Genomic DNA, 72,089 nt, shown 5'->3' with positions numbered 1-72,089 from the left:
AAATGGGAAAAGCATCAGTAAATTTGAGCCAAAAGCAGATTTTACTTAGTCCATGTGGAGTGAGACATGGAATAAGCGTCTCTGTAATTCGGACTGATTTGCAGCATTTTTGTTTCCTCTGCCCATTTATTCAGCCTGTTTCCTGGTTAATAATTTCAGTGCAAATTCAGGAGGTTCATATTGTGATATATGATGGATATTCACTGAAACGGCAAAGCTAAATCCTACACAAAAGCCACATCTCAAACAGTGATGAGACGGAGACATGATGAGAGCTACAGTAAGGAACATTTTTCTGTGTTTCAGCAGTTTTCTGTAAGTGGTGAACCAGCCTTCGACATCAGAACTGGGAAAAATATCTGTCAGTTGGAGCCAAAAACAGACTTTACTTAATCTGTGCTGAGTGAAACACAGACATGCAGGGTTAATTTCTACATCACAAATAAGATCCACATGTTGTAGCAGTGTGATATATCAGTGGTAGACCAGTGTGAACCAGCATGTCTGTAATTTAGTGAAATTTGCAACATTTTTTTTATTTCCTCAGCCAACTATAAAAAGATAATTGTACTGAGAAGATAACTGGATAAAATAGAATAATGGTTAACCCTTTATCGGGCTAGAGACTATTTTTGCAAATTTTTGCACACATTACAAGACAGAGACATCAACAGTTCCAGTGAGTCAACACTCTCAGATCCAATGTGGTCTACAGGGTCTGTAAGGTCCACCTCTGCATGAACGGTGAGTGGACCTGCTTTGTTAGGTACCATGAAGTAATGGTACTAATGTAAGGAATGATGTTCAAAGGGATAATGTGGATGTGGACAGGTGTCTGGATCAGCACTTAAGATGTTCTAATGTTCTAAAATACATGGTCTTTTCAAATTACTTTTTTGTTTTATAACCCTTTTATGGTGTTTGGGTTTGTGGGACCTGTTTTCATTTTTTATTAAAAGAAAAATGATGAGTAATTATTTTTTATGAATTTTTTCCTGTCATATCTTGATGATATTACATTTTATAAAAAAAAAAACAACAACAAAAAACTAAAAACGAGGGACACTTTAAGTCATAATTGTGATCTAGCAAAGACAAAAGGCAAATATTAAACAGATATGCTTTTTATGTTGCTTGTAATTGGGATGACGTAAACATCTAGTGAGTATTTTAACATAAAATTGTTTGATTATGTTGAATTAAAAACCCACAAATGCAGTGGGTCCACCACACCCACAAACACTGGCTGAATAATCAAAATCTGAACACCACACAAGTTTTTGTTTTTTTTTGCCACTTAGGGACAAGGAACCAAATATGGTAACTTGATTGACCTTGATTTTCTACATGGCAATACAAAATTTTGAAAAATTTCACAAAAGTAATAAAGTCTTGTTATGTCCTGCAAAAACACTAAGGTTAAAATCTAGAATTTCAGAGTATTTCTATGAGTGAACTTTAAAGGGTTAAAGTAATAAAACCTTTTTTTTGGCTCGTGACCAAATTTCTGGCGACCCCAGACATTCAAAACGAACAAATTTTTTGCTAAAATTAATTTGTTTTTGATCATGTAATAGTTTGCTATACTATGTTGGAAATAAACATTGATTTCAGATGACATTAAGTCTATATAATGTATATTATTATGGACGGAGGCAGAAAAGCCAGGTGTAGATTACTGCACAAAGTGAGAATTTTATTTTCCTTGATCAGGATATGTACAGTCAGTCCAGCTTGGATTGTTTTTTTTTTTGGTTTTTTTGTGTGTGTGTTTGTTTTTTTGTTTCTTTTCCTTCTATGTTTGTGTTTTTTTTTATTCTGTCTGTTCTTTCAAGGTGGGTGGGAAGGGATAATGGCTGATTATAGTTCATTCATAGAAGCCATTTAGGTTAGATTAAAATTGTTGCTCTCAGGATACACTGTATAAAGACAACTGCCTGCTACCTTTAACTAGAACACTTGGAAATATTGTACATGTTTGATTGTTAGATATTACCATGTGTGTATGAAAATCCAATAAAAAGACTTGTATAAAAAAAACCCCAATAACTCAAACAATGAATCATGACAGACCTGCAGCATCTGAAACCGACCACAATGAACATGACAGATAAACAGAACCACAGTGCTTCAGTTTCAGCCTCACAGTTTGTCATGTCTTTTATGTATTGTGATTGTCTCTGTCAACTCAATATATATATTTTTTATAAGTAAGTTGTTTTTTTCATCAGTTACTAGAAATTTCAGGCAACCCCATTTGATTTCTAGGTGACCCCACGTGGGATCCCGACCCCGAGGTTGAAAAACACTGGGTTAAAGAGTCCTGTAACAATGTCCTTTGTGTGGTGTTGGCTGGTGTGTGTGTGTGTGTTTGTTGTGATGTGGGAACATGGGGCCAAGTCCCCACTGTAAAAAAAAATAACAAATCACCTGCTGCCTGTAACTATTGTCACCATAAAAGGGAAAAAAATTGCAAAAAAAAAAAAACAACTGCTGGAGCCTTAAGGCAACTGGTATATCCCAGTAGTACGCAAATAAAATATGTAGCGTTGGCTGGTCCTATTTGTAAAGTGGCTTTGACATCTGCTGAACAGGTGCTTTTAGATACCTCCATGTCTGGGGACGGCAATGCTTATGCAGCTTTCATTACTCTGACTTGTTGGTACCAAGAGGAAAACACCCGTGGAAATTTTGAGAGAGGTTATTTAATTTCCTGCGGCCTCTTTCATCATCACCACCACCCCTTTGGTTTGTTCTTTCCTTTTGTTTCACCTTCACATCGATACATAACCGTTAAACATCTCTTACACTACTGACCTACAGACTCCAGGTTCATTTATCATCATGTTATGGTATTTTAAAATAAAATATTGTCTAAATTAGGTCACATCTGCTGTGGTCTCCCTCAGTGTGGATCCTGTGGAGCCAGGTAAGGAGCTCTGTGAGGAAAACATTCCACTCAGAGGCTTAGGTACAAGAATAGTCCTTCTAGTCTGTACCGATGGATTTTTAACTCTGACAAATGTGAATATGGTGTGTTTGACCTAAAATCTTATTAACAGTGGAACCATTTACAGATCAGCCAAAAGAAAAATTATTAGAGGGTCTAAATATAACGAATGAATCCAGAATGACTCCTGTTAAAAATACTGACTTAGAACTGCTATCTTATGCACTTATCGTAGCAAAACAGCTTGTTTTGTTGTTCTGGAAAAAATCCGAAGTTCCTTCAGTTAAATTATGGCTGGAAGAAATGGTTAAACTCTCACCTGGAGAGAATCCGGTTCTCATTATTAAATAAACTACACCAGTTTAACCCTTCACAAAGGATCTAACCCACACCAACACCTCATGGCAAGAGGCAAAGAAGACTGCTTGTGACCGCAGGAGATGGAGATCCTTCACCGAGGCCCTGTGCTCCAGAGCGGGTGAAGAGGATTAAGAAGTTTAACCCTTAGGGGTCTGAGCCTATTTTGGCTGTTTTTGAGTACTTTTGATTTGGCCTTTATATACTATATAAAGAAATGTTTACCATGTTTGGTATCTTTTTTTTCAGCACAACTTCATCTATCTCATCTGCCTATTATTTTTTCACTTTAACCTACTATATCAACACATAAGGACAAAAAAAAAACACAAAAAATATAAAATCCGATTTGAAAATGTATATAATTTGTTGCATAAATAACACAAAGATGCTTAACAAACCTTTTCAAAGACTTTTAAAAGTGAATATTGGTTCCAAATATTAGGTATACAAAATTAAAATTGGAATAAATGAAAACTATAGTCAAATATTTGCCATAAAAGCATATCTTTACATAGGCGTTTTCTCACCCCCCCGTCCTCCCGGTTTCCACATCCGGTTCAGGTGGGGGTCATTCTCAGCCTTACCTGTAATGCTAATGCAGTCTGTGGATTAAAATCCACAGATTCAGCCAGTTTTTTCAGTTTTGAAAAGGGGCAAAAAATGACGTAGATATGGTCAGAAATATAACACCTGCCCACCTCATTTTCACACTTTTATTCACGTTTTTTTGCTCCGGTTTCAAACCGTCATATCTCTGGTTGTATTTGCTCTATCAACATCAAATAAAACGTGGGAGAGTGTTTCACATCTGCACTTTTGGATGCAATTGTCCCCTGTTGTCTCCATGACTGACTTCTGATGCTACAACGTGTTGAAAATATCATGTGATTCAGTTACGGGGCCGTGACCGTGGACCCCTAAGGGTTAATCAGATTTGGCATCCCCTTCAACAATATACTGATAACTCAACCTGAATATAATTAGAATTTATGTGGCCTCCCTTGGTGTGATACATCATAAGTCCTGGGATGGGGAGGTGGATGAGGGTTGTTAAAATGTGTTTGTTATGTTTGCTTCCCTCTGTTGTCTTGTTAGTTTTTTCACTCTGTCTATGTTTCAAAATGTGACAAATTTGTAATAATGGATATTTTTGTGACTGACTCTTGAATAAAAAGATTGACAACAAAACACTGATTTAGTATACCTAATAAATTAAGCATCTAGGAGCTAACGTCTTGTGTTTTTCAATGACACTGACTTTCAAGCCGTGGTGGTTGTGCCTTAAAGGGGTCATATTTTGCTAGACCCACTTTTATTAGTCTTTGGTTCATTTATTTGTGTATTTGGGGACTGTAATAGTTTAAAAAAGTTTGAATTTGAACCCTCCAGGTGCTGCAAAGCTATCTTTAAATTCATTTTGGCAAAAATCAAGTGGATTTCTACAACTCGTTTTAATTCCTTCCTAATTTGCTGTGTTTCATAATTAGTTACATCATGACATTTGCACATGTAAGGTCAAGACTTCTGACGAACATTTCTCCGAGTACGACATAATTGTTTATCAGCAGCTGTTGTAGTAAAAAGTGAAAATATGTCCAAACTTAGAGCCGATTACCTAAAATGTTCAGTTGTTGGTTGAATGGGACAGAGCAGCACAGCCAACAACCTGGAGGGGGTGGGGCATGAAGTGGGTCATTTGCATTTAAAGGGCCAGCGCTCAAAATGACCTTTCTGGTGTCATTACTCAGAAATAGGGTTGAAGATGGACCTGTGGAGTTGAATTAATGAAGAATTCAGACCCAAACATAGCATTTACAGTTTATGTAGACCACAGGGAAATGTTTGAAAATGCATAATTCCATTTAAAAAAGCAAAATATCACTCCTTTAATGTTCTGACGTCCAAGGGATATTTCACCTTTCAATGCGTAATTTATCAGCACTCATGTTCATATATTTCTTTTTTTGCTTTTTTTTCTCCAGTGCAAAGCAGGTATTTTTCAATATTTAATCGACTGACTATGAAGATGTTCATTCAGTTTTCATGAGTTTATTATTTATGTAGTAGTTTTACTTATTTATTTATTAGCTTATTAATTATCTCTAATTAAAATGCAGAGGATGACGGTGTTTGCACGTCCTCTACGAAGCCTCTGAACGTCCAAATGGGTCATATTTGATGACCATGAAAAGCTGAGAAACTGCATTTTACCTAAATTATTTACATGTATTAATAGGATTAGCAGTTGACAAGTTATTGAACATTTTAGATCAGCAGATGCTTTTAGTCCCTGGTGCCTGTTAAGATCTTTGTGGGTTAAACCAACCAGTGGCATCAACTGCACACCAAAAAAAAGTTAATTGTTAAGAATAGGCTGAATGCTCACAATGGTACAAACCCATGTCTAGTATAAGGTCAGAAAGCCAAACTACTTCTGCTACAGAGGAAAATATACTGTTTGAGATACTTTTTCACAATGGTGGACTGAAGGCTGTTCTCAAAAACCATCCGATTTTGCCTATTTCGTCTAAAATTGGATGATGCTTCAGAAAAGTTTTCCTTCAGCATTAACATTACCTCATGTGTCTTTTCATTCATTCATTCATTTTCTGAACTGCTTAACCCATAAAGACCCAGTGCTGCTTTTGTGGCACTTTCTAAATGAATTTTTCTCTATTTCTACCTTTCTTAATCGATTTATCACTGATTTTTAAACAAAAAATAATATTATCCTTTGTATTTTGGATTTTTTGGTGTCAATCATGTATTTTCCTATATTTAATTGACAGCTCAATCATATGTTTATGAAAACTCAGTTAATTATATCAAAACAGAGAAAAAAATAAGGAAAAGTGACTTTTTCAGCATAGATATTGCTAACTGGATGTAAGAGCAAGTGTGTACACCACTGTCATTGATCCAACTGATTTCCCAGTAAAACCCATGGAGTTGGATCAGTGACAGTGGATGGAGACATATTTTATGTTCAGTTAATGAGAGATTTTGCTGAAAAAGTCACTTTTTCTTCAGTGTTCTCTAATTTTTGATATAACAACCCTCAACTTTACTCTGAGCTATAGTGAAAATCTACATGGAAAGAAAATTAAATAAAAGAAAATATATGATTTACACTAAAAAACACAAAATACAAAAGATAATATTACAATAAATGGTAATAAATCGCTTAAGGATGGTTAAGTATAGAGAAAATTCATTTGGGAACTGAGACAAATGTCACACTGGGTCTTTATGGGTTAATATTATTAGGAAGGGCAAAAAAAAAAAAAAAAAAAAAAAAGCCATAACTGGGAAATGGATGTGCGATAATCCCCCAACACTTCTGGACTGGACAAGTGTTGTGAATGACATTTATGACATGGAAAGGCTGACCTTCTCATTAAGACTCACTACTGACAAATGTAAACAAAAAAACAAAACAAAACAAAACAAAACAAAACAAAAAAAAAACATATTGGGAAAATGGGATGTTTATGTTAATCAAAAACACCCTTGAACCTGTATAATCTTATACTTATATATTCTTAGTTTTACTATTTTGCTGAATTTGTCCTGAACCTGTCTGCATTTTATTTGTCTAAAGGTTGAATCTAGATGCTCTAACTGTTATGGTCTGGTTATTTATTTATTTATTTAGCTCTGTATACTATAAAATTTGTATATAAAAATAAAGTATATAAAGAAAGCAGATTTTAAATTAAGTGGGGATCATCACTTTGAATATACATACAGTTCGATGCAAATTAGTGACTTCAGGCAGAACAGGGATGATAGTAATTAAACAGATTTTTTAGTCTCAAGTATGTAGATTATTTTATTGATGTTGCAACATTACAGTTTCTCCTGTCAACAATCCAAACCAAACAAAAATGATCCAGAAATCAGTAGAATATCAGTAAATGAATGACTCCATTAAGTGCATGTGTTTGGACAGTGGAAAGAAGCTGGAGTCAATATATTGTTCCATTCCAACAGAACTGCACAGGTACTTCTTCACCATTATGGTCTAAAAGCAGTTCTCATAAAGCAATACAGTTTCATCTTCTTCCTCTTATCTGTGTCTGCAGTCTTTGCTACTGTCAAATATAAGAGGTGAAACTTCATACTTCATTTTTATACAATGGCTGCATCAGTGTATCTAACAAAGCTCCTCGTCCACCACTTTGGACTGAGACTAGTTGTGAAAGTAAGTCTTTGTTTCTGTTTTAATACCCTGCCCCCCGCAGGAGAGGCAAGGGGTACGGTTTTTGGTTCAGTTTGTTTGTTTGTTAACATTCTAGCAGCAAAACTATTGGTTGAAGTTGTACTAAATTGGGTTTACACTGCAAAGATTAAAATGTTACCAAGTGTATTTTTCTCATTTCTAGTCAAAATATCTCATGACACTTAAAATAAGACATAATCACCTAAAGAGTAACTTTTCAGTGAGATGTAAGAACTAATTTTCAAACAATAGATCTGGAAAATCTTATTTCAAGAAATCTTACCAAGATAATTTTCACTCGTTCAATTTGGCAGATTTTTTTTTTTTTGTTTGTTTGCTTAATTCAAGCTAAAAAAAAAAATCTGCCTATGGAACAAGTGAAAATTATCTTGGTAAGATTTCTTGAAATAAGATTTTCCAGATCTATTATCTGAAAATCAGTTTTTATATCTCACTGAAAAGTTACTCTTTAGGTGAATATGTCTTATTTTAAGTGTCATGAGATATTCTGACTAGAAATGAGAAAAATACACTTGATGAGATTTTGATTTTTGCAGTGTATAGATAGCCAGTGATTAAGAATAGATCTGATTACATCTTGGGAAAAGTAGGTCAAAGTTCCAATTTTTTTTAAGCATTTTTATTAAAATCTAGTTTTTTTTCCCATTTACTTATAATGGGTAACATTTCAAATGTCTAATAAAAACATACATTTTCTTTCAGTTTACTTCAAACTTGCCACATATATATAATTGACATGCTGACATCAGCACATACAGAGACATTATGACATCAGCTGGATCGATGCCAAAATAAGCTACAATATGTGTGGGGGGGGCTTGTGCCTGGCACCACTTGTTTACTCATTCTTTGTGGTTTGTTTATGGATTAATTATAATGTAGAATGAGAAGAAGAGCTGCCTGTGTTTGGAGGAGGTCTAACTTCCCTTCTGATTGGTAATTAGATTAATAAGAATAGAATAGAATAGAATAGAATAGAATAGAATAGAATAGAATAGAATAGAATAGACTTTGTTGTCATAGCAAAATACCTTTGTAGAGTGCAACAAAATTTTGTTTTACATTCTGTAAGGTGCTCAAGTAAGTTACACACATCAATTAAACATTCAAGAATAATGTATAAATATAAAACAGTTCACTCTTTAAAACCTGATGCGTCATCGCTGACACACCCTGTGCATATGCAGTTTGGATGGCTGTAACGCTTTCACTGTTCGTGCAATTGGAAAAATTCCAATGGTTTCTAAAACGTGAAACGTCTTGCTTTTTAGGTTTTAGTGGGTCGTTACTGTAATTTCACTCACACCTGTACTAAAAGCTGCAGAAGAAGCCATTTTAGCAGAATTATAACATGCAGTAAATTGTAAATGATTGCTAGATTTTGAAAGATCTGGAGAAAAAGTGCTCTGGAAAACAGACTCAGCATATTTTGTAACCTTTTCATTGTCCAAATAAGAAAAAATGTTCAGGAGGACCATTTTAAGCATAGTGTTTAAGTAAAAAAAATACAATGGAAGTGTAAAAAAAAAAAACAGTAAAAAATTAAACTGTCCTGATGTAAGCAACTGACCTCACTGTTTTCTGCATTACATACACTTTCTTTCTTTTATTTGATATACGATTACTAATTTGTAGCATATTAATTTATTGTTGTCAGGATTGTGTGTGTGTGTGTGTGTGTGTGTGCGTCTGTGGGTGGGTGGGTGGGGGCTGTTTTATGTTTATGTTGTTTTTTTGTAAAAATGAATAAATATATATTTAAAAATGGATGGGAATCTTTAAACCAATGCAAGTAGAATGTTATTATTGCTTGCTGTTATTATTATTATTATTATTATTATTATTATTATTATTATTATTGTTTTATTCATTAGTTTTCAACCTTTTTCTGCCAGAAAAACAAAGAATTCTTCATAGTTAAAAAAAAAAAAATCAATCGTAAAAGTAAACTGTCAAGTAAAAAACCGCCATGTAAAACATAAAAAAAAAAAAACAAAAAAAAACAACAACATAAAAACGGCACACACACACACACCTACACACACACACACACACACACACACACACACACACACACACACACACACACACACACACACACACACACACACAAAGTGCTTCAAATATGCAGAATATACAGTACAGTTTCTCCAGGTGACTCAGAATTGTGTGAAGAGCGAGGGAGATTGTGGACCTGTTTGGTTTGTAGGCAAACAGGTTAATTATTAAATATTAAAAAATTAGCTTGAAGGAAAAAAAAAAGAAGAAAGAAAATGGATGTAATTATCAAGGTTGGTCCTGTGTGTCCCCTGAATTGTACATCAGGCCTTTAAAATGTGAGATTCTTTTGTTACCATATGGTGCATAATCCTAAATGAAGTAGTGGAAACTTGGAGGCTTTGTGCTACAAACACACAGCAGAAAGACAAGGAGCGGAGGGCGAAGGGTAATGAAGGGACCAGCCTGGAACGTTTGGCCCTAACAGGTTAATCCATCCATGACTGACCCCGTGTGCACACAGGCACGATCTGGCCGGCAGCTCAAAGCATCGATTTATTTCCAGAATGGCTTATTGAAATGACAGAGCAGATCAGAGGCATTAAATGAAAGCTATAAAAGACAGATGGGAGAGAAGGGGAGCTTTCAACCAAAAAAATAAAATGCCTGAAGAGTAACTTAAAAAGCAGAGCAGCTGGACTCAGACACAGATAGTGTCGCTGACTGAACAAACAGCACAGGCCTGTTGAAATCCATCAGACTCTTTCTATGAATGAAGTTTGGTGAATGGTTACAAATGTTTCACTGAAATCCATGATGAGAATGGACAGTGACTGTAATGTTAATGCAAGAAATGAAATATGTGTGAGAAAATTGCAATTGTAAGACAAATTGTAAGTCTTATAAGAACTTGTCAAAAGCTGTTTGTGATTTGCCTTTGAGAAATTGAAGCCTGTCCAAATCCTAAAAATTCCAGCTCTATTATACTTCTCTCTTTATGTACTTTATGTAAGTCAATCCTTTTGTTCCAGTGTAGTCTCATTTTCTATATTTGTGCTCTCTGGTAAGTGTTTCTTTTGTAAATTATTCCTCTGTTAATGAGGGTTTAGGCCTAACAGAAGGTACGACCGAAAAGAAGGATGTTTGAGGGAAAACTTAGGGAGTAAAAATAAACAGAATTTATTCTTACAGTACAGGAATGAAAAATGAGTTTTTTGTTACCTGAAAACAAAATAAGAAAGATAGAATAGAATAGAATAGAATAGAATAGAATAGAATAGAATAGAATAGAATTTTATCATCACTGTACATTGTTCAGTGATGTCTAAAACGCAGTCGTCTTTAGGGTGCAACATAAAAAAATATATAAAAAGTATGTAGAGTACACATATGGATTAAGTAAAAAAACTAGAAAGTATAAAACATCACACACATGACAAACACACACATTGTGTCAAAGAAAGAAAGAAAGAAAGAAAGAAACAAACAAAAAACAAACAAAGCAAGAAACAAAGAAAGATAGATTGAATGAATGAAAGATAGAAAGAATGAATGAAAGAAAGAATGTGAATGATAGAAAGAATGAAAAACAGAAAGAAAGATAAAGAATGAAAGATTGAATGAAAAGAAAGAGGGAAAGAAAGAAAGAAAGAAAGAAAGAAAGAAAGAACGAATGAAACAAAGACAGATAGAAAGAATGAATGAAAGATAGAAAGAAAAAAGCTAAAAAGAATGAATGAAAGAAACAATGAAAGAAGGATGAAAGAAAGAAAGAATGAAAGACAGACAGAAAGAAAGAAACTAAGAAAGGCTGTAGGACAGAAAGAATGAAAGGTAGAAAGAATGAATGAATAAATGAAAGATAGAAAGAATGAATGAATGAAACAAAGAAAGAATGAAAGACAGAAAGAATGAAAGACAGACAGAAAGAATGAATGAATGAAAGATAGAAAGAATGAATAAATGAAAGAAAGAAAGAATGAAAGATGGAAAGAACCCATGTTCATGTATAAACACCAACCCAATAACTTTTCCTTTACCTTGTTGAACTCCACATACTAAACACTACTGGACAGCCTTCTTTTTTTGGGGGTGGGGTGGGGGTGTTTATCATACAGTATCTGGTGTGAGAATTCCCCCCAGCTCCTACATGCGTGTGGACAAACCTCCACATATGAGTGTGGGTGGATGTGCACGTCTGCTTGTGCATTGGCGGCGCGGCCCTCCTGTGCATTCACTGTGCACTCATGTGCATACAGTACGTTCTGTCACTTCTGGCCGACTGCACACAGAGCTCAGTCTGAAGCTGAGGCTGCACCCGACCATAAATCAGACTGACGTGACTGTCTCAACAAAGCGCGGTGGATCAGTAAGAAGCTGTTTTGTCATGTCCTCCCCCTTCCCCTATTCCCCTACCACCAAGCCCCCAGTGACCATGAATCATATCAGGATAATAATGAACCATTTAATGTCCTGCTTGTTGATTTATCAGATGTGCTGGAGTGGCCAATTTAAAAATATAACGCCATAAGTCATCCGGCAACTGAGCAGTTTGCCGGCTGGCTGCCCTCTGTGGACCCAGGCTGTGTGGATGAGCGTGTGCTGAGGGATGGTCACTGTGTCTTTGTGTACGTGGCTTCTCCGTATGTTCTTTTGCTCCCCAGCTGTTAGCCTGGATGTCATTAGAAAGCTACAGTTTTGTCATGTAAAAAAGGAGAATCTTTCTTTCCCTTTTTCTTTTTTTTTTTTTACACTGGTTGAACCCACACTGGGAAATGTGCAAATGTTGAAAGAACCTTCAGAGCCATCACAGTCCTGTCTGCAGAGAACCCATCAAAGAAGTCTAGACTGGAAGGTGAAACTGATGTTGACGTTGATGACACAAAAGGTCTAACACCGGATCATTAGAATATTATTATCTGAAATCTCACTGACGAGTCAAGTTTTAGTAAACTGTCATTTTTTAATATATTAACCCCATAAATACCACCTGTTTTAGTTTTCTTGTACCATGTTGGAATTTTTACTATTATTGTTGTTTTGTCTGATGGTCCTAAAATGATTATTTATTTCATGCATGTGAAAGAAGAGAGAAAAGACTGATTTTAAAAAGGAAAGAAAAGAAACATAATATACAATATTTAAAAGTAAAGAGCACTCGGGGAGCACAGACCTCTACCAAGACAGATCTGCCCCCCCCGATCATCACCAAAATTTAATCATTTCTTCCTTGTGCCAGTATCAACATTTCCTGAAAATTTCATGAAAATCCGTCCATAACTTTTTGAGTTATCTTGCTAACAAACAAATAAACAAACATGCAAACATGCATACAAACACACAAAGCAAAGTGATCACAATACCTCCTGGTGGAGGTAATAAAAATAGTAACTAGAAAAGGAGTCACAGACCTCCACCAAGGTAGATCAGTCCCCCCCGCCCCGATCACTATGAAATTTTTATCATTTGTATAAGTATATGATTACACTGGGTTACAAAAAAAAAAAGTTTTTTGCAAGTTGTCTGGGTTTTTTCAACTGAATTAGGACCTTTTTGCACCGCTAAATCCAAAAATGACATCTGTTTCTCAATCAGGTCAGGTTTTTTTGCTAATTTGATTTTGAAAAATTTGATGTGTGACTTGCATACCATGTGTGGCGCCCAAACTTTATCTTGGTCACCAAGTTTAATACCAAAATAAGACTGGTGAGCACACTTTATGAAACTTGTGACTTGATTCCTGTTAGGTACAATGGTGTATTCACCGCAGATGTAGCAGAATACGTCAGGCTTATTTTTGCAAGATCTTCTAGTTGAAGCCATTTCATTCACCTGTAATATTAAAAAAAACATTAATCATAAATTGGCAAAAGTAAAATCTTCAGAACTTGTTTATTGCAAGAAATATGAAAGAATTTTGTATCATATGATGTGAAAATGCCCATAAATGTAAGCAAAAATGTTAAAAAGCCAATATGTAGCATAGTTCAGAAAGTTGACCTGATTGAGCAAAATTAATGTGATTTTTGGATTCAGCACACCAAAATTAACCTAAATCAGCTCAAAAAACTTAAACAATAAATTTGTTGTTGACCAGTATTATACATATACACAGATGGCCATGAAGTTGTAATAAAATATTTTTTACATCTTCTCATGAAATGACTGGAATGCCACAAGTTTTGTTTTTGCCAAAATATTCTTTGTAAGCGCTCTTAAAAAGAAATTCTATGAATTTCTGTTGTACACTGAAGAACAATTAGAAGGATTCTATAGGCTTCAAAGAAATTTAATGACAAGTAAATGACATTTAAGCAAAGAATCTATTCTCAAAACTTCTTCAAGTGTAGCTATATGTCATCTATAATAGGAACACTTACACCTATGCGTAGATAACTGTAGAAATCTCATTTATTTTGTACGTCTGTGCTCTCCATGTCATAGTCAGATATACCTGTCATAAATTCACTCAGCTGTGGAAAATACTCAATTATGTATCAAATATAAAATAGACATAAAATATACATACCTGTATGATCATAGTATTGATACTAAATAAAATTGATCAATCATTCAACCTTTATCAAATATGAGTACAATAGGTGTAATTGTAATAGGTGTAATTGTGTAGCTTTTGCATTAATCAGATTGTTCACATTTATTTTTTGACACTAATTGCTCAAATAAATCACTGCAAAGTGTGAAGTTCAACCGACATAGCTCGAAGCCTATTGTAAGAAAAAATTATAGGTTTCACATGAGCTTTGAGGAATTGTTATTGATTTGTGATTGTGTTTGGCAGCAGGAGAAAGCACAGTTCGAGATTGAAGTGTGTATAGGTGTATTTGAACTAAATGCTGGTTTAAAAAAAAACTCTGAGGTCCATTACATTTCTTTCATTAAATGCCAGAAATTGTTTTGTTCCCGCAGTTAATGTGGTGTATTTAAACTGTGTAATAGTCCTTTAGTCAAATATTCCTCTATTAATAAAACATGCTCCTGATGCTAGTGTCTAAACTGCAGAGCTGTAAATCAACCATCAGCAGACAAAAACATATTAGCAATGTCACTGTTAAAGGGATGCGAAAAAGAACAGAATTTTACTCTTTACAGATATAACATATGAAGGTTAGAATGAAAAAAAAAAACACATCTGATGAGTTTAAAGGTGTCATATGGTTCATACGATAATGAAACATTGCCATTGGGAAGGAGACTGGGACCAAGCAGGAACCTGTGATGTTAATTGTTGCCCACAAATGAGAAAAAAAAAACAAAAACACAGGAAGTCATGATAAATTAGGCTCTAAAAGTAAACAGAACAGTCCACAAAATACTACAAACTGAACTTTAAAAGTGAGAAGTCTTTACTTATTGGGGTAATGCAGTAAAATTGCAGATCGCAGCAAACAGGATATTATAAACTGTGCATCTTTTCGTCACAGTCCCCAGTGAGTCCAGCTTCCTTCCACTTGCTGAGCCAGCTTTTTCCATCAGTTTGTCCAGCCATCTTGCCTCTTTGTGTATTATACTATCTTCTTGGCTGTATGCAGCATAAAACACCAGACTTGTGACCACCTACTACTGGTAAAACAGGTGCAGATGTCCATGGACCTGAGCCTGTTTAGGTGCATCTGTGTTCAGTTACAGGCAGTGGTGGAGTGGTCCCTGGAGAAGTGGATATATGCTCAATTTTTGCCTCTTTTTTTTTTTTTTTTTTTTTTTTTTTTTTTAAAGTAGTCCAGAAAAACACCCTGTTTTAGAAACATTGACATACAGACTACTCTATTTAGTTTACCCAGAAATCCATCAGTAGTATTTGCTCACTATTATAAAATTATTATGACTTGATCAGGAGCCGTTTGTAGGTTTTACTGGTCACACAAGCAGCTGCATGAATGGAAATGGATTCAACATGAGGCAAACATAGGATAACGTTAGCCTTTCATAACGTTAGCCTTTCATAACATTAACCTACTCACACAGTTTATCTATTGGCTACAACATCTCTTCTCCTCTAAATGTGCAGTCATATGGCTAGTAGTTTAAAACAGTGACTCATTTGGAAACCACCTTAAAACTTACCTCAAACTGCATTTTACACCAATTATTTACATTGATAGGATTAAAGATTTACAATTTATTCAATATTTTAGATCAGTAGATGGTTTTGGTCACCAGCTGCTGTTTGGGTCTTTATGGGCTAACATCAACATCCTATGTTTACTTTAACATCTTACGGTAATATGATGGTAGTCAGTGGTGTAGTGGTCCCTGGAGAAGTGGGTATACTCTCAATTTTTGCCTTTTTTTTTTTTTTTTTTTTTTTAAAGTTGTCCAGAAAAACAACCTGTTTTAGAAACAGTGATATGTCAGACTAGTCTATTTAGTTTACCCAAAAATCCATCAGTAGTATTTGCTCACTGTTATAAAATTATCATGACTTGATCAGGAGCAGTTTGTCGGTGTTACTGGTCACACAAGCAGCTGCATGAATGTAAATGGATTCAAAATGAGGCAAACATAGGATAACGTTAGCCTTTAATAACGTTAGCCTTTCATAATGTTAGCCTTTCATAACGTTAGCCTACTCACACAGTTGAACTAATGGCGGCAAAATCTCTTCTTCTCTAAATGTGCAGTTATATGGGCAGTAGTTTAAAACAGTGACTCATTCTGAAACCACCTTAAAACTTACCTCAGAATTATGTCTTCCGTGAAAGTAGGTTCTCTCAATATGTGTCACTCACTTGAAAGATTTTTATTCTGCCTTTTTCGTTCACATTTCGAATAATCGCACATCTTTCAATGAGATGTGCACTGACTTATCAATCAACTGGGGTAGCACTGGCACCTGAGGTGTCCAATCAGGTTCCAGAGGTGGCCACTGATTGGCTCATCAGTCCTCTTGCCCAAAGGTAACCAGTCTAATCAGTGATGGTAGGGAGTACTAGCCAATTACAGGCAGAGTAGGGCGGGTCATGGCTTCACCATCCTAGGTGAAAAAAATCAGCAATTTGGCTCGGATACTACTGACTGGTATGCATCAGGGGGATTTAGAAATGGGTATACAGTATGCTGACTGAAAAATAGGTAGGTGTACGCCGTATACCCTGGATTACACCACTGGTTACTGGTCTATTATATTATCCAGAGGCACAATCAAATATTTGACTTCATCTTCACCACAGGAATGCTGTCTTTGGTCTCAGATGGGTTCAGCAGGAGGTGTTTTTTTTTTTGTTTCTCCAATCACAGCAGGCTGTCGTCAGACCCCTGTACTTTTTTTCCTGCCCATTCCTGATACATGTGATGTGACAGGACTCAGAGTTGTACTTAAAGTTTGCTGTGTACAATGTAAGTAGGAAGGGAGCCAAGACAGCCCCCTGCGGAGCCCCAAAGCTGCTCATTACTTTCTCAGAGAGACATAAAGATGGAAGAGATTAAGAAGTGGCATAAGGAAATGATTACTTCTAGTATGTACTTAGGAATGAGCACTAATATGATCAGTTCTCAGTTAAAAACCCTGAGCAGGTGTCACCCACAAGTGGGATAATCTAACAAGATCAGATACAGACCTACCATACGGAAAATGAATTAGTTGAAAGCTCTTTATTACTCTCGCTATATACTTCAGTGTTCTTTCTGCTGACTTGAGATCTGTAGAGAATATAGAATTGCATGTTTTATATTTACTTTCAATCTTACTGCTGGCTTAACATACATTTGTCTCTGTATCTCATTTGCTATACTATCAGAATAGTACAGCTGGCACATATGGAAGAAAATATAAAAAAAAAACAAAAAAACAAGAAATTCGTCTTACTTCAGATTTCCATATTTTTAATTTTCGCCTCGGGTTTTATTTCCTGAGAACAACTTCTGATGTGCGCTTGAACAGTGATATTGCGGGGATTGAGATAGCAGTCGCTCTAATGTGTCACCTCTGGTTGAACCGAGACAGAGGTGAGAGAGAAGAGGCAGCGTTTTTTTTTATATATATATACATCAGACCGAGGATAACGACGAATCATCTGAGAACAGACTGTATGAAGGAAACGTGTTCAAACATGTGCATGCACGGACTGTATGGATGCATATATCCAGTGTGAAGACATGATGCTGATGTGATTTAACACCAGTAAAGGCGATCCACACAGACTCACTGTATTATACCTGCATCCAAAGCTTCATCCACTGATCTGCTACTGAATAATCCTGAATAATCGGAATAATCCATGAGACTTTGTAAATCATAGAGCAAAATCTGCACAGCAACAAAAACTGATTCTGCAATAAATCTTTATGGTTGATTTACTCATTTAATTATTTTAACCCATAAAGGTCCAGTGCTACTTTTGTGGCAGATCCAAAATGATTTGTTCCTCTATTTTGTTTTAAACTTTTCTTAAGTGATTTATCACCATTTATTCTAATATTTTGCACTCTAAATGAAAATCAGGTATTTTTCCTTTATTTAATTTACTAATCATGTAGATGTTCATAAAAGCTCCAATTAAAGTGGAGAGAAAACTGAAAAAAGAAGTGACTTTTTCAGTGACATTTATCGTTAACTGGACATAAACCAAGTGTTTTATCCACTATTATTCATCAAACTCTGTGGGTTTTACTGGTGAATCAATGTAGTAGAAGCTGACAGTGTTTCCACGGTAACTATGGATCCTCTGAACGTCCAAATGGGTCATATCTGATGACCGTGACAGATGACAAACTGTATTTTTCACCAATTATTTACATGTATTGATAGAATTAGTGGATCAGCAGTTATTTATCTTTTCATATCAGTAAATAATTTGGTCACCAGTGGATGTTTGGGTCTTTATGGGTTAACTTAATTCTGCTTAGACGTTGCAGAGGGATGATAATAATACAGACCATGCAAGTAAGCAGTTCTTTTATCCAAACAGTATGACAGTAGGAGTATCCCAGTATCTGTAAAAATCCATAACATTTAAGGAGAGGTTGACATTACAGCCATAATAACCATTATAATAATAGCCATTTGAAGCTTTCTTTTCTCACTAATTTTATAGCATCACAATTTCATCTCAATTTTGGTCATATCTGCTTCTATGGGTTTGATGATTACCTCACATTTTTGTGTGTATAAGTACTGATTATTATTATTTTTTTACTACTTCATGGGTCTTTTCTGTGATTGCTGTATCTTCTAGTTGCTGCATTTATAGTTTTATGTTGCCTGTGTGAGGTGTGGGTGGAGAGCTTGGGAGTCAAAATGCAGAACGAGGAGCAGAAGCTGATTAAAAGAACACAAATAGGTTTTATTGAAGTCTCAATAGGGAAAGGGGAGGTGGAGGTGGAAGAGGAAGTTGAGTAGTGTATGACGTGGAAGTCCTTCTGGGTGGCAGGGTTGGTTTTAAGCTAACTTTAGCTTGGTTGCAGTTGGTGAATAATGGCTTTAGCGTGGCAGTTGTAGTTGGGTAGCAGTAGGAGAGTAATGGCTTTAGCATAGCTGTCGCAGTTGGCAGCAGTAGAAAAACAGTGGCTTTAGCATAGTGGTAGCAGTAGAAGAACAGTGGCTTTAGTGTAGCTGTAGGTAGCCGAAGACGAACAGTGGCTTTAGCGTAGCTGTAGGTAGCCGAAGAAGAGCAGTGGCTTTAGCGTAGCTGTAGGTAGCCGAAGAAGAACAGTGGCTTTAGCATAGCCGTAGCCTGTAGAAGAACAGTGGCTTTAGCGTAGCTGTTGCAGTTGGCAGCAGTTGAAGAACAGTGGCTTTAGCATAGCTGTAGCAGTTGGTAGGAGTAGAAGAACAGTGGCTTTAGTATAGTTGTAGGTAGCCGAAGAAGAACAGTGGCTTTAGCGTAGCTGTAGGTAGCCAAAGAAGAACAGTGGCTTTAGCGTAGCCATAGCAGTAGAAGAACAGTGGCTTTAGCATAGCCGAAGAAGAACAGTGGCTTTAGTGTAGCTGTAGGTAGCCGAAGAAGAACAGTGGCTTTAGCGTAGCCATAGCAGTAGAAGAACAGTGGCTTTAGCGTAGCTGTAGCAGTTGGTAGCCAAAGAAGAACAGTGGCTTTAGCATAGCCATAGGTAGCCGAAGAAGAACAGTGGCTTTAGCGTAGCCGTAGGTAGCTGAAGAAGAACAGTGGCTTTAGCGTGGCTGTAGGTAGCCGAAGAAGAACAGTGGCTTTAGCATAGCCGTAGGTAGCTGAAGAAGAACAGTGGCTTTAGCGTGGCTGTAGGTAGCCGAAGAAGAAAAGTGGCTTTAGCATAGCCGTAGGTAGCTGAAGAAGAACAGTGGCTTTAGCGTAGCCGTAGATAGCCGAAGAAGAACAGTGGCTTTAGCGTAGGCGTAGGTAGCCGAAGAAGAACAGTGGCTTTAGCGTGGCCGTAGGTAGCCGAAGAAGAACAGTGGCTTTAGCGTGGCTGTAGGTAGCCGAAGAAGAACAGTGGCTTTAGCGTAGCCGTAGGTAGCCGAATAAGAACAGTGGCTTTAGCGTAGCCGTAGGTAGCTGAAGAAGAACAGTGGCTTTAGCATAGCCGTAGCAGTAGAAGAACAGTGGCTTCAGTTGGTAGCCAAAGAAAAACAGTGGCTTTAGCGTGGCAGTAGGTAGCCGTAGAAGAACAATGGCTTTAGCGTAGCTTTAACAGTTGGTAGCAGTAGAATAACAGTGGCTTTAGCGTAGCTGTAAAAGAACATTAGCTTTAGCGTGGCAGTAGAAGAACAATGGTTTTAGCATAGCAGTGGTAGTAGAAAAAGAACGAAGGCTTCACATGAGCAGTTGCAAAGGCTTAGTTGTAGATGAGCAGTGGCTTGGTCAAAGGTAGTGGTTTCCTCTGTAGGCCAGCTCCTAGAACGTGCACAGTGCAGGGTGGAGGCTCAGTGGAACCATCTGACGACCTGCATCAGTCTGGGAAGGTGTTAAGTACTGAGTAAATTGCAGATGGCCTACAGGTGTGCACCAGCTCCAGGGAACCCCACCTGTTGAGGGAAGCATAACAGATCCTCCCAATGCCACCAAGAGGTGACACTGGTAGAGTTATAGAGGGTAGAGGGGCAAAGGGGATGTGAGCAAGGGCCAGACAGCAACACTGTGTTCATTTCTTAGCACTATTGCCCTCTTCCAAAACTCCAGAAACTGGTCTCCCAAGTTCCTTAATGTTCACTGACTGTTGTTCGAAGAAGAGGAGATGCTACACCGTGGTAAATATGACCCTGTTCCAAATTTTTTGTAGATTTGTTGCTGCCATTAAATTAAAAAATAGTTGATTTTTTTTCCTTAAAACATTACATTTCCTCAACTAAAACATTGAATATGTTTCTCTGTTCCATTATAGATAAAAAAAAAAACAGCACTATATGAGATTTTAAAATCATTGCATTCTGATTTTATTTGCATTTTTTTAACTAACTAGTAGTATTTGTGGTCTCTTTCACCTTCCCTGAGTGTGTAGTATCACAGTATCTGTAAAGATGCTGTGGTGATTGATCTGTAACATATCCATAGAATGTACAGAAAAGTCAATGAAAAAAATAACCATTTCAAGCTGTTTTTTCTCCATATTTCTGTAGCACTACAACCATCGCTTAAGTCATGTCTATATCTATGGGTTTTATTATTACTCTTCATTTTTTTTATGTGTACATATTGATTTTTTTTTTTCTCATGAGACGTGCAATATTTTACGCTCTTTCCTTTACTGCTGCTTTACTGTTGTATGTATATATATCATTTCTTTGGTTGCACAACCATGTTGTCCTGTTGCTGTATTTTATCCTTTTATGTTGACTGTGTTCATGTTCTTGCAGCTGCATGTACCACTACTCCGCAGGCCAAATTTCCCCACGGGGACAATAAAGTTACGTAATCTCATCTCTGGTTCTGCTCAAACTACTTACAAAGTTGAGCAAAAAAATGACAAGTTATGGTTTTACAGGATTATGTGCCAGACAGAGGCTTCCTCGAGGCTCCACAGTTTCAAACCAATTATTTTTAACAGGTTGACTCAGGATGTTAAAAGGTTTGGAAGGTAATAGATCCATACAGTGAGATTTTTTCACCAAAACTGGGGTTTGAAATGTAAAAATGGAAGGAAATTCTAAATGTTTTATTCAGATTCAAAAGGCTGAAAATTAATCTTTGAGTTTTCCGGTACTGGAGGCCAAAACAACAAAACTGTTTACTGGCTGACTGTAAATATTTGTAGTTTAGCTATGTAGGTTCTAGTGAAAGGAAAATACATTTGGTCAGTTACACATAGAGCTGATTTAGATTAATTTAACCCATAAAGACCCAAACACCTACTGGCGACCAAAATCATCTACTGATCTAAAATATTTAATACTTGTTGATCCACTGATCTGATCAATACCTGTAAATAATGTGTGTAAAATACAGTTTGTCATCCTTTCATGGTCATCAGATATGACCCATTTGGATGTTCAGAGGCTCTATCGTGAACACGGAAACACTGTCATCCTCTACAACATCGATTTTGATCAATGACAATGGATGGAGATACTGGGTTTATGTTCAATTAAAGATATGTTTAGTAAAAAAAAAAAATTAAAAAATCACATTTTCTCTGCTTTCGATATAATAAACCTCAACTTAAATCTCAACTTTTATGGACATCTACATGATCAGTGAATTAAATACAGGAAAATACCTGATTTATACATAAAAATGCAAATTACAGAACATAATATTAGAATAAATGGTGATAAATCAGAAAGGAAGGTTAAAAATAGAGGAAAAATTCTTTTGGAAACTGCCACAAAAGTAGCTCTGGGTCTTTATGGGTTAATCTGTAACTCAAAATACAAGCAGACCCAGCAATGCGTTTTTGTCCTCTGTAGGGGACAAAAGTTTCACAGTTTTATTTAAAACAAAAAACAAAAAGAAGATGCTGTCCACTTCAAAGGATATTTCATAATTTTTTTTTATCTATCTGAAAAAACTGTTGTATCATGCTGTTTCCAACCAAGACAGTTATTTCATGTAAAAAACCCAGAACTTTTCCTTTCCTGGGTCTCAAGAGGATATGTCCACTCCAGAGGCAATTGCTTTGAGACACCTAGAGAAGGTGAACTTCCCCTAACATTTCAGGAAATGAATGGACAGAGTTGCGGTGTTGACTTTACAATAGAGATACAAATTACATTTACATTAAAATTACATAAGCATACATTTAATTTTATGGCTATGTCGTTCTGGTCAGCTGTTTATCGTTTGCTTTCCGATGCAATTTCCCAGATACATTCCCGTATCAGCAACCTACACTGTTAAATTCCCCATTGATATCGAGGGTCAATGGATCGTCAATGAGGCAGCACTGAGATGTTTTTTTCACTGCAGGGAAGCATGGTGGTCATTGGCTAAATGCGTAAAATCATCCCACTTAAAACCCTCCCATGGACGTTCAGCTTCTCTGGGGGTGAATGGGACAGTAGGCGGGCCAGGACGCTGGATTTTGGATTGGATGAACTGTTCGAAACCGTAGGTATTGGTCCAAAAGATTGAACCCGTTTTGACTGACTGTGTTGGCATTCTACTTACAAATTTGACTCCAGTTCTATCCCCCGTGTTTGTTTCATTGGTTATTACCTTGACCATAAAACAGGCCTGAAACAGGATTTAAGAATCACAATGAATCAATCATTCAATGAACATTAATCAAACTTACACAGATCTATGGTCTCCCAAAGTTACAGAGGATCAGATTCCCTAGCCCAGGGGAGTCAAACTTGCTCCCGGGGGCCAAATGCGGCCCACCAAAGGTTCCAATCCGGCCTGTGGGATGCATTTGCAAAATGCAAAAATTCTACAGGCAAGGCTGTGGAACTCATTTTAGTTCAGGTTCCACATACAGACCAATATGATGATGAAGTAAAATAATAACAGCATAAGAACCTACAAAAAATAATGACTCCATATTTTCTTCTCAGTTTGATGTGAAAAAAATAACATTACATTATGCCTATAAATAATGACAACTTAACATTTTTGTGTTTTATTGCAAAAAATAACATTAAATTATGAAAATATTCACATCTCCAAAGTGTCCTGTAACAATAAAACATGAATAACCTGAAAAAATATGAACAACCTGAAATGTCTCAAGAAAATAAAGCACAATTTTAACAGTTTTCTGCCTGTTACTAAGTGTTTATTGTCTTTGTAGATCCGATCCATAATGCACATGTAGAAATAATAAGTTGAGGCATAATACTGTTAAAACTGCACTTAGTTTTCTTAAGAAAATTCAGTTTTTTTCAGGGTATTCACATCTTTTTTGTTTGGATAGTTTAAAAAAGTATTTTCATAATTTAATGTGTTTTTGATTTTTGTTTTTTTTTGCAAGAAAACAGAGACAAAAATTTGGAGTTGCCATTATTTTATAGGTTATTATGTTACTATTTTACTGGTCCGGCCCACTGGAGATCAAATCGGGCTGAATATGGATCCTGAAAGAAAATGAGTTTGAGACCACTGCCCTAGCCAATAGACATGAAGTCACCAAGCATCTTTCTGACTCCCCGTCCTCAAGAGCTCTGAATTATCTTTTCCCTACTTTTTTATACTCTGTATTTGGGGTGTTGCCTTCCTCCTCCTAACTTCAGCCAATCCTTTCACTTATCACCCCAACCACAGCTGTCCTAGCTGTGCTCTGGATTCTGTTTTTATAAACGAAAACCCATCACTCCACACACTATCTTTTATCGTTCTGTTCTATCGTGCTACCTTACCATCTTCTCTTTATGGCTAATAAAACACTAAAACAATAAACATTCCACACTCCTAAAAACTAAGCTAACCCATCTGTGACCCTCTGTCTGTATTTTTCCATTCTACCCCTTGAAGCCTGTAACCTTCTATTGTCAGTAAGTCACACAACTTAGAGCAAATCAGCAAACTACAGAAATCATAACTATTATATAACTGCTATATTACATTCCAATTACAAAACATAGTTATCATGATTGTTGCATTCTAATTATGTAATGCTAAGGTTTTCATATGTTCTTCAACTGTATAATTCTAACAACAGCGATGTTGAAACATACCGGCATCGGAGCACGTTGGAGTTCAGTCCCATATGGATATAAGTTGAAGAGATCGTTTGCCAAAGTACCGTGACTACATCAGTTAAAGAGAAAAAGGCTCAAGTCATACACCTGCAAGTGTGTGTTGCTGTGGTTTTATGGTATAGATCAGTGTTTTTCAACCTTGGGGTCGCCTAGAATTCAAATGGGGTCGCCTGAAATTTCTAGTAATTGATTAAAAAAAAGACAAAAAAAAACTTACTAATAAAAATCTATGGTGAGTTGAGAGAGACAATCCCAATCCATAAAAGACATGACAAACTGTGAAGCTGAAACTGAAGCACTGTGGTACTGTTTATCTTTCAAATGTTCATTGTGGTCAGTTTCAGATGTTGCAGCTCTTTCATAATTCATATTTTGAGTTCTTGTTTGTTCAGTATTAATTGTCAGCCTTGTAAATCCAAGCTGGACTGACTGTACATATCCTGACCAAGGAAAATAAAATTCTCCCTTTGTGCAGTAATCTACACCTGGCTTTTCTGCCTCCGTCCATAATAATATACATTATATAGACCACAGGTGACAAACATGCGGCCCGGGGGCCAAATCCGGCCCGCCAAAGGGTCCAGTCCGGCCCTTGGGATGAATTTGTGAAATGCAAAAATTACACTAAGATATCAACAATCCTTTTAATTCAGGTTCCACATTCAGACCAATTCAATCTCAAGTGGGCAGGACCAGTCAAATATTATCATAATAACATATAAATAATGATAGCTCCAAATTTTTCTCTTTGCAGTTGTAAATATTTTCATGTATTTACACTAAAACAAAGTATAATTTTGCAAAAAATGTGAAAAACCTGAACAAATGTGAACATGAAACCTAAAAAAAAAGTACAATTTTGACAAGATTCTGCCTGTTATTAAATGTTTTGTGTATTTGTAGATCCACTGTGATCTGTAAGTTATAATGCACGTGTAAATGATAAACTGAGGCAGAATATTGTTAAAATTACACTTATTTTTTCAGTTTGCTCATGTTATTCACATCTTTTGAAAAGATAATTTGCAGATGTAAACCTTTTCATAATGCAAATTTACTTTTTTCACTCTAAAACATGGACAAAACTTTGGAGTTGACCTTATTTATATGTTATTATGTTATTATTTTACTGGTTCGGCCCACTTCAGATCAAATTTAGCCGAATGTGGCCCCTGAACTAAAATGAGTTTGACATCCCTGATATAGACTAAATGTCGTCTAAAATTAACATTTATTTGCAACATAGTATAGCAAACTACTACATGATCAAAAACAAATTGTTTAGCTAAAAAACAAAAAAAAAAAGTCTCCGTTTTGAATGTCTGGGGTCGCCAGAAATTTGTGATGCTAAAATGGGGTCACGAGCCAAAAAAAGGTTGGGAGCCACTGGTACAGATGAAGCATAACAGCCTCAATTAAGCATTCCTTTGATTTTTAATTGCTTTGTTATAATAAGACAAGTTTTATGACAAAGCCATAAGATGAACTTCCCCTGTTTTAAAGACCAGCAGCCGCCACTGATCCACTCGTATTGTGCCTTAACAGTCAATTTATTTTCTTTCTCTTTTGCCCGTCAGGTATTTGGGAACAGCACACATCATTCTATCTTTCATTCATCCAGTTCTTTTGCGCTCAGATGACCACTGCGCTCTCGTCTTTGTGTTTCTTGCTGACATGAATGAACACAACGCTACTCGGCCGTCATGACAGCATGTGTTCGGAGAAGATGCATGTCTGCTCACCACTTTTGTGCTGACTTCTTATCTGTGTAGTGCTGCTCTTCCCGTTAGGTTCGAAGAGTCTGGTCATTCATCTCTTTCAGTTGCACAACCTTCGCCCTCAGGACTGCTTCTGACTGCATTTTCCTTTATATAGTTAAACTGCACTGAAGTCTCTCGTTGTGAGAAACTCCAACTGCTTCAACTGGATATCAAGCACTGTCCATCTGCGAAGTAGTAGACATGTATTCATAGTCCTCTTTCACAAATTCTCAATAAAAATATCAAGACACAATGTGCGTACTTAATTGTTTTCATAGTGGATAAAAATGATGGATTTGAGGAAAAATAGTCCCTTTCAGCCATACAAATTTAATAAGATAAGGGAATAAATGGACCTGTGTTCTGTACATTATGCTCCTGCACAAAATACTTAATTAATTTGGTGAATAAGTTCTGGTTGCAAAATTTCTAATGTTTAACCCTTTATCGGGCAAGTGACTATTTTTTGGTAATTTCCACACACATTACAAGACCGTGACAGCAACAGTTCCAGTGAGGACAGTGAGTCAACAATCTCAGGTCCAATGTGGTCTACAGGGTCTGTAAGGTCCACCTCTGCATGAACAGTGAGTGGACCTGCTTTGTTAGGTACCATGAAGTAATGTGGTGATATGGAATGCTCCACCAGGATGAATCATTCAAAAAAAACCCCACAACAAATACAGATTTAAGGAATAACTGAAAGAGTATTTATTTGCAAAACAATGTTCGATGTCTGCTAACGTTTAGTTCAGGGGTGTCAAACTCATTTTAGTTCATGGGCCACATTCGGCTAAATTTGATCTGAAGTGGGCCGAACCAGTAAAATAATAACATAACAATATATAAATAAGGTCAACTCCAAAGTTTTGTCCATGTTTTAGAGTGAAAAAAGTAAATTTGCATTATGAAAAGGTTTATATCTGCAAACTATCTTTTCAAAAGATGTGAATAACGTGAGCAAACTGAAAAAATAAGTATAATTTTAACAATATTATGCCTCAGTTTATCATTTACATATGTGCATTATAACTTACAGATCACAGTGGATCTACAAATACACAAAACATTTAATAAAAGGCAGAATCTTGTTAAAATTGTACTTTTTTTTTTCAGGTTTCATGTTCATATTTGTTCAGGTTATTCACATTTTTTGCAAAATTATACTTTTAGTGTAAATACATGAAAACATTTACAAGTACAAAGAGAAAAATTTGGAGCTATCATTATTTATATGTTATTATGATAATATTTGACTGGTCCTGCCCACTTGAGATTGAATTGGTCTGAATGTGGAACCTTAACTAAAAGGATTGTTAATATCTTAGTGTAATTTTTGTATTTCACAAATTCATCCCAAGGGCCGGACTGGACCCTTTGGCGGGCCGGATTCGGCATGTTTGACACCTGTGGTTTAGTTGATTTACATAACATTGATATGTAACTGTGAAATATATCTTACCATTTACAAAGTATGCTAATAACTACTTTTTGGGAGGTACTGTTAATTAAACTAGGTCCTAAATAACATGTATGTTGTTTTTGTTAGCTTACTGGCCGACAGGTCGGAAGCTATTGTCGTCATGCGGCGTCCATCGGCGTCGTCTGCCATCTGTTACAAAAATTTCAATCATCTTCTCCGAAACGACAATTCTGACTGACTTCAAACTTGGTATACAGCTTCTTTATGATGATGTCAACAAAAGTTAGTGAAATTATTTGGATCCGGATCTGATTCTGGATTTGGTGCCACTTTGAAAAATGTCCCCATTATCAGAGATAGGAAGTGGATCGATGCAATAACTCAGTAAATATAAATGATATCCAGTGTAAATTTCTACAATCCAGCCCTGATGGGGAGATGACCAAAACATAATGTCCACATGCTGATCAGGATCTTTTTCTGGATCCGAGAACTTATGGAATATTTAACATGGGCTCTTATGAGGAAAACATTTCAGTCGTCTTTTTCTCCCAAACTCCAGTTCTGATTGAATTCAAACTTGGTATACAGCTTCTGTATGATGATGTCAACACAAGGTATTGAAATTATTTTGATCCGGATCTGATTCTGGATTTGGTGCCACTTTGAAAAATGTTCCCATTATAACAGATAGGAAGTGGATTGATCCAATAAATCAGTATCAATGATATCAAGTTGGAATTTGAATTTTTTACAGATCTGATTGGAATATGACCAAAACATGGGCTATTTCTGTAATATAATAAATACACAGAACTGGGTGATAATAAATGGCATCTGGATACATTTCCCAAAGCTTTTCATTTGGGCGGTAAGCTATAGGGCCATTGGTCCTATTTTTTTGTAATTGTGATGAATGGTTTTTAGTTGCTGTTTATATTGTTTTTGTTTTATTTTGTGTGTGGGTGTTTTTGGTCATTTTTATATTGCAGTATAACCAGGAAGAAAAGCGATGGCCTAAGCCAAAGCTAATGGAGATCCAAATAAATGAAAAAAAGGAAAAGTAAGGAATGATGTTCAAAGGGATAATGTGGATGTTGACAGGTGTCTGGATCAGCACTTATGTTGTCTTCTTTATTTTCATGATTTCTGCACTGTCCTTTTGTTCACTGTTTTATTCTCTATGATTTTAATGTCTATAATTTGATGCCTTTGTAAAGGACTTTGAATTGCCTTGTGTATGAATGGTGCTATATAAATAAATTTGCCTTGCCTAATGTTCTAAAAATCCTGTTGTAATGTTCTAAAATACATGTTCCTTTCGCATTATGTCTTTTTCTTTACTTTTTTTTTTTCTTTTTATATATATATAATTCTTGGATTTTAGTTTTTTTGCCACTGATGGGCAAAGAACCAAATATGGTAACATCATTGACCTTGATTTTCTGCATGATAATAAAACATTTTTGAAAAAATTAACAAAAGTAATAATGTCTTGTTATGTCCTCCAATAGCACACTAACGTTGGAATAATCAGTCAATCAATCAATCAAAATTTATTTATATGGCGCCAAATAGTAACAAAAGTTATCTCATAACACTTTACATATCGAGTCGGTCGAAACCAGACTCTAAGCCAATTTACAGAAACCCAACAGAATCCTCCAGGAGCAAAAACTAGTGACTGGTGACAGTGGAAGGAAAAACTTCCCTTTAACAGCAGAAACCTGGAGCAGACCCAGACTCCTGGAGGATGGACGTCTGCCTTGACCAGTTGGGGTTAAAGAGAGAGAGTAAAGAAGGAGAAAAAGAGAGAGAGACAGAGAAAGAGAGAGACTGGGGAGAAGGGGGAGAAAGGGAGGAAGTAAGAGGAGACACATGGATGCAGTTGATGCACAGAAAACTGAACTAGAACTGTCAAAAGTAGTGTTAGTATAATTACTAAAAACCAGAACAAAGGTCCATGACCGTTAATAATAATTTCAGAGTATTTCTATGAGTGATCTATAATAGGTTAAAAATGGACATCATTACTGTGTGTAACCTTTGTGACCTCACACCTAATTTTCTAGTCAGATTGAAACAAAATGAAAGCTCCAAAAATGATTCCAGTTGTTACGGTGGAACACCATTCAGAGGTAACGCTAACCTGAAACTCTCTGCAGTGGTCATGTGATGTTAACGGAACCATTTGTAATATTTCTTCCTTGTTTTTGTTAATAGAACTGTTCAAACTTCAGCCCTCAGAGAATGAGAGAGAGATCAGCGGTCAAGTGAGCAATAGACAGAGAGTGAGCACTGAGAGTGAGGGGAAAAAAAAAAAAAAATCAATGAAATATAAAAATCAAGCACTATTTTCAAATTGTTTTCAAAGCAGTTTTGCTCTAAATCACCCACAGACTCACCCACACAGTTCTATGACAACTCTTTACAACTATATGACAATTTTCTAGAGTGAAATACAACTGAAGTAAAGCTTTTCTGTCTCTTTCCCACTTCCTGCTCTGTGTACCTCAGTCTATGGCTACATTCAGACAGCAGGTCTTAATGCACAATGCAGATTTTTTGGCGAAATTTGATTTTTTTGTGTGCTCGTTCATATTACACATTAAATGCAACTTCTATCAGTTTTGAGTATGAACTGAATGTGACCCTGAAATGACCCTGTCATTTCAATGATGTAAAGGTCGGATAAATGCGACCTGGTCGTTCAGGCCGAAGTCGCATGGCAAAATATCAGATACGTATCGGATTTAGGACCACAAATGAAAGTGGCCTGGGTCGGATTTGAAAAAATCGGATTTGTGCAGTTCAAACTGTCATTAACAGATCAGATACCGGTCACATGTGGGCACAAAAATCAGACTTGGGCCACATTTGCCGCAGTCTGAAAGAAGACTATGTGTATTCACTCACACATACTTCCTAATGCTGTGATTGGTTCAAAATATTATATAGTGATTATATAGTGTCAGACTCTGCAGGTAAACATTACCCCCCCCCCCCCCCCCACACACACACACACACACACACACACACACACAGATGCTCAGAACTAGTGGCAGCTGGTCCACAAGGGGCACTGTATCATTTGGAGGAGACAAAATATGGATTTTTGTAAAAAAAAAAACAAAAAAAAAAAAACAGTACTTGTCCTGTAGATCATGTCAACATTTACTACAGTTGTTTTTAACTGTATTTAGTTCATTTCTCTGTGAATATGTTCACTTTCAAGGTGCATGGCTCTGAAGACTGTTGGAGAGCTGGTGAACAGATGGAGCAATCACAGTAGTTTATAGGTCATCCTCATGCAGGGTGTTTGCACAGGTCTTGAAAGTCTTAAAAAATATGGAATTTTGAAACACTGTTTTCCAGACCTTGAAAACTCTGGAATTTTGTGTGAAAGTTTTAAAAAATGTGGAAAATGGTTTCTCTCATTGTTGAATTTTGGAGTATGTTTAAAGGCACATAAAAAAAAATACATGAGGAACGTCTATAAAAAGCTGATATGATTTCATTGACCGGTCGGCACTTTAATGATTCTAGTGAAACTTGTTTGTGTGATATCCATGCACTTTTGTGATTTTTATATGTTTTGAAAACATTTCTGTCAGTAAATCATAATTTACTGTGAATTATACATTTGTTCACTCATACATTTATTAAAATGAACTTTTCTACACACAACAGGTACAATTTCAACCCAAAAAATAGACACGCAAGTATAAAAGTACATAATGTCAAGGTTTTAGGGAAAAAAAATTGCAGTTTTGAAAAAGTCTATTCGACCAAGTTCATTCGACTCCTCGATCAACAGCTCAGGTAAGACTGTATTATTATTTGGTGCGTAATATCACTATTAATATTATAATACTAAAAATAATATTAATGTCGAATGAATGAATATTTTTTATTTTGGTAATGTATAAAACACATAAATATAAAGAACATACAATTAACACAATTGGTTACTGAAAAAGGAAGAAGCTGAAGCCAGAGGCTTTTTTATGCTTCTTCTACTTCCATCTTTTGAATTAGCTGAATCTGCAGCAAATAAAACATTAACACAAATTAGTCTACATTCAGTTTCTTAAGTCATTTAGAGATTATTTTACTTTCATAGCCCTTTTGAGAATCTGACAACATAAAGCTTTTTTAAAACTTGACAAGGAGCTGCACAATTTCATTTCATCATTCAGTTGATTCTGTAGTTAATACATTTTAATATATTTTAGCAGGACAAGTTTTAAACCATTCTGATTCTATTCATATAACAGCAGTGGCATATGTGTATATTCTCTTGTATAAAATGTGGTTAACCCTTGTATGGTGTTTGGGTCTGTGGGACCCGTTTTCATTTTTTGCTAAAAGAAAAATGATAAGTAATTTTTTTTTAAATGAATTTTTTCCTCTCATATTTTGATTATTTTACATTTTATAAATAAATAAATGAATAAAAACGAGTAGCAGTTTAATTCATAAATGTGATCCAGCAAAGGCAAAAGGCAAATATTAAACAGATATGCTTTTTATGTTGCTTGGAATTGGGATGAAGTAAACATCTGTTGACCATTTTAACATAAAATTGTTTAATTATGTTGAATTAAAAACCTACAAACGCAGTGGGTCCACCACACCCACAAACACTGAAAAACTAAAATCTGAACACCACACAAGGGTTAAACTTGTGATCCCACTTGTCCTGTCAAGTGTCTGTAACATAGCAGACTTGGCTGCTATTGCAGTCGTAGTGATAGACATCAAGGTGCTAAGATTATTCATAGCAGTTTCCTTCCAGTAACTTTATTATTTGAGTTGTCACACAGACCTATGGCTGCATTTCTGACTTGTTTGTTTTGTGCATTTTTTAAATTGTATTATCTTTGGTCAGTCTTTACAGTCCCAGCTATTTGATTCAGTATTTGAATGAGTTGTTTTTTGTTTTTGTTTGTCCCCTTACACATATACAATTGTGGGTTGTAGATAGGCTGCCATATAATGCTACCGTGAGGATTTATATCCATTTGTTTGCATTTGGATGCATGGTAAACATTTGCATGAGTGTATTGGATACTGCGCACTCGTATCATCCCTTCATCGCTGAAGCCAGAAGCCTGTGTCATTAATTTTCCTTTTCAGTGCATTTTTTATTCCACATATATATTCTGCACACATTTTCGCTTCCCCTCAGCCAGAATGCATGAGTAGGTTTCTTAGTGCGAAAACCGCGAGCTATATTTGTTATGCTAATTTCAAAACAAGTGGGAGTAATTAATTGATTGGGTGCACGGAGGCCTTTCGGGCATAACTTCTCTTCGCTCTTCACCCCGTCTCTGAGCCTCTCCTGGGATGTAAGTGTTATTCCTAAAGCAGCGAACTGGGCTGTTGCGCTGATTACAAACGTGACACACAGCTAGGATACTAACCGAAGCAAATGGCACGAGTGGCTAATATTTCTTTGGGTATCCTTGGCCCAACATCGGCAGTAAATATCTCTGTAATTACGGCCCACGAGCGAGTGAAACATACCTGAGGTTTGGTCTCTTACTCCAAGGTCAAACAATAGTATCTGCTATCCTTTCCAAGCACAATGAGTTTGACCACATAATTCGAATTTAGGAGCAGCTGGTGGCAGGTGAAAAATATCATCGATGAAAATACGGCTTTGGGGCCAAAAGGAAGCAGGCTAAAGGTGTAAACAACCTTTTATCATGCGCAATTAACAAGCAGCTATAATAAATCACAGCTGCTCCACGTGTCACATATATTAATGACTCTCTCTCTTATTGGAGAAATTAATTATTTACAATGCGCAGGCAGAGAATCAAATCCCATAGGAAGAAATCCTTTTCAGCGTAATGTGGCTGCAGAGGGAGTCTGATGTACAGCTCATGACACGTTATTATCTGTTTCTGTAGGCAGGGGATGGGTTGAAATGCAAAGCCTGATTATTATTCTCTGCAGTAACAGTTTATCTATTTCATGAACTAATAAAACACCATTTACAATCTGGCATTTATAAAGCACCGCCCGAGTCCGCGTCGGTTTCTCCGGGCTCGTTGGGAACGTCCTCGTGTTGCGATCGGGCTCCAACTTTTCCAACTAACGGACAAATCTAAACAAATGGCCCTGAAATATTTAATTTGCTGAGGTGCAGGTAATAAACCGAGCTCAGGCTCCGTCATGAATGTAGTCGCACTGGTAGAATTAATGCACGTGTTAATATCAAGTGAAGCCTGTGTAACATTTGCAATCTTATGTTAAAGCTGCAGTTTTTATAAGAAGTCGGCGAATGCGATCTAATTCTAAAGCTTTTATATAAACAGTAAAAAGGTCACTTGAGTGCATTTTTATCTGATTCTGCACTTCCCATCAGCATCTTTCAGCTTATTATTTTTTGTTACTGTCTGCTAATTTTATGTTTCATAGCTGTATTAATCTACTCGCTTCCTTCATTAACCCTGTTCGCCCTGTGAATGCAGCAGCAGGCGGATGTTTTCAACCAAAAACTGGCCCTGAACTTAATAAAAAATTTAAGTAGTCATTCCTTCATTCAAGCTTTAATTTAATATAGTATTTATTTCAATATGTTATAGAGGCCTCATTTTCAATACAATGGAGTGAAAATAATAAAAAAAAACTCTTCTGGATTAAAAAATAAAATACACATGAGAAAAAAATAATGACCGATAAAATACTTACACGTTAAGATCTATTTGTCTATATAAATTTGTGTGTGTGTGTGTGTGTGATGTAGATTAATTCTCCCCTGGATTCATTCAGCTTCCTTTCCAGCTTTAACCTTGAGATCACATGTTTTTTTCATCTGATGCTTTATTATCACTGTCTTCTGAATGATTTTGCTTTGAGGTGGTTAAACCATAGAAGATTTAGCTCTTTGTTGAGAAACTGGAAAACTGGCAGCAGAGGAGATGATGACATAAATAATGGAAAATCTCAGAATATATATATCTATATCTATATATACACACACACACACACAATATTTATCTTAATATTAAGTGGGCAATTACTGACAGATTCAATGTCATAAGACAGAATCTAGAGGTGCAGATTTTTCGTTTCCACTTTAAGTACAAAATGCTGAGAGGAAGTTTATTATGGAAGTTTTGCCTAACAAGGCAAAAAATAATCACACGTTTAAGCTTTAAAAAGCATCATTGAACACTGTGTATTTTTTCCAGACAATTTTCTTCAGAGAGCGGAATTTGTCAGACGATCACGTCTAGTAAATTGGAACTTATTAAATGCACCTTTTCCTTAAAATTTGTATTGCTACTTTCAAGCAAGAAATATGGGCAAAAGTACTTTATTAAAAGGAAATTACATTCACCAAGTGCTTTGCCTAAAACAGACATAGAATGAAAATAAGTAGAAACCACGGCATTGGAGAATAGATGTAAGTACATGAATGGGATCATGTGCATTAGGGGAAAGATGATCGTTTCTTACAGATGTGCACCGGATAGATTCACATGTAGGTTGATCTAAATAAGGCTGACAGGTGAAAGGCACATCTCCTTATGCTTGGAAACCTCTAAGAACAGGCCCCAAGATTCACCACTCATCTTCGTATATGACCTGATTTCATCTCAGCATCATTTTGTTGAAGGGCAGCGATTTCTTTTTTCTACAGCAGCTGTTTTCAGATGAAACAGTGATCCAATGTCATCCACATCAGAATCTGTGCCAGACAGGAGAAACAAATGGATGGGGCGCCCGGCTAAAAGTCAGGCAAAGTCAGTGAAGCATCAGCCACCCTCTGATGTGATGTTTGGAACTTGTTCAGGATAATGTCCACTGTCCAGCTGAGTTTTGTCTTTGTCCTGATGTATGAGGTTTGAAAACACACCAGCAGCAGAAGTCATGGCTCTGTCGTTGGAAATGCAAGTTTGGACAGAGATAATCATGTCAGTTCTAAGTCTGATTTTGCTGCAACTCCAAATTTTTTTTTTTTTTTTATTTATCTTTTTATGAGCAATGTAACAGAGCATACAAAGGAGCATAAATACAATGCATTCATTATACATTGCCTTTTTATATAATTTTTCCCCATTCCCAATCCAACCCCAAGGCCCTCCAAGAAGGGGCAACAGCAGAAACAAGAACATCACAACAGTCTCTGAGCAATAGAAAATCAAATAAGTCCAAGCAGTATCAAATCTGTGGTGTACAAGAATATTAACTGAGCTAATGGAAATAAAAGAAAGAAAAAAAAAAATCATAGCTTGTAGATACCTGTGTTTACTTTTAAATATTAGACATTACCTAGAAGTATCAAATGTGACAATAATTGGTAGACAGAACAAATTACAACAAAAAACAACAATACCTAAACAATAATAAAACAGTGTAGGGTGGAGGTGTGAGAGATCAATCTGAAGGCAGCGTTTGTAAAGACTGAAAGTAATCTAACAAAGATTGCCATTTATTAAAGAATTTAGTTGAGAAGCCTTGTAGTGAGAGTCTAATCTTTTCTAATTTAAGAAAAAACATAACATCTCTAAGCCAAAATGAAATAGACGGGGGTTTAGGAGACTTCCACAAAAATAAGATACGTCATCTTGCAAGGAGGGATGTAAAAGCTATTATATCAGACTCTATTTGGTTAAAACAGGAGTCAACAGGGAGCCCAAATATCGCTATAAAAGGGTGAATATTGATATTTTTCCTACGAATATTAGTCATGATCATAAAGTAATCACCCCAAAATTTCAGTAACTTAGGACAGGAAAAGAACATATGGGTTAAGTTGCAGGGAGATCCTTGACACTTGTCACATTGGTCCACAATATTTGGATAGATTGCAGAGAGTCGAGATTTTGATAAATGGATTCTATGCAACACTTTAAACTGAGTAAGTTGTAATCTAGCACATGGTGTGCTGGACCGTATACTAAGGAAAGCTTAACTCCAAGTTATTTTGGTGAGGAATGCTGAATCCGTACTCGGCTTCTCTTCATCTGACGCCGCATTTTTAGATTGACTGAACCCCTGAGCATCAGTGCATCAGCAACTCACAGCGTTCAGCATCAGTCTGTGCCACTTGAACTTCACTGTCTTATGCTTCTGCTGGAATTATTGTCTACAAATATATTACCTATGGACTGTAATGCAACTCAGAGAGACTGGACCTCCGCCAAGGCCAGTGTTCCACTCCTCTTTTCATTCTGCATTCAGTATGTTACGTTTTATTATATTTCACAGAAATAATCATGTGCTGGGTGGTGCCATTTGGTGGTTACCATCATATTACTGTAAGATGTTAACCCTATGACACAAAATGTATCGTATTTGATACATGAGTTTTGAAGCCCTCTACATGATCAGTGTGATATTTTTTTTCTTGCAAAACCCAATGTATACAATTAGATACATGCAATACATGGATAATCCACCAGGGGAGAGGAATTCATTCACCAGAGGCCTTTCCAGTGACACTACAAGACTGTCATTAATGAGGAAGGAGGCAGAACTTTGCCAGTTTTGGAAAGGAATTACCAATTTGTTACACATGTTTGTGTTATATTATATGAAGCTTTTGTTTGTTCAAGAATAATAACATTTGAGCATTGAGACCTGATGTATCAAATATGATACAAAATTGAAACTCATACATACAAATTGATATTTGAAAAATGTTTTGGGGTTGTTCAGAAGGACCAATAAAGGCACCAGTTTCAAAGAACTGGAATTGTCTGTCAGTGATTTAATGGTTCAGGTTTTACAGGGTCAAAGTAAATATAAGCTGTTGATGTTAACCCATGAAGACCCAAACAGCAACTGGTGACCAAAACCATCTACTGATCTAAAAATATTTAATAAAATCTAAACCATTAATCCTATCAATACATGTAAATAATTGGTGTAAAATGCAGTTTGTCATCTTTTCATGGTCATCAGATATGACCTATTTGGACATTCAGAGGCTCCGTAGTTACAGTGGAAACGCCATCATCTTCTACAACATTGATTCATCAATGACAGTGGATGGAGACACTGGGTTTATGTTCAGTTAGTGATATATTTTACAAAAAAAAAAAATCATGTATTTGAAATAATAACCCTCAACTTTAATCTGAGCTCTTATGAATATCCACATAATCAGTGAATTAAATATAGGAAAATACATGATTTTCATTTAAAAAAAAAAAAATACAGAGGATAATATTGTAATAAATGGGGAAAACTAATTTAAGAAACAAGTAATCTAGAGAAAAATTCATTTGGGAACTGCCGCAAAAGTAAAACTGGGTCAATATGGGTCAAAGATAGTAGTCACTTTTTCATTGGACATATGTGCAAAACTTTACCGATATTTACTAAATGTTGAAAAAAACAGAAGTGCGTAATGTCGGTTTTTCCATTAAATCACAAATGCAATGATTTGTTTATTTATTAAGATGAAATGACACGAGAAGTCATTCCATAAACATGGCAATGAATGTAAATATCGTATTGATTTACAGATATATTCATTATTATTATATATTACTCCTCTATCCCATACTAAATTGAAAAATGATTTGGTTTCCTGGTGTGTCCACACATACCGCACCATGATTGTTTGAAAACTCTTCTTCTTTGCTTGTTGTAACGTCCATCAACATCCTTTTTTTTTTTTTATTCACGTGACTAATTGCGAAAAAAGGTCTTTCCATTGCAGTTTTGCGTGATATACCAATTGCGCTACACCTGAAAAACCACCTCTTGCCAGAGCAAAAAACTTTTATTGAAAAACAAGAGTTTTGGTGAAATTATTAATTGTTTTTCCATTAGGCAAATTTTACGCACAAGCTATACTGGCGCAATTTGAGGATCAATGGAAAAACAACTAGTGAGTATATACAATATTGTGCAAAAGTCCTAATCCAGCATTAGGTTCTAATGACCACACATGCATTTCTCAGTCTTTGTATTAAGATATAATCTGGATATATGGGTATGTACAGCAGTAAAAAAAAAAAGAAAAGCACTCAGAGAGCGCAGACTTCCGCCAAGACAGATCTATGCCCCCCCGCCATCACCACCAAAATTTAATCATTTCTTCCTTGTGCCAGTACCAACATTTCCTGAAAATTTCATGAAAATCCTCTACAACTTTTTGAGTTATCTTGCTAACAAACAAACAAACATGCAAACAAACACGCAAACACACAAAGCAAAGCGATCACAATACCTCCTGGTGGAGGTAACAAAAGTTTCAGGGAAAAAAAAACATCTAAAAACCAAAGTGGTAGAATTTACTGTGACCTCCCTTTGCACTTAACATGTCTTTAAACCTTTTCTTCAGACAATATGAGATTTATTGCATTCATTTTCTGATGTTTTATGCCAGATTTCATTCAATGCATGTCAAATGTTTCTTATTTTTTGTGCTGCTTCTTGTTACGAGGTCAGAGGTCACACTAAATAGTGACTTTAATCTTTAGAATCCGTTCAGTTATCAGGGTTTTTGTTTGCCTTTTAACTTTGTGTGCACATTTCCTGTATTTTCTTGTTGTATCTGGAGAAAAGGCAATGAGGAATAAATATCTATGATCATTTCAACCCTGAAAACACAACAAAGCTATAGGTGGCCTTGGCCTTTTTCCACTGTACTGTAGATTTGCAGGCTATGATGGCATGAATAGAAATATAAAGATAAAAAAGAGAATGAGAGAAAATGAGGAGGAGATGAATGGTTAGAGACATGTGGAGACAGATTATAGCTGTAATAATATCAGGGTCTTGGTCAGGGTTAGTTTGGGTTTTTGTGCTGCTTTACCATCTAAGAGTACCCACAAACATCAACAAAATGTTTAAATGTACTTTATATACTCAATATATTCTCCATCCTGTCCTGAGGCCCTGAAGTGCCCTTAAATCCACTAGTCTTCTCCGACAGTAATGACAATTCTGCCTCAATTGTTCAGCCCACTTGTGTTTATTGTGTGGCTTTAGTGTTTTAATACTTTATTACAGTCCCAAATCACAAACAAACTAGCTGATCAAGGTGGCAATAAAGAACAGAGAATTGGGTTTTCTTTTTCAAATGAATTCGGTGTTTAGAATAGATCAATATAATGGTTTCAGTTCCCCTGAGGTTTGACTCCTTCTGATGAGCGGGTGTTAACATAGAGCTGTTACACAAATTTCGCAATGTAGCCTAATCCTAAACTGTTGCCTCTATGTCAGTGTCAGGAGGGTTGAAAAGGCTCAGGATGATTTCAAAACAAGAACTATAGGATGTAGGAAAAAAATGTAGAAAAATGCATTTTTTTAATTTAATTTTTTAAAATAAGTCGATTTCTATGTATATTGTCACAGGGTTTCTGCAGGTATCAGCAAATCTAATTTAATGCTTTTTAATGCCACTTTGAACATATTTAATGCCCATGTTGAAGTTTAATATGCAGTTTTATGACAGTTAAGCAGACTTTAACCAGGTACTGAATAGTTCCTCCTCCAATCACTTCTGCTCAAACTTGCATTTTCCTATTTTTCCGACATTTGCTGATATTCCTTCCGCTCTTTTGTTATGGCATGAGCACACTCACAGCACGTTGCATTCCAAACATCCAGTGTTGTGACTTCATGTATCGGCCATAAACAATAGCCAATTAAAGGGTTCCACCTGTCAATCGTCACACTATACTTCCGATCAAAATTATTAAATGTTTATATAATTAAAATAAATCATGAATAACAATGCTTTTTTTCCCCATCAAGTGTATTTCATTTTTTAATGACTCTGGACATCGAATTTAATGCTTTTTAATGCCATTTAAGGGCTTAATTTTAATGCTTTTTAATGACCTGCAGAAACCCCTGTATCATCAGTATTTATGTGATTCAAATCATATAATTAAGTTTGAAGCTAAAAAAAAAAGTTTTAAGTTTTACTTTTAAGTCTTTTCCCGTACCCTATAACAAGTTTCATGAAAACTACAGGCTAGACCAACATGAGCCATCCTGCAACCTCCTTGGCAACACTGTAAAGAAAAACAAACAAACAAAAAAAAAAACATTAAAAAAAAGGTAATATTCTGGCAGCAGGGGTGCCAAAAAAATACTGTAAAATGATGGAAAATAACCATCTCATAAAAATATGGTGATTTTCCATAATTAAAATACAGTTTTTTGCCCTAACTTTACATGAGATTTTGCTTTTTCTTTTTTTTTTTTTTTTTTTTTACTTTTTAATGTTTAATAAAGAATATTTACATGTATTAAAACAATCAAATTACCTATAAATATATAAAAATTATTTTCAGTGAGACTAAGTTGTACAATCCACTGATAAAATCTGTATTTGAACAGTTTATCAGTTCTTATACATATTATACATTCACAAAAACACATTTATTCAACATTTTTGTTGTGAAACCCCCCGTAATTACACAAGATATTTGTTAATTAAAAAACAAGTCTCGTTAAACTTACAGAACAAATACTTCTTTTACGATTGTCAGTAATTTTATCTCATTTTATTTATTTTTACAGTATTAAACTTTAAATTAACAGTTTAATCTCATAAATAGAAAAGAAATATTTGTGAAATTATGATACATTTGCAAATGTATTTTAACTGTATTTCTCTGTGAAAAAAAAAATCTTTAAAAAAAATGGAAATTATATGGTTATTCACAGTTACAGTTTTTTCGTGTAATAATCACAGTCTATTTTTGTAATTTCATTGATATTTTCCTGTATCTTAAAAATACAGGAAAAATCTGTAAACTGTGAAAATTCTGTGAAATTACATATATATATATATATATATTTTTTTTTTTTTTTACAGTGAAAAGTGATTATAATAAATAAAGCCATTGCACAGGATACACTTATTTGGTACACCTTATACGACCAAGGTGACTAAAGTGACACTGCCACTACCAATGATTATTTGACAGTTACTGTTGCCTGTCTATCATCCTGTCAATAAGGTGTTTTCACCCAGAGATGGTTGTGTATGAACATCCCAGTGAATCAGCAGTTTCTGAAATACTCAGACCAGCCCATGAGGCATCTACAAAGTCACTTAAATCACCTTTCCATTCTGATGCTTGGAGGGAGTTACTGCCGTGTGATTGGCTGATTAGATACTTGCACAAACAAGATGTTGAGCAGGTGTCCTCAGAGGTTGCGCTAGACATTTTTATTATCCGTCATTTTGATGGACAGGGTCATAAAAATTCCGTCATAACACATTATTATCCGTCATTTCAAAGTTAATTTTTAATGATAATGAGACATATTTAGTAATATTTAATGTTCAAAAACATCTCAATGATGCAGCAACTGGCTGATAAACGGTATTACTTGCTTGTCCTTCATCCTCCACTGCATCAGCCACCACATTTACTGGGTTTTTTAACCCATAAAGACCAAGTGCTACTTTTGTGGCAGTTCCCAAATGATTTTTTTCTCTATATTTAACCTTTCTTAAGTGATTTATCACCGTTCACTGTAATATTATCTTCCTTATTTTGCATTTTTTCCAGTGTAAATCATGTATTTTCCTATATTTAATTTACTGATGATGTAGATGTTCATTAGGGTAGTCCAAAAAAATTTTTTTTAAGATTCTCTGGATTAGCACCCTGCATTTGGTTCCATATCTGGCCAAATTACTTCGGTCCAAATTTTATGCAAATTAATTAATATTTAGAGGTTGCACAAGACACATGAAGATTGCTCTATATACTATAACATAACTAGCCAAATGTATAAGGCATATTAGAATAATTTGTAATTTTATTCTCAAAATCAAACTGCAACTCGCATAAAATGTTACTTAGAAAGTCCAGCAACCATTGTTGCTTTATTGAAATTACAAAAAATATTCCTGCGTTCTTTGACAACTTGGAGCCAGTACTGTTTCTGATCTTCATTTTTTTGTTCAGCTACAGTTGAAGTCTTGAATAAGCTCCACCCCTCTTTCAGCAACATCATTGACAACTTTTCTGGAATGCACAATTTTAGCAGCCTTCTGAAAGTCTGCATCATCAGCCCAGTCTTCTGGAGGAATTCTTAAGAATGTTTGTGGCAGATCCAACTGTTAGAAAAATATAATATTAGACTATTAGACTATATTCTGTAAACACCAGGTGTCCAGAGCACGAGTCATGGATGGGTTATGATGGCATTTTGCAAGAATGCCCAGACCTATTCACTCAGGATATGTCTACCATTTCTTTGCTATCTGCTTGTTTTGTTCCAGTTTGGGACCAAAGCGTACTTGTTGTCCATCCAGTTTGGGACCAGAGCGGGCTGCTGTCCTTAAGGAAATCAGGCCATGGGGTAGGTGGGGGAAGAGTACAAACGCGGTCACTGAACCCATACATCACTGTGTTTTGGATACCTAAGCCAATGGTGAACCTGATCAACGTCATAATAGTTGTACAGTTGGTCCAATGGTTGTAATATTCATGTTCTTCTATAAGATCTTACACTTCCTGTTGTTAGTCAGTCAACTGCTGCATCTTACTGTATGTACTTGACTCCTTGCAAGTAAAATCTTCTGATTCCAGAATCCAGTGACTCCGTCTTTTGTCTCAGAGTATATCACAGAATTTTTCTATCACCAACGTATCAAAGAAACGCATGATGCTGGTGGTGACAAAATCACTGATCTGCTTCCCTTCATAATCTGCTTAATTAAGGGCATCCCAACGCTTTAGTGGAACCTCTGAACCTTCATTTTCCATCATGTTGTGAACCATCAGCTGCTTCTGCTCTTGTGTAACACTGATATGTATTTATCTGTTAACAGTCAAAAATAAGCATTAGTAAAAATTCCAGTAAATTAACCTGGTATATGCCTTACTTAATACACATATTGCTAGATGAAGCACTAAAACCTTGGTTTTGATAGTACTGCTGCTTCTCTTAACAGATCAGCTCGGCTATGCTGAAAATGCAAAATTAGTCAGTTTCCAGGAAACTTCCAGCAACTTGTGCAACCTCTAAAACATCTCCTTTTTCTTCCAAATTTTTTCCTAAATCATCTTTTGAATGCCAAAACCTAATGCAGGGTTCTAATTGAGGTTATCTGAAACTTTATTTTTTTACCATGATTGTTGGACCACCCTAATGTTCATAAAGTAAAGTTGAGGGTTATTATGTCAAAAAGAGAGAAAACTGAAGAAAAAGTGACTTTTTCAGCAAAGATATTAATAACTGAACATTAAAAAATGCCTCCATGCACTGTCATTGATCCAACTCCATGGGTTTTACCGGTTAATCAACATTGTAGAAGATGACAGTGTTTCCACGGTAACTATGGAGCCTCTGAACGTCCAAATGGGTCATATCTGATGACCACGAAAAGATGACAAACTGTATTGTACACCAGTTATTTACATGTATTGATAAAACTTAACAATCAGAAGTTATTAAACATTTTAGATCAGATGGTTTTGGTCACTGGTGGAGGTTTGGGTCTTTATAAGTTAAACTTACTAAGGAGACTCGGCTGTCTTGACATTTTGTGCTAGCAAAGTAGCATCTAATTTTGGCTAAAGTCAACTAAACAATGAGACAAGACTTGACAATGACTGATTAATATGCACACTCACAATCAACTGGACAGGGGGTCTATTACAGGTGAACTAACGGTGAGTCATCTGAAAGAAGTAACGGCGTTGTATTCAGCGTAGTTGTGAACGGTGGTGCTGCACAGTTCTATACAGGTAGGATGATGTTATAGGCTGTCTGATGTATTAAGAGAGAGACAGACAGACCAGCGATCCTGCAGGTTCTGTTCACAGTGTTGTGTGATAACTTTCTTTGGTAGACTACCCTCAGTATTTTAGTCTGTCAACATGACGGATGGCCTTCAGAATTTTTCGTCATCTTTAAAAAAAAAAAAAAATCTGTCAATGATGGAATATTTTTGGTTAACATTACCTCTGGGTGTACCTAATAAAGTGGCTGGTCAGTGGATGATAGTTTGTCAGTGTGTGTGCCAGACCTCTGCACATTTAATGTCACCACATGCATGTTACTGTAAGTCAGTGGTTGTCAAACTTTTTACAGTGGGGTACCCCATGAAATATACTTTTTTAGCAAAGTACCCCCAACACTCGCTTCAGCATTTTTGACTGAAAAAAATTAGGCAAAATTTGTTCCTTTGCCAAAGGTGTCTGTTTATATTTTCTAAACTTTGTAAACAAACAGCATATATTTAACTGTAATACCAAAAAAAAAAAAAAATCACACATTTTTTAAAGTAAATTTTGTGTGCATAATATAAACTGAAAAGTGCCCTCTTTCACTGACAAGAAAAATAAATAAATGGTCATTAATTCATAACTGAACCTTTCATCGACAAAAAATAATTACTTAGCTACTCAGATAAACTCATTTTGAATAATATAAAATAGAAATGTTCTTAAAATGTTACCAAAGCTTAAACAAGACAATAAAACTATTATATGAATGTATTTATTGTGTTTTATATTTCAGCATTTATTCTCATGACTTATTTTGTATTCAGTACATGATGACCTATTTCATATATTTTCCCCAAAAAATTTCAAATACCCCCTGGGCTTCTTCCAAGTACCCTTGGGGGTATGCGTACCCCACTTTGGGAACCCCCTGCTATAAGTAATGCAGCAACTGAAGGATTGAAATTCACACACTAGCACAACAATGTCTGAGTTCAGGTAATAAACACATCATTTTTTGATAAACCTACAAATACTCAACAGCTGGTTGACTGAGACCCCTGGAAGTGATGGCAGCAAATCTATGGGTTTTATTAATGAATACTTTTGTGCCTTGACAGATGAAAGTAGAGGGAGATAAGAGATGTCTGGAAAGAGAGCAGAGGAATGTCATACGATAGATCCAGCTGGGAATCTAATATGGGATTCACTTTGCCCCAGTAAATGTTGAGCTTTAACAGAATTAAAACAGGCTGCTGACTTTCTGATGAAACCACTTTCTAGTGCTGTTTTGAAGGACGGCATGCAGATTCACTGGTAAGCAGTAATTTCTCTCAGGCTAAGTTTAAACACATTTAGTTTTATATTTACAGTAGCAGTGCTGGGAAATGAGAAACATTACTTGCAAATCTTGTGACCAGAACCTGAGGTCTCTGAGCCAATGGGAAGAGAGAAGGCCTTTCTAAAATTGACATTTTGCTTCTGGGGACCCTCTGCTAAAAAAAAATGTTGAAATATGTCTGTCGAATAGACACATGGTGACGACGTTTGTGCTACTGTCAGTATCTCTCCCAGTGTGCAAGAGCTGTATTTTCATCCCGTCAGTGTTTAATATTTAATGGTCAATATGAGATGCCAGCTTCGTATCCCTCCAGACTCAACAGCCACGTCTGTGCTGTATAAAGTTATTTGCCCAGGGTAATAAGAGTTATTGAAGCGACACACCAGCACATTATTGGTTAGGAGATGCTGGGAGGCCTCAAGCTGGTGAGGTGAAGGCTAAACTATGGTAGCATATTATAGCTCTAATTAAACAGAGCGCCTATCTCTTCAAAGTTACTGACTTTTTGCAAGGATCCACAACTTTTTGGTTTAAAGTTTAAGCTTCAAAGCATGACTTGCCTACGAGTTTCCCAACGGGTCATGCAAATTATTTAAAGGCAAAAGACTCAGATCTCAACATCTGGAAAGAAACGCCAGCAGTCAGGAGAGGTCCAAGACAGATGACAACCCAGCACAAAGCATCCTGAGTGGAGGGAGGATGGTGGGAAGACAATGGAGACGCAGAAAAGAATATGAGAAAGAGGAAGAGAAAACAGGTCTATACGGTATCTGGGGTGAACAAATGCTTGGGAGACAAATCAGACAAGTTCTTTGACTCCCACCATCCGTTGTAGTGTAAGATGGGAAATATCTGAGCCCTACGCTGTCATCAATCACCCGTCCTTCAATGTTTGACAAACCTTTATCTCAAAAGGCTTTTATGCCATATTAATATTCCAAACTCTCAACAGCAGGGGGAAGTCTGGTACCAGAACACACATAGGACTAAAAAAACACCAATGAACCAACACCATGTATCTACAGACTGTGTCACTCACTGAATAAAGTATAAAGCTCATTACTTACGGACATCTGTTTTAACTCAACTCAACTTTATTTATAATGCACTTAAACAACACAGTTGGCCAAAGTGCTGTACACAGACAAAAACTCAGAAAAACAAAACGCAAAAATTATTAAAGTGGCTATTGCCACAGTGCTGTGGGATTACTTTCTCATTTGTCTATTACCACATAGCCAATCAGCGCCCTGTTACATCATGTGTAAACTGGTAACCTGTCACCTCCCAGTACTGTGGCAATAAGGATCACACATGCCATGTGCCTGCCCGGTTTCAGGAAAGGATAGGGTGCCAGCTACCAGAAGCTGGTTTGTGCACCTATGCACACTTTCAGTTTCAGCATGCAGGCAAACAACATGAAACATGGTGACTGTTTAGCGTCATACGAGGAATTTGCCCAGATTTTTGATGAATATAAATCAGCCACTGGGACAACGTTCAGTGCAGAATTTAGATACTTTGATTGGCTCTGTGGTAATAGACAAACCCATATTTTGTGCCACAGTACCGTGGTAGTAGCCAAACCCCCCCCCCCCCCCCCCAAAAAAAATTACATTATTGAAACTAAATGTTAGTTTTTACAGAGGTAGAGCTGAAGAATTAATCAAAATATATACATGAAACTGTGATATGGTTGGGTTTTTTTGGATAAAGGTTTCATGTTCGAGATCTGACTATTATAAAGGGAGTTTTTGTGCTATTGAGATACCTGAGATGTAAGAGCAGATGGTTTTGTACAAACTTCAGTTAAAATCACATCATTATCATGTTTACATTTTTCTCAGTGAAAATAAAAAGCAAATATTACTTTTCCCTCTAAAACTGTGATCCAAATTACATTTGGAATGTGGTACCATATGCCCTAGTTGTATTAGTTCTTTACTCTAAATCTATTCACTGAATCAATTTCATTGGCACTATCTGTACATACCTTTTATTGATCCAACTACTTTTCCATCTCTCCCAAGATAAAAAAGTATATTTTTTTAGCCAAAATTTTCAGATTTCCACTTTTTTCAAAGGAGAATTAAGCAGTAAATTGAGGAAGTTAGTGGTGTTGTTAGTTTGGCAGGGTTTTATCCACAGATCTATTATTAGAACTGGAACCCAGACTCATAAAAAAGCGCCAGTTCTTCTGGACAGAAAGCTGTTCTACGTGTCTGAATGTGTTAAGAAACATAGGCACAAAGGCAGTTGCTGATGCAAATGAGAACTTCATCCATCCTCATTCAGACCAATGGAGGCAGAGAGTGCACGTTATGATGACTTAACCCATAAAGACCCAAACATACACTGGTAACCAAAATAAAAAATTTATAAAATGTTAATACCTGCTGATACACTAATCATATCAATCTATGTCAATAACTGGTGTAAATGCAGTTTTACATCTTTTCATGGTCCTCAGATACAATCCATTTGGACATTCAGAGGCTCCGTAGTGAACGTGGAAACATTGTCATTTTGCACAACATTCACTCACCAGTAAAACCCATGGAGTCTGATTAATGACAGTGGATGGAGACACTTGTTTTATGTCCAGTTAATAATAGATTTGCTGAGAAAATCACTTTTTCTTCAGTTTTCTCTTTTTCTGATATAATAACTTTTATAGTAACTTTAATCAGACCTTTAATGAAAATCTACATGATCGGTGAATTAAATATAGGAAAATACATGATTCTCACTGAAAAAATGCAAAATACAGAGTATAATATTATAAATGGCTATAAATCACTTTAAAAAGATGAAATCTAGACATAAATTTATTTGGGAACTGACACAAAAGTAGCCCTGGGTGTTTATGAGTTCATGGAATTTAAAAGCTATTGCTGGGTTTTTAGACAATGTTAATGTAAAAGAAAAAACAGGTTAGAAACAGAGTAATATTCCATGTTTTTTTTAGCTGAAGTTGTGAGGAGTTCTGTTTTATCATTACTTTATGGGGGAAATGATTTTGGAGATTTTTTGGCAATGTTTTTGAGTTTGAACTGGCCAAAGTTCTGACTGACAGTATCACAAGTTTTCTTAATATGTCCATGGATTTGATCTGATTCCAAAACCTTCCCTAGATCTGCTCTTTATAATAATAATGTCTGACTACAAAAATATAATAAAATACCAAATTTGCAGTCACATGATGGCAACCATTTTCTCTTACAGGCCAAAGAAGTATGAAACAGGTAAGAGTTAAATATGGGACATTCACTAAGAGGAGGATGAAGATAAACTTGTGGCACATTCCTTGCATTTCAATGAGTGAAACACCTAATGGAATGCACAAATCTGTTTTTTTTTTTTTTCCACAACCTTAAAATATCTTTCTTGTTCCTTTTTTAAAAAAACAACAAAAAAACACTAATTTAATCAGGTGTGCAAGTTTTTTCTTTCTTCTTTGAAATTAGTCAGCGAAGTAATCAATTATAATTAACCACTGAAAAAAAGTATATAATTATTCTGGTGGCAGCACTTTCTTGCCATTTGCCGTAAATAGAGACAGCGAGCGGTGTGCTGTCAATTTATTGCTGTGCCATTTCATCTCAGCCTTTAATTGCTATCGATCAAACCAAAGAGAGAAGCTCAAGATTGATCATGATGACCTGTTTAAGAAAATAACACAAAACTGAAAAGGTCACTTTTGTGCACTCAGGAGAGCTCTCACTCAGCTGCCAATCGTTACCAGAGACAAGCAGATAAATGAACAGGACACTGGCAAGAGCAGAGCAGAGCTTTGGGAATTAATTAAGTTCTGCAAAATAGATGTATTAACAATGTCGAGAAAACCACAACTTGCAATTTAATTCTGGATTTTATTTCTTCTCCACTCTATTGATCCGATGGCTCAAATATCAGCAATTTTTCTTTGCTTTGCCTCCACACGCTTGTATATGATCCTATTTTTTCCATTGCATTTAGGTAAAATGTGCACTTTGTCCTGTTGATGGCACTAGAGAAACACCCATATGGTCATTAAATCCCCGTTGGGTGACACTTGGGGCTTTAAGCAATAGTTTGACATTTTGGGATACACAATTATTTGCTGTCTTGCAGGGGGTTAGATGAAAGGATTCAGGAAATGCATTCATTACAGCTTTTGTTTTATTTTTTATTGGATTAGCCATCAGTCCTGTATGTGGTGTGGTCTGCAAGTGATTTGCAACGTCACTTTTGAGAGGTATTACTGGCAATTTGGGAAGTAAGGGTATAATTTCATCTTATAAATTAAGTATTTCAGATAATCCTTTATTCAAAATCTTTTCACTGTTTGGAGTCTTGCAGGGAGAGCCGCAGTTCTGGTATAAATCTTAGCAATTAACAAATAGAGCTCATGGCTAATCCTGCCCAGCTCTATTAATCACGGTACATTTTGTTTTAAAGTAGATAACGTAAGTTGAATGTTGAGTGAAGCTGCTGCTGTTCGTCATGTAACACTTCGAAACTGGTGTCCTTATCTACATCCTGATAAGTAGGCTTGTGTTGTTACTTCTTAAAGCTTCTGTTGCTTAAAATGTAAAGCTTGTAAAAGATGTAAATGAGTTCAGTCACATTCTGATACTGGGTCAGAAGCCTTTTTTCCCCCTCAGAATGCCTGTAGTGCCCCTATGCACCAATTTCCAACAAACAGTTATGTTTGTCAATGTTATGGCCTTAGATATTGGAGAGTGATGACATGGGCCATGTGACCAAGCCTCTTAGGGCGAGGACACACCAACCTGACTGCCAATCATCACCTGAAAAGGTAGCCCAACTGATAAGTTGGCTCTCGTCTCCCCGACACAGTGTAAAAGTGTGAAGAACACACCACATCGACTACCGAATTGAGCGTACATTCTGCTTTTGCACAAGACGTAAAACTGGAAAATGACAGAACATCTCTCCAGACCAAAACACAAAGTTCGCTGTCGTCAGTCATTGTTGTCAGCAGAGAGTGTTGAGTAGTCAAGAAGGGTTGTTGCTATTGTACTTGTTGAACGGATGGCTAGTAATAAGAAGATACTGGCGTTGTCAGCTCTGGAAGAAGAAAGATATCGCAGGCAAAAACTAAGGAGAAATTGCACTATGCTAACAATGCTAACAGTGTTTTCATTTCATTTTATTTATTAAGATCCCCATTAGCAACTGATGATTCAGTTGCTATTCTTCCTGGGGTCTCCTTCCTCTACATTACATTACAATTTTAATTATTTTACATTAATCTTACACCATTCACACACACACACACACACACACACACGACATGTACAACAGCCCAATGCAATTAAAATAAATAAACAAAATAAGTGCTATACATTTGTACTCCTTCACCAACCAATAGCTGTCTGATACAAATCATAAGACAGCTTTCAATACTAGCAATACTCATTCCATTTCATGCCTGCTGTGTAAACAAAAAAAGTTTTAATTTCTTTTGACAACATTTTCTATTATTTTCCAACAACAAAAACCCTGGTGATCCATTCCATGCAACCATGGCCCGATTAAAAAACAGTTCGCTGTAACTGATTTGTTCTGCCTAAAGGCAGAGCACACCGTGTTCCAGTGGTTTGTCTCGTACAATAATTGATCAGCAAAAAATGACAGTTTGCTGTGAATAATTTCTGGAGTTTGTGTTGCTATAATATTACGAATAAATGAGAATAAAGAATATTTCAATCTAGATTTGACAGTTAACCATGTCAAACTGTTGTGCATTGTGGTTATATTAGTTCTGTATGGGCAACCCAAAACAATTCGTGCCACTTTATTCTGTGCGACTTGCAATTTGTGTAAATTATTTTCATTAGTATTTGACCAAACAACTGAAGCATAATCCATATGAGATAATACTAATGACTGAACTAATAGGTTGGTCAACCATTGGGGAATACATTTCTTACAGTGTCTAATTATTCCTATACTCCGACGCATTTTTTTCAATACATTATTTATTTGACCATTCCATGACAATGTGCCATTCACAATTACACCCAATAAATTAGATTCATCTACCTGTTGAATCAAGTTTTCTCCCACAGTTAAGGGCAACGTTGGTGACATCTTCAGAACATATCTTGATCCAACAACCATACATTTTGTTTTGCCTGCATTAGTAAGTAATTTATTGTCTGTAATCCATTGTGTAACTAAGTCTAACTCCTTATTTAAGATGGTATTAAGTTGACCTACATTTTTTGCCGATACATATAATGTTGTGTCATCTGCATATATTGCCATGGTTGCATGTTTAGTTACCAGTGGAAAATCATTTGTGAAAACTGAAAATAAAAGGGGTCCTAAACAACTACCCTTGGGCACCCCACAACTCATGTTTTCAACCTCTGAGTAGCTACCATTAAAGTAGACTGTCTACTCACGATTACTGAGACAGCTTTCAATCCATTTAACAGAACATGGTTTGAATCCATAACGAACTAACTTTTTTAACAGAATATTATGATCTAGAACATCAAAGACTGCACTTAAGTCTAAGAATACTGCACCAACCAAGTTCTTATTATCAATATCCTGTAGCCAGCGATCAGTAATCTGAGTAAGTGCTGTAGTTATGGAGCGACCTGTTTTGTAAGTATGTGGATATATTGTGTTTAATCCATTTACTCCAAAATACTCTTGTATTTGATCATGCACAACTTTTTCCATAACTTTGCTCTCTGCTGATAACAAACTTAATGGTCTGCTATTTTGGCCTGAAAACTGTTCTTTATTATTTTTAATTAAAGGTATAATTTTTGCTCTTTTCCATTGTGACGGAAACCCACCAGCCGTTAAACTCAAATTAATTATATAAGAAATAGGCAAGGAAATAAAATCCACCACCATCTTCAACAATTTAACCTCCAGATTGTCTATTCCACAGGGTTTATCTTTACTTGCTTGCATTAGTTTTTTCACACTGTCCTCTGTTACAATATTAAATTTAAATGTACACTCTTTTGTTGTCATTATACTATTTGTTATCAGTTCATATGAAATATTTTTTATCTTGTCCCGACTCCATGACTTTTCTAATTTTCTGTATTTTGTTGTTAAAAAACTTGCTCAAATAGTTGGTAATCTCTTTTGGTTTAGTAAGACAAATCCCATCAGCCTCCAAAAATGTTGTATTTCGTTTTGTTTTTCTTCCCATTAATTCATTCAGTGTACTCCAGACCTTTGCATTATCCATTCCAGCATCTTTAATTTTATTTTGATAATACATTCGTTTTTTACATTTATTCATTTTAGTCACATGATTTCTTAATTTCCAATAATTATTCCACTGAGCAACATCATTGTATTTAATTGCATCCACTTTGGCTTGATTCTTTTGCCTCATATATTCTTTGAGCTCTTGATCCAGCCATGGAGTAGAGACATTTCTTACAGTTTGCTTTCTTATCGGAGCATGCTTGTCTGTTACCCAAGTTATCAAGTTGTTGAAGATGGCCACAGCTCTACCTGGATTCTGACCAATCAATAGTCCTTATCTCTTCTACAAAATCATTCTCTTTAAACTTTTTAAATGTCCTTTTACAAATAAAATTCTGACCTGATTTAGGCACTTTTGTTATTCTTTTAACTGCTATTAAATTATGGTCACTGCAGCCAACTGGAACAGAAACTGCCTCTGAACATAAGTCTACTGCATTTGTAAAAATTAAATCAATAAGAGTTGCGGAGTATGTACCATCAGCTTTAAAACTTACTCTTGTATAATCCTTAACTATTTGAGACAGATTACAAGTATTGGCTAACGAAAGCAATTTAGTCTTTAATGTACAACCTGCAGACTTCCAGTCTATATTAAAGCCTCCTAAGAAGTAGATTTCATTTCCTATTTCACATGCTTTATACAACATTTCACATATTTGATCCAGGTACATTACAGTAGCATTCGGTGGTCTGTAACAACATCCAAGAAGGACAGGCCTTACATAAGGTAACTGTAACTGTAGCAGTGGCGATTTCTCATAGACTGCAAGGGAAGCCCGGCTTCCCCTAAAATTACGAAAATTAAATGGTCAAATACGTTCGGTTGTGTTGACATTTCATTGACTACAAATGTGTTAGACCACGTTCATCTCAAAGATGAGTTCATTCAGAATCAGTGTTATCACAAATCAACGGACGCGATGTTGTTCACTTCTCATACATTCCCGTTGCGCTGTTTTCTCATACATCTCTGCTCAGTGTATTTGTCTGTAGACGCCGGGCGTCTCTGGGCTTCAATGGGACTGAGTGGAACAGTTTTGTTCATTGCCTCAAAACTGGACGGTAATTGGATAAATGCCATGATGTTGTCCCGCCCCCGGACGCCTGGCATCTCTGAGGGTGAATGGAGCTGTGGGCGGAGCTCAGCTGGGCTGGACGCCGGGGATTCCACGTGCTGATTGGAAGATCAGTCGAAAGGCTGAATCCCGTTTGACTGACAGCTATTTTCAGATCTCCTCCTTCACTGACACAGTTCAGTTTAATACCGTCGCACATTCTGCTGTGAAATCGAGAGAGAAACCACTACGAAATTACTCGTTCATTTCTTGCACTGTAAATAAAACACACTCATTGTACTTCCTTGTTTCAATTTAACATAATTTCAATGTTTTCTTGTTTCAGTTACATAATTTAATCATTTCTTGTTCAAGTTTAATATCTTTTTGCAGATAGTTAAATAAGTCATACTGTTGGCTTGGTCGGAGTGAACTAGCTATCTAGCAAGGTGCGCATGATGGCAGACTGCTAATGTTGTTGACCTGATTTTGGCAAAGCCATTTGATAGCCTTCCTTATGAGGAGAAACTTTGAATTAAACAGCAGGGCAGATCAACACCTGACAAGACGCCTACTTGGTACGATAAGGTCACTGACCATTTTCTTAAAAAGGAACTGAGGGCCAAATTTATGTTTGAATAACTTGACAATTTTTTTGGTGTAAGCCAACAATGAGCTTCCCCTGTCTGAAAGACGAGCAGCCGCCACTGAACTGCAGCCGTATTACTTCAACTCCTGCTATAGCAAGATCTCTTCTAACTTTGGAATATGGTTTTGAACATAGCAAGCTACTCGCCCTCCATGTAAGTTTCCTTCCTGCCTGTAAAAATTATATCCATCTATATTCAACACAGGACTGTTAATTGTTAAATCTAAGTGTGTTTCTGATATGGCTAATATCTGTAAATTATGATTCTGTAATATTTCTGAGATGTCATTTATTTTATTCCTCAAACTGCAAATATTCAGATGAGCTATTTTAAACCCCCCTTTATGTGCCAAGAAATTATTTTTAACCATCAGACACTTGTTTAACCACCATAATACTTTTGTCTTTCATATTACATGGAGCTATCACTGAAACACATATGACATACAAACACTCACACCCCACGTACACACCCACATTCACAAATATCTTCAACATTGTAATGAAATAAAGAAAATGCATCTACTTAGCCATGCTTGCTCATGACAAATAATTTGTTTCCTAAAGTAAATATCAGCTCTGTGGTCTTAAATTAAATTCAGGGACAAAAACTTGTGATGACAGGTTAATCCAAATTAAACTGTCCTTTCACCTGGCCAACAACAAAACTAGTCCACAGCTTTATAGAAGGTCACTTTAAGCTCCAGTGCTGTGGGCTATAGTCCAGTTGATCTGTCATCATGTCCTTATTGCTTATCGTATCTGCCCTCATATATTCAATCCAGTATCGATTATGGTCTTGACATACCTTTCTGCCGCACTATGTTCTGTGAACTTTTTAGTCTCTCCTTTGAATGTTGTTATCAGTGTCACTGGATGAATTATGCCATGCCTCACCCCAGCATCTTTCAGTTTACTCCTCAGTTCACGAAATCCTGCACGTCTTTTGGCCATCTCTGTAGTAAGATCCGGGAAAATCCTCAGCTTCATCCCTCGTACTTGTAGCACACCCTCTTTTTTGGTGATTTTTAGGATCTCCTCTCTCGTTGTGAACCTTAGAAGGTGTACAATCATCGCTCGATCAGCGCCTTTCCCCACTGGTCCAATCCTATGGGCGATTTCCACCTGTGGCTCCACCTGTAGTTTATCTTGAAATAACTCCTTAAACAGAGCGGACATGTAGCTAGTCGGATTTCCTTTTTCAGTGTCGTTCATCAGGCCAAATACACGCACATTGTTTTTATGACTGTGCATTTCGAGTCGCTCAGTTTTGTGTTTCAACTCCTCGTTGACCTTAATGAGCCCATCACACACAGTCTCCAGCTCAACAATGTCTTGTCCGTTTCACCAAGCCTTTGTGTACATGCAGATACGTCTTTTGTCAGACTGTTTAGCTTATCCACCACTACGTTCAACTCCTCTCTCATTATAGTACGCATCAGGACTGAAAGTTCCTCCGTGTTGCACTCCACACCTGCCATGTTACCTGCTCCCACCTGTTGCGACACTTCTTCACCTTGTTTCGACAGTACTTTCGGCTTTTTGTGCGGCATATCACAGCGTAAAGTCTCTTACATGTGGCAAATTTACATTAAATCATGTTTTAAATCGATTAAGCACCACAACAAAGACAAATTGTCAGAGCTCGGCGTACTCCTCGTCTGCTCAGCTCCTGCGCATACTCAGTCTCATCTCTCAGTGTTCACTTCATGGAAAGAAGGAAGTCCATCGGCAACACTGACTGGCACTCATTCAGATATGATATGAGCAGTTCATGGCCATATATAGAAGACAATAATAGTGCGAAGTACCTTGGCATGGCTGAATTCACATGGAAATTTCTCGTTCACTGATTCACTAGTCAAGGGCTATCCCTCCACCAATCAGATTGGTCCGACTGAACGACTGGGTAGTGGTCGATTACACATGTTGAATCGGCTGAAAAGACTGGTGACGGCATTAATGATGGCATGGAACACACCAGCCAGACTAATGTCACCGACCTCGCCAGACTTCCCGACGACATCTGACTGCTGAAAAATCGGGTCGTGTGTCTTCACCTTGAAGCGTGCAGTTTCGTCTGTGTTGCAGTGACAAGGCGAAGTGATGCTACTAGCAATATACATATGCTATACACCCTTGCCACCAGAAGAACATCAGCTAAAAGCCCAACAAAACCAACTTTCAGAAAACAACACAACTCAAGTTTAATCATTTAATAAAACCACAGATCAATGAGACAAACTTAAGCTAACATATCCGTGTATCATTCGTTCATTCGTTTTTCAATTTAAAAACAAACAAAAAAAAAAACACTCGTTTTTTTGTTTTTCATTTTCAAAACCACAATGAAAAACGGATAATGGTTCATTTTTCCATTTCCCGATTTTGTGCTCAAATGAAAATTGAAAAAACGGATAACGACCGTTTCATCCGATTTTGCTATTTTCAATATAGTTCAGTTGTCTGACCCGTAAGTAGTCATTACTAGGGAAAAAATAAACAAACAGAATTTTCCGAATTAACAAGATACTGTTTTCTGAAAAAATTTAAATTCAGCCAAATTAATTTTTTATGTGAATGCAATACGCTTCTGTACGTATCAAACAGCTGCTTAATTATAGCAAAATATTCCTCCAGTCCGGCCATGATTCTGTGTGTTTATTTTTTCTGTAGTAATGACTACTTCCGGGTCAGACAACTTAACTATATTGAAAATAGCAACATTGGATGAAACGGTCATTATCCTTTTTTTCCATTTTTTATTTGAGCACAAAATCGGGAAATGGAAAAACGAACCGTTATCCGTTTTCCTTGTGGTTTTGAAAATGAAAAACAAAAAAAACGATTGATTTTTGGTTTGAAATTGAAAAATGAATGAATGAATGATACACGGATTCTAACCGCTACACTAACACAGAGCAGATCCAAAAATCCAAGTATTATTTCTCTTTCGGTAAAACTCACTGAATGAGACAAATAAGTGCCGAAATAAATATCGCAATATGAAGCAATGATTATGAATTTGTCTTCTCTGCTGTTGTCTGATCGTAACATGGTTTTATATGAATGAAGCATCTGCTATCGGCTAATCCATGGTTTTGTGTTATTTCAAATTATTATGACTAGAAACAAAAGGCCCAGGGTTGATGAAGGAGCATTAACCTTAGAAGGAAGAGGATGTGGTAGTTAGAACACAACACTAAAAGGTCATCCATGTCTTGCTTTCTACAGGATTAGTTTTGTGTTTTATTTTTCTATACGTCTGTCGAACTAATCTAAACTAATCCAACAATGCTTAGTTAATCATTGTTGGTCAAACTACTGCTGTGTCGTGTAATTCATTTGGATATTGATGCACATATCTTCAGGTTCTTTACTGATGGTGTTGCTGGATGTATGATAATTATTGTATTTTAAAATATTTTTCCCCTTTGTGCTAGTTATGATCAGTAATGCTTAAAAAAAAAAAAAAAAAAAAAAAAAGCCACTTGTATGATAATATGACCACTCTGTGCCACTTGTCATGTCATTTCCAGACATAATCAGGATTGTCCTTAAACACATTTCTCATCATGTGACGTCTTTCCAATCATGCTTATTGTGATGAGAACTCACAAACATAGCTGGAATAAATACAAGGTCTATTGTACTGATATTCTACACTACTATAAAGCATAATTCAACATTTTCCATTTGGCAGTGCTGTTTACTCTGATTTATCTGGTTCCTAACCGTTAGAAAGTGTTTTGCATTGCTGATGATTCTGTTTTTAACTATGTCAGTAAATGGAACATGTTTCCTTCTTGCTATATCTTTGACTATAGTCCTTGTTTTATCTGAGATTCTTGACTTTTAGAAGCTGTAATTAATTTTTTTCATTCACCTATTTGTTGTTTTTCACTTTCTACATATTCATGACATATACAGTCACCTTTTATGATGAAATGTGTTGTTGTTTTTTTTTATCCCGTCATGTGGAACCTCTCAGGGCATTTGTGTTTGTAATTTTTTTTTTTTTTTTTTTTCTTGAATTAAATATGTATTATGTGTTTGATTGCCAAGTATGCTGCTTGGTGCCCACTCTATTTCCCTTTGTGCCTTCATTTTGCTTTAACGGCTTTTATTGCCTTTGCTTTTCTGCGGTTTGTGTGTATGTGTCTGAGGGTGGTTTTCTCACCAACAGATCCCTCTGGCTCATGAATATCAATGGGACTAACTGTCAGACTGACCTTGCGGTGAAGACGGAAATGTTAAAATGTTGTTGTTGAAGCCTGAGTGAAAACTGTTGTTTCATGTCAGACTAAACCAACGAAAAAGCATCAACTGAGATGAACTTTAGTTTGTTTAGTCTAAGAGACATAACAGTATAAATCTCAGCTTATATTTATCCTACAAGTACATTCTACTTTAGCTGACAAACAGTAATTGTAAAGCTCTTGCCATGAGCTTCTAAAGGAAACAAACACAATATAGATTGGTCCGGAAGCTATATTTTGGAGATCAATTTAACCCTGTCATGCATAGTGGTCACTACAGTGGACACCTATTCTCCAGCTGTTCTCTTGTATGTTCATGGGTTTAGTTGTTTTAGTTCCATGTCCTCCTGAGACCCAGCAATGCATTTTTGTCCTCTGTAGGGGACAAAAGTTTGACAGTTTCACAAAAAAAAAAAAATGCTGTTAATTGCAAAGGACATTCCATTATAAAATAAATAAATGAAAATAATTTTAAAAATGTATCTGAAAAAACTGTTGCATTATGCAGTGTCCAATCAAGATGACTGTTTAATGCAAAAAAAAAAAAAACAAAAAACAAAAAACTAGAAGCACTCGGAGAGCGCAGACCTCCGCCAAGGCTGATCAGTGGCCCCCCCCGTGGGCCCCCCCACCCCCGATCACCACCAAAATTTAATCATTTCTTCCTTATCCCATTTCCAACAAACCCTGAAAATTTCATCCAAATCTGTCCATAACTTTTTGAGTTATGTTGCACACTAACGGACAGACAAACAAACAAACAAACAGACAAACAAACCCTGGCAAAAACATAACCTCCTTGGCGGAGGTAAAAAGCTGAAAATGTTCACTGTCCTGGGTCTCAGGAGGATATCAACCAACACAGTGGACGCTCATGCATCATCTACACTGACATTCAGACCATGACTGTAACTTTGCTGTTCTTGATAAACCTGATCTGCACAAACATGTTTGAGTGTAAATCAACTGCTAACTTTCTCAAACAAAAAGTTGTTTCTTTTTTTTTCTTGCATATTATCTCCATAACTAGTATTAGAATATGATAAAATGTGTGAGAACATGAGATTAGCTGCATTAAAAAATATGTATATTTCATAGTTTTCACAAAGTATATCACTTTATGATGATGGGTTTTAAATATATGTTTCTTTGCTTCAAAAATCAAATGCATGCTGTCCAGCTGAATGGACATTTTTGTAACTCTGTGAAAAATAGATTCATAAAAAAAATCCAACTGCATTTTTTTTTTCATGCCTAAATAGGAATAAAAACTCAGGGAAAAAAATCTTGATTAAGGTTCACATAATTCATGCATGAAAGGGTTAACATGAGACTCATTGAGTGAATTTGCACAGTGATAATAAAAGGTTTAAAGCACTGCTCAATAACAATATCAACATTTCAGGTATATTTGCTGACACAAGCAAATGATATTTATATGCTAAATGCAAAATATGCAACATTTTCCTTATGAATACACTATATTCTTACAAAACTAACTTCTCGATCATCATCTGAACCGCTGTTAGTGTGTAGTAGTGCATTTACTTGCAGACACCCTGCCCTCTGCATGTATTTGAACTATTTTCCTCTTGTTTTCGCTGTATTTGGGACATTTACGGTATTGAGGTTGTCCATCCAGCCAATAACAACATCATACAGTATGTTTTGACACAACAGTTTTTGCTCTTTCCTCTATCTGCTCCTTTCCCTAGGGGTGAAGTTCTGTCTGAGAGACAAAACTCTGGGCAAAGCTCACCCATTACAGACCTTTCAGCTTCTAATGGACATATTATCTAAGTCCACTACGGAAATGAGAAAAGTTTATACTAAAGAACACTACTTTGGTAAAGAAATGCCGGGACAGAATCAGAAGATAATGTTTTAATTTTTCCTTGCTCTGTGGTTCACTCTTCTTAGTGTGTTTCACATATGGAGATGGATGAGTGAATCGATGCTTTTACCCCAATCTTTAAAATGTCTCACCACTCAAGGATCTGTGTGTCCATTTACTTGGATCATTTGAGTCCCTATCCAAAAACCTCTTACAACTTTTAGAACTTCATAAAAACAGATACTCCTACAAAGGGTGACAAAAGTACAGTAAGGAGTTGATTTGTACGGAGGAAAGGAACTGACTGGAACTAGTCGAGCGAATCCCTACTCAGATCTCTTATCCAAGATTCACTTGGAGACAGAAGAATCACTCACCAAGAAGATTCAGTGCTGGCACAGAGATTCACTCTCAGATAGAGGAACCACTCACCCATTGAGATTCGGTGACTCACAAAATCCACTCCACTGTCAGTTACCCGATTCAGATTCCTCCTTTTTGGGTGTGACTGGGCAGTTCAAGCTCAAATGACTCTAATGATTCAGCTCACTCATTCAACCTCAACCCTATCAGTGAGTAATTCAGATCCTTAAAATATCTGAGTTTCCCATCACCACTCACTCAACCATCAATAATGCCACTGTGTTCCCTATTTGGCTATCACAATTACAGTTAGGAGTTGATTTGTAGGGAGGAAAAGAACTGTTTGAGCAAGTCGAGTGAATCCCTATTCAGATCTTTTACCCAAGACTCAATCGGAGACAGAGGAATCACTCACCAAGAAGATTCAGTGTTCACACAGAGATCCACTCACAGAGATAGGAACTACTCACCCACTGAGATTCAGTTACTATCAAGATCCGCAACACTGCGAGTAACACAGTTCAGATTCATGTGATTGGGTAATTCTGACTCAAATGACTCTAATGATTCAACTGAATGAGCGATTCAAATTCTTAAATGATCCAAGTTTCCCATCACTACTCACTCAACCATCTATAATGCCACTTTGTTCCCTATTTGGAGAGGAGGTGGACCTTAAACAATTCTGTTTACAGTCCAAGCAAGAAATACTGCATGCTTTTCTATATTCATATAATTCTTATAATTATGCGATTTATTTGTCACTAAAATTCTCTGAGACCTATATAATGTTCCCAAGTGTTATTCAATAGAAACTACAGGGTGTCCCATAAGTCTCCATACATAGGAGACATAATACATATGGTTCTAACATGTATTTCTTTATGTTTCATCTTTATAGTTCTTCAGCAGTGGAGGACACGCATTGAAATGTGTTCCCGACAAAATGGCAATCATATAGAGCATATTATATAAATAAAAATGGTTTATGTCAAGAAACGTTTATTTTTCCTATGTATGGAGACTTATGGGACACCCTGTAGATTTCACATTTGTCTTATCATTTTCATTGCAAAAATGATCCTAGTAAGTGAATTTAACCCTTTCATGCACAGTGGTCACTACAGTAGACAGTTTATTCTACAGCTGTTCTCTTGTATATTCATGGATTTTGTTATTTTACGTGCATATCAACCAACACAGTGGATACTTATGCACCATCCCATAATACACTGCAATTCATACCATTACTGTAACATTCCTGTTCTTGATAAACCTGATCTGCAGCAACATATTTGAGTGTAAATCAATTGCTAATTGTTATTAGACTGTAATTAACAGTTTTTTGTTTTTTTTTTAAGTTGTTGTGTTTTGTTGTTTTTTGCATATCATTTGAGTGAGTAATAACTACTATTATAGTGTGTTAAAATGTGAGAAAATGTCAGATTAGCAACATTAAAAAAACAACATTTATTTCATAGTTTTCACACAGTATGACAGTAAATGTTTCTTTGCTTCAAAAATTAAACTCATGGTGTTCAGCTGAGTGGACATTTTTGTAACTCCATGAAAAATAGGTTCATAAAAAAGAAAAAAATTCAATCACATTGCTTTTTTCATGCCTAAAGAGGGCTAAAAACTCTCAGGAAAAAAAAAAAATCTTGATTAAGGTTCTCATAATTCATGCATGAAAGGGTTAAAAATGAAGATGATAAGACATTTTTTCATTTTCTGTCTCCACCTCTTTATGAAACACCTCTTTAGCCTCAATGAATTCTTATAATCGACTGAATTTAACTAAAACACAAAGCTTCATTTAGCAGTGTTCATTTTCTCACACTCACACATTCATTCTTCAAAGGAATCACAGCACTTTTGCAAAAATAGTTATAAGAGAACATGTTTGGGTGGAACATTTGCATAGGGGGAGGTAAGCCATGGTATTAAAATCACTAAATCCCTGCACATTAAAAGACATGCCCTCATCAAAACCTGCCATTTTGTGTTGCCATGTGTAGCTGTAGCTTGGAGGGAGTTGCTATTCTTTCATGTAGCATCTGAAATATTCTCCCGCTGGTGGAAGACAACCTGTACGAACTGTTTTAAAAATTATATTTAATGCCATGTATCCTGTAATCCTAATCTGAAATGCACACTATATGGACATAAGTGCTGGAACACATCACATATAAAGCTTGTAGGATGTCAAGTTACCAATGACTTGAAATACTATGATGAAAATGTTCATGTCAGACATCAATAATTACTATGATAAATAGCAAATAAATATTTCTTTTAAGTTTAAAGGCTGATTCTTCTTACTCTGGGAGTTTATGACTGATTTTACTCATAAACAGCCAAATACTGAACATCCATAACTATCTCCTGTATTTTTATTCATTTAAAGGAGTGATATTTTGCTTTTTTTTTTTTTTTTTTAAATGGAATCATGCATTTTAAAACATTTCCCTGTGATCTACATAAACTGTAAATGCCATGCTTGGGTCTGAATTCTTCATTAATTCAACTCCACAGATTCATCTTCAGTTCTTCAATTCATCTTATTTTTGAGTAATGACACCAGAAAGGTTGTTTTGAGCGCTGGTCCTTTAAATACCAATGAGCCACTTCATGCCTCACCCCTGACAAACAATTATGTCATACTCAGAGAAATGTTTGTCGGAAGTCTTGAACTTATATGTGCAAAGGTCGGGACGTAACTACTTATAGACGTAACAAATTAAGAAAGACTTAAAACAGGTTGTAGAAATCCACTCAACTTTTGCCAAAATGAATATAAAGATAGCTTTGCAGCACCTGGAGGGTTCAAATTCAAACTTTATGAACTATTAGGGTCCAAATACACAAATAAATGTACCAATGACTAATAAAAGCGGGTTTAGCAAAATATGACCCCTTTAGTACTGCAGTTGTTATACATAATATTCATTGGTGGCTGTTACATTGTATGGCATTTTAATGTATTTTCCCCCACAGTTTTATTAATATTTTGGATTATTTGTGACACTTTTGTATCTGTTTGACACTTATGGCCAAGTTTTGGGACTGACACAAGTTTTGTTTTTGCTAAATTTGCTCACCATAAAAACTTCAGAAATGTCATAAGCAAAAAATGCCATGGTCAGTTTTTTAAAATTTCACATGTTGCTAAGGTACATTGAAGAACAATTGGGAACATTATATAGATTTCAGAGAAATTTAGTACCAAATAAGTCCCATTTAATGAGAGAATCCTTTTGTGTCATTCCCAGAACTTTTGACCATAAGTGTAGATTGTTCCGGTAACGGTTCATACTGTCTTCCACATATAATTATTGTAGGTAATTCCTTTATCAGACAGGGGTAGTTGTTTGTTTTCCTGCTTTACTAATTTCAGCTACTTCCTGTAGCCTTCATTAGAAGCATCACATGATGTTGCTGTGACGTGTCTTATAGGCTGCTCAGGAGGGTTAAAACTAGTACAGCAGGTAAACAAACAACTACCCCTGTTTGATAAAGGAATTACCTACAATAAGTATAGATTGTTGTTTTAAAATATGGTCAGGGACAACAGATGAAAACCAGTCCAGTTGGTTAACTCTGTCAAATTAAGCAATAAATACAAATACAACAAGAAAAGCACTCGGAGAGCGCAGACCTCCACAAAGACAGATCTACCCCCCCCCCCCCCCCCCCCCCCCCCGCCCCCAATCACCACCAAAATTTAATCATTTCTTCCTTGTGCCAGTATCAACATTTCCTGAAAATTTCATGAAAATCCATCCATAACTTTTTGAGTTATCCTGCTAACAAACAAACAAACACGCAAACACACAAAGCAAAGCAATCACAATACCTCCTGGTGGAAGTAATAAATATGAAACCAGATGTTACTTGCTGTTTAAAATGATTATTTATACTCAAAACATGACACATATTTCAGAAATCTAGAGGTAGCATATTGAAATCAATGAAAAAGATAAGACAAATGTGAAATCTAGTAACATAAAGTAAAACTCTAAACACTAAAGAGTTTTATGAGCATAGATGACAATGTAATCCAAAAATATCCTAAACACATAATAAAAATGTTTATTACAAACACCTTTGTTTGTCTTTATGGTTTTGGAGCTCAGACACCTGGATTTATTTCATCCCATCATTGTCTATAATGTATATTTTTAATGTGAAACTATGTTGACAGTTGGAACAGGTTTTCAGGAGATGGGTTCTTTAAAAGCAACACTAGCTCTAAATGTTGGCAACTTTCCATCTTTCAGTACTTTCTGTGATATTTAATTATTGCTATTGTAAGAGGACATTTTTATATTTATATACAGAAACAGAATTAGAAATGTGCTTTTTTTGTGTAATTACCCCTTAACAACTTAAAACAATTTTCTGACAACTTCCACATTAATTTCTCTCTACATCTAACACTTTCCAACTAATTTATCACTATTTATTATTTTTGGATTATTCAGTGAAAAGCAGTTATTTCCTGTATTGAAATTAAAAGGTCATTGTATAAAAATGGAACAAAAACCGAAGAAAAAGTGACTCTTTTCAAAATACAGACGTCTACAATCCCTATTTGTTAGACTACATGGGTTTTACTGGTGAATCAGTGTTGAAGAAGATGATGGTGTGTTCATGGTCCCTATGGAGCCTCTCAACATCCAAATGGGTCAAATGTGATGATGATAAAAAGCTGTGAAACTTCATTTTACCTGAATTATTTAAAGGTATTTTATAGGAATAGTGGCTGAAAATGTATTAAGTGTTTTAGATCAGTAGATGCTAAATGTACCCATGTATATGTCATGATCACATGTAATTTTTATACTGTAAAAACTACTATGAGTCATGAGTTGTCACATGTATAAGAGGCTAATGTCCATTTGGCGTGCCCTTCCTCCTATATAGACTTAAATAGGAGATAATCACCCTCCGTCATTACAGGACCGGAGTGAATTGCATTGTTACATAAAGTGAGGTTAATGATGAAGGTTAATTTGAGGTGAGGAATCTGATGAAGGATTTAATGTACAATTAGGATTAGGTACAGGTTACCGTGAGGTTTAAGATACGGTGAGTACTGGCGACATTAGGGTTGAGTGTGTGCTGATTAACACCAGTTTATCCTGCAGTAATGGTGTTTGGTTTGCTGTCAACGTACACAGGCGACACATTATCAAGCCGGTCTGCTGCTGCTGCTGCTCGATGCAGACGCCGAGATGAAGGAGGTAGTAGCGCTCACACAAATGCAATATAGATCTCATATTCGCAGGTCTTCCCCTCTCCTTTAATGCTTCTTTCTCTGTCATTGCCCTCATCACTTTAATCTCCCCCCTGCATGTTTGCTCTTTTCTGTCTCTGTGCTTTTATCGCCTCCTCTTCCATCACATCCCCTCCCCTCCCCTCGCCTCGCCTGCCCTTCCATCCTCCTCCTCCTCCTCCTCCTCCCCCCCTCCTCCATATCTCTTGCCCTCTCCTTCCTCTGCGACAATATGTGTCATAGGATGTGGCCTGCCCACTCACAAACACAGCATCCCCCTCATTCAATGATATGCAAGACTCAGATCCTAAATCCTCCCAGCGCAGTGCTCCACGGAGATTCTCCCCCCTTAATGTGATTCTGCCAGCTCTCACCATCTCTGCTTTATGCCACATTTCTATTTAATGTGTTTTTCTTCTCCTGCTCTTGCCACTTCATACAGCTCTATGAAGCACAGCTCATGAATAAATCGCAAGAGGTGTCAAAGTTTCAGCTCAGTTTGCCACGAGTTTAGATTTTTGCGGCATTTCCAGCAGCTATGGGCAGAAGGGGTCATGGTGAGTGACACTTGCTGCTTTAGACAGATTCAGAGCCTGAGGTGGGGTGGAGGTGGAGGTGGTAGGGGCGGCGGGGGGGGAGTTGATGGATCTCATAGTTAGAAGTTGGTGTTAAGAGGCAGAGACACATGGACATGAAAATCAATGATATTTCATACAGCAGGCATATTTAACAAGTCAGAGGTCAGGAAATTAACATCTTCTCAGCTGAAAGGTCACAGACTTTTCATTCTCTATGATCAATGTATTATTAAAAAATAAAAGTCTTCCAAGATCACTGAAAATGTGGGGCCTTGGCAGCTCTTTATGAAGACTCAGACAGTCTCAAAGCAAATTCACTGAGCCTGCTTACAAGCACAATAAAACTATGATCATTATCTGATTATTCAAGTGATTATTAACAGCATAATCTGATATGATCTATCAGAAAACTCCCCAATACTCTGATGTCCTCATGCATGTACACCTGTTCATCTGATTTCTTTCTTTCTTTTATATTTGCACGTGTGTAAAAAGGAAGAAATCGTAGAAAATGGAAGTAAAGTAGTCAAACGTGAGTGGAAGACAATAGCCCCTTTTACACAGCACTTCTGTTCCGGGAATATTCCATCTTCATTCCGGAACGACGTCTGCGTAAAACGAAATGGTGGGGTTATTTGGTCCCACCTCTGTCATGGCTCTTTAACGCCTCTGGAGGTAGTAACGGAGCTGTGATCAAGGTAGAATCATGATTCCAGAACGTTATGTAAAAGGAACACCTCTTGTTCCGCAGGTAAGGTGTGACGTTTTGATGATGTATTGCAAGTACAACCCCTTAGCCGAGGGGATTTAAAAGTTAGCACAGGAGTGTGAAGTAAACAAAAATACAGTTGTGCTTATAAGTTTACATACTGTGAGGGAATGCGTATGCGACGGTCTTGGATGTTCCAACATGACAATGACTCCAAACACAAGGCCAAGTCCACCTGTCATTGGTTACAGCAGAAAAAAGTGAAGGTGAAGGAGTGTCCATCTCAGTCTCCTGACCTCAATATCATTGAACCACTTTAGGGAGGTCTGAAACATGCAGTTCATGCCAGAAAACCCAAAATCTTACAGGAACTGAAGGTGTTTCACCAAGAAGAATGGGCAGCTTTACCATCTGAGAAAATCAAGTGCCTCATCCACAACTACCACAAAACACTTCAAACTGTCATTGATGTTAAAAAGGCCAATACAGAGGATTAAGAACTAGGGTATGTCAACTTTAGATCAGGGTCATTTGGATAGTTTCTGTTGTCAGTATGATTTAAGAAGAACAAACACAGTTGTCTGATAACAAATGGCTTCACCCAACCACTAGCCACAAGTGAAAGAAAAGTTTTTGTATTTTCATTCATATTCTGTGAAAAACAGCCAAAGACTCACAAACTCTGCAAGAGTATGTAAATTTATGAGCACAACTGTATCAATGCAACCAGAAAGATGTTGAACTGGGGAGACTGTGAAGGATGCTCAGAAGCTTGGTTTGAGTTTGAATTAAACTTAAATCTGCACTGCTAAAATAAACATCTCTGCGCTCTGTTCGTCCTCCATTGTTGTTTTGAGAGCCAACACCGCTATGCTCAGGGTATTTCCGATGTGCAAGTTATACATCACACTATACGCTGCGTCACCGCCCCTTTGATTCCTGAACGCAGGTCCGCTGTGTAAAAGTCCAGCCTGTCTCACCTCTGTTACTCCTTTGGTTTGGCTGTGGAAATCGGTCAGTGGTGGAAAAAAGGTGAGATCAGCATCTCACCTTTTATCTGGGATCTCTGTGTAAAAGTGGCTAATAATAGCATGTTTGAGTCTACCATCATGAGCCTGTTTACATGGCCATAAAAATCTGATAAAAGGGAGTAATCAAATCATTGTAATAATCAGATGATTATCATCTTCTTTCGGAGTACATATGAACGTAATGATGGTAGACTCAAACTTCCGATTATTTTTCTTCAGCTCATGTTTGACTAAGTCACTTCCATTTTCTATGATTTAATTGTTTTTGCACATGTACAAACATGTAAAAGAACAAAATAAATCTGATTAACAGGAAAACATGTACAGGGACACTGGAGTATTGTGGAGAAATCCAGGTGAGTTAATCTGATTTCTCATAATCAGATTACTGTTGTTATCTGATAAATCATATTATGCTGCTTACATGGTCACTTGAATAATCTGATAACTCCAGAAATCAGATAATAATCGGAGTATTAGTGTGCATGTGAATGGGATTACTATGTACAGACTGTGAAAGAAATTCGATAATGGATGGAGACGTTTAAACCAAGGTTTTTCGATTATGGCATTTCTGAAGTTAATATAAACGTGTTAGATCTGATTATTACAATTATCCAATTATTTCCAGTTACTTTTTTAAGGTCATGTAAACGGGCTCAGTCATTTAGTTAAATGCTGAAGTGACTACAATGACATTAAAGTATCTTAAAGAGGTACTTTTGACTTGACTCCTGACACTGCTTCCCTTTTCATTCAGCCAGCAGTCATTCATTCATTTACTGAACCACTTAGTCCTCAACACAGTCACTGGGATGTCGGAGCCCATTCCAGCTGCCAGTGGGTGAAGGCGGGGTACACCCTGGATGTGTCACCAGTTCATCACAGGTCCGACATCTACAGACGAACAACCATTGACTCTCACATTCACACTTAGGGGCAATTTAGATTGACTGATTAACCTATTAAGGTGCATGTCTTAAAATGGTAGGAGTATATTCCAGTTATAAATGTGTTACTACAAAGACAGAGAACTGCATATGTGTAAGTTGAGGTGAAATTGGCTTAATGTTATATGTAAAATCATGCTCCAATGCACCAGTGTCTCTCCAGGTGTTTGTACTAATACTTAAAAGTTAACCATGTATACTGTGTATGTGAACTAATGCTATGTAATGTGTGGGTGATGCCTTAATTTTTAAAATGTTTCTAATTTTATGAATGTTGGCACTTTACATCTTACCCAGGGACAACAGTTGAAAAATACCTTTTTTGCCAATACTGGCACATTTACAGAAATGGTCATTAATGTGTACTGTCCCTGCTGAATAAACAAACAGATAAATAAATAAAAAAAACAACACGAGTAATAAAGTCAGAGCCATAAGTATTTTGACCCATTATCTACTTAATTTGGCAAAGAATAACCATGGAACAGGTCACGTCTGACCCTGAAGCTGTTTTCCAGTCAGTTATCCGATTACTTTTGAGTCTCTGAAAATGAATGTACTGTTTAAAATGGTCCTAAATGGTCAATGCAATATTTTTGTTGAACCGTGGAATTAAAGCTGAAAACCCACACTTCAGCAGTTTCATTTCAGATCCACTGTGGTGATGTACAGATGCAAAATGACTACATGTGTGTCACTGTCCAAATACTTAAAGGTACGGGAGACTTTCATGACCAGTTTTTCATCAAATCTGTTAAACCTCAGTCATGTCCTCAGTATCATGAATCTGTAAGTCTTTCTGTGATTACTCACTTGAATCTCTTGCATCACGGTGAACAATTTCTTAGTGTCATCCACCATAAACAAACCATGTATTTACATTCTGAGCCAGTAGGTCACTCGGGCATCTTCAGAATTTTGTCGCGATGTGCATTGTGGGAAACAAAGGTTTGCGCAGCTGCTACAGACACGACACGGAAACGGCAGGAGCTCCCTTCCATCTATACATACTCCTCCAGCCGTTTCCACATTTCAGCCGTTTCCATGTCGTGTTTGTTGTAGCCAAATAATATATGGCTGCACTGTCGCTGCCGAAGAAATTCCGAAGATGCCCGAGTTACCTCCTGGCTCTGTTTGTAAACACATGGTTTGTTTATGGTGGATGACACTAAGAAATTGTTCACCGTAATGCAAGAGATTCAGGTGAGTAATCACAGAAAGACTTACAGATTTGTGATACTGAGGACATGACTGAGGTTTTATAGGTTTGATGAAAAATTGGTCACGAAAGTCTCCCGTACCTTTAAGGATCTGACTGTTTATCCAAGATATGCAGTCCGTTCACTTCACTGGTTAATCTAAACTGCCCATTGGTGTGAGTGACTGGTTGTTTGTCTCTATATTTCCAGGTCGTTATTGAAAACTAGCGTGAAAACTAGTGTTTTGACCCATGGGGATCCACAGGTTTTAGATGTGGTAGTTTTTATGCTGTTGTGGATTCATGCATGCTGTACCGCATTTGTCCAGTAGTCACCGCCAAAGCGTTCTGGCCATAGCAACATGATTATAAGGCTATTTTATTCCAGAATTACTAATATCTCCCGAAATATTGGTCCTATCAACTTGCTGTTTTCACTAGTCTGTTCCTTGTCCAAAAATACATAAGTATGACAAACTGCAGCAGTCAGCTTTTTCCAGATATTGTGTGAATCCTGAGACACACATACATGCACAAACACAGAGGCCACTTGGCTTTTATAATGTAGATGAGATTCAGCTCTCAACTAACTTACCTGGTTAAATAAAGGTACAGTATTTCTGTTTGAATTGACTGAACCTGATCTCAGTCACTCATTTAGCATGTTCTGTTATAACATAATTCTCATCCATGTGAGTTTTCATCTTCTTTTAATTATTTGACTGCTATTTTAATTGTGTATTCATAAGGGAATAGCATTGTGATAAAAATACATGTCTAATTTTCTTTCCTGACATGAACCTTTTTGTTGCTTAAATATATCTTAAACACAGATTAAACTGAACATCAGGTTAGTAAGGTTAAGAATTATATCAGCTATTTTTGTCAACAATGAGCAAAAATAGAACCATTTCAGACTCTACACTTCACAGAAATGGTTTTTAGAGCCAGAAAATATTCACCAGTTGATTCTTTAAAGAAGCAAGCGAGTTATGTCTTCATTATGCCTATATAATGTGTCTGTTTGTAAAATGAATGGCGTACGACAGAGGTGACATTGCTCTTCAGTCCATTTGTGCCTTCATCACTCCCATCTCTGCACCTCCTGG

The sequence above is a fragment of the Sphaeramia orbicularis genome, chromosome 3 (genome assembly GCF_902148855.1).
Source record: "Sphaeramia orbicularis chromosome 3, fSphaOr1.1, whole genome shotgun sequence".
Taxonomy (NCBI): Eukaryota; Metazoa; Chordata; class Actinopteri; order Kurtiformes; family Apogonidae; genus Sphaeramia; species Sphaeramia orbicularis.
Note: the sequence above shows the minus strand (reverse complement) of the source record.